This window comes from Melopsittacus undulatus, unplaced genomic scaffold (genome assembly GCF_012275295.1).
Source record: "Melopsittacus undulatus isolate bMelUnd1 unplaced genomic scaffold, bMelUnd1.mat.Z mat_scaffold_158_arrow_ctg1, whole genome shotgun sequence".
Classification (NCBI taxonomy): Eukaryota; Metazoa; Chordata; class Aves; order Psittaciformes; family Psittaculidae; genus Melopsittacus; species Melopsittacus undulatus.
In genome coordinates this window covers 1-67,559 of record NW_022994121.1, presented here as the reverse complement: position 1 = coordinate 67,559, position 67,559 = coordinate 1, and the positions used below count along the sequence as shown (strand labels likewise).

The following is a 67,559-nucleotide window of genomic DNA, read 5'->3' as shown; positions in this document are numbered from 1 at the left end:
TGCCAGAGCTCTTCCAGGACTCCCGAGCAGACATCCATCTGGAATCCAGCATCCGCAGCAATGTGGGCACAAATGCGACATCAGAGGCAGCTGGAGACCTGCAGAGTGTCCTGGCCGGTGCCACAGACACCGAGCTGGCAGCTCCTCCTCTGGCTGGAGCTGCTGAGGAAGAGCAGCACCCTGCACCTCTCACTTCCGTGGAACAAGAGCAGGAGGAGGCACCGGCACCACCTTCCCACGGCTTTGACAAGGAGGAGGTAGAAGAAGAGGAGTGCAGAAAGTGGTTGGCCCTGCTCAGCCCCACTGCCTTGGAGTTGGTTATGCAGGAAACAGCCAGGTGCTTTGTGGTGGACGTTGTGCACAAGGCTGTGGCTGCCATGCAGGCAAGAGCTGAGCAGGAAAAGGAGCAGGAGGATGTGGCCCAAAGTGAAACAGAGGCACAGAGAAAGCCATCTGCCCTGCTCAGCCCTAAAGCCTGTAAGATGATACAACCAAAAAGAGACAGGAACTTCGTGAGAGGCGTCCTGCACAAGCCTTTGTCTGTTATCTGCAAAATGGACAAGCAGCCAACACCAGCACAGGCCCAGAGAGAGGCACCAACACAGGCCAGGAGCCTGGGCACAGATAGACAGGGACCAGGACAGGCCTTTACACAAGGACTAGTACCACCACACGCCCAGAGACAGGCCCCACGAAGGGTCTCAGTTATCGACAGAGCTCTGCAGGTTGTATTCAGGCGCAAAGTGAGGAAAGCACCTGAAGAGCATCTAGGAGAGGCCAGCAGAACCTTTGCCTCCCCGCGATTCTACAGGGATGAAGAGGCAGTGCCTGCAGCAGCTCAGGACACCGAGGAGGAGCCAAGTACATCATTTATTCCAGTGGCACCCAGGCCAGGCTGGTGGCACCGGTTGCGCCAGTCTGAGAATGCCAGGGCCTCCCCTACCTGGGAGACAATTGAAAGCCAACAGGGGAAAACCCCCATGAAAATGCAAAAGTGGCAGCTGCAATCACGACGTAACCTGCCACCCGTTGATGCCCATTCCACCACCTATGCTTGGGGAACCGCCAACCCAAAAGAAGGATTGCATGGCACCAGAGATAAACACGTCCAAGAGCAACAACTATCCTTCTTCAGAAGGGCACTGAAGCCTCTGCGCAGGGCTTTCCACAGATCCTGCATCAGCCCGCAAGAGGAGGGATAATGCCCCACTGTCAGCTCCAGGCCCGAGGTAGCTGCGCTGAGAACGTAGTGCTCGCTGTGGACACTTCTCGAGCCAATAAACCAGATCCCTTTCTCCCCAGTTCTTGCCTCTGTCTGCTCCAGCTTTTCCCTTGTGTCAGTAGCAGAGAAAGCTGCGGAGCGACCTCTTTCCTTGCAGCACTTTCCAGCTGCTGAGCTTGCAGTCCTGCTGGCTCTTGGCAGCACATGTTGGCCAAGTAGGAAAAGCTCATCCTGATGGGATGAAACAGTGTGTGATGCAGTGGCTCCCACATCAGCTGGCTTTTGAAGCCCGGTGCCTGCTGCAGCCCGGTGACTGGAGTGACAGGGGTGTAGAAGGGATGGGAGGAATAAGGAACAAGGCTTAGGATTGCTAAGGCCAGAGATAAGGGACGAGAGATTGTGATTCTCCTGCTCCTCCTGCACGCGCAAGCTCTGGAGCAATGCAGGGAGAAGCTGGCGATGTTTCCAGAAGCAGAACTGTAAATGGACAGCAGAGGGGTGACTCCACTCAATCCCCCCGCTCCCCATCCTACAGCTTCTGACCAACCGAGCAGGGGGGCTCTTGCAGCTGCCCTGAGCCGTGGCCTCGGGTCCCCAGGGCTGCAGCAGAGGAACGACAGGGAGGTGGCCCTGAGGCTGCAGAGGTACTTGTGCAGGAATGTGCACACTGCTCTTGGTTTGTGTTTGGGATTGGAAAATCACCGTGCACTCCTGGCCACCCTGTGAGCAGCTGGCACACAAAGCTCCACAGTGCAACTCAGCCCACACGTCATTCTCATACCCATGGCAGCAGCGGTGCTTTCCAGGTTAGGAACATGGGGCAGAGTAGAGGGGGAGAAGAACCTCTCTTGCCCTACTAACCACACCCTTTCTAATGCACCCTAGGATGCCATTTGCCTTCTTGGCCACAAGGGCACATTGCTGGCTCTTGGTCATCCTCCTATCCACCAGGTCCCTTTCCCGTTCACTCCTTTCCAGCAGGTCAACCCCCAACCTGTACTGGTACATGGGGTTGTTCTTTCCCAAATGCAAGACTCTACACTTGACCTTGTTGAATTTCATCAAGTTTCTCCCTGCCCAACTCTGCAGCCTGTCCAGGTCTCGCTGAATGGCAGCACAGCCTTCTGGTGTGTCAGCCACTCCTCCCAGTTTAGTGTCATCAGTGAACTTGCTGAGGGTACACTCGGTTCCCTCATCCAGGTCGTTGATGAATATTAAATGTCATGTGAATTTCTCTGATAGATCACCATGACAAGAAAAAGAGCAGCCTTCTTGTGAGGGGCTGTGCTTTCTGCTGTGTGCACAAAAGTTCTACCAACCACCTCGGCTTGTGAAGGCAGATGTCATGCAGTCTGCAAACGTTTTGTGGTGCCCTAGGCCCATCTGCCTCCTCTGCCCAGCAGAACTGCAACAGGTCTGTGTGGAGGGAGGCTTCCAAGCACCCAGGATCCCCTGCTTGAGCAGGATGCCAGACATGTCTTTCCCCTGCAAAGCTCCAGCTGCCTCTCAGAGATAGATGGAAGGGTGTGCATAAGGTTACACAGGTAGTGTCCTTTCAGCATATCCCTCCCGTAAGACCCTCAGTCATGTTAGAAGCATCCTGAGCCCCAGCAGGTCTGAGGTGGCCCAAGCCTCCGACTTCCCTGAGATTTGCTGTGGGTTGCCATGGGTTTCACTGCTCTCTTCTCCTTTCGCCCTTCCTGCAGCCCTGATGTGGAGTTCTGTGGCTACTGCATCACGCACCCCTCTGAAAGCAAGATCAACTTCCAAATCCAGACCAGAGGTATGGGATGTGCATTGTTTCCATGTTCAGGCCCTTCTTTTGTGGAATCCCCTGTGCTCATGTCAGGTTTCCACCATGAGTCATTTCAATAAAGAAAACCACTCCTCTCCCTCTTCTCTGCAGGCACGGTACTGTAGTGCTGTGGTAAGGTAGATCTGCTACGTCCTGTCAGAGGTGATGGGTGCTTCATCTGCCCCTAAATGAGCAGAAGTTTTGGAAGGCCAATCCAAAGTGTGCTGGCATACATAGCTGCAATGAGACAATTTGCTTCTGCTTCTCCTTTTTTGCTTGCCTGTCAGCTTTGGTCATCAGGCTGTGAACCAAAGCCCTCTTGAAAAGCCACATCAGTCTATGCTATCTTTTGACTTGCCTCCCAGAGGGGTCTGTGTTCGCTGTTAATAGGCAGCACTGACAACTCTGAGCTTCAGGCCATCACTCACTCCTCCCAGCACACCGACCCCTTCAGCTCAGTCCGCTGCCCTCCAGCTAGGCTCCACAGCTTTGTCGGCTGCCACAGGAGGACAGTGTTATTTCATTCCTTCCTTATGGGGCTGTTCCCCTGAGTATCTAGTTTGTGCTTACTGGCTCTTTAATCTCCTAAAAATGAGTAGTGCTGAGGCTCTCCTTGTCAAGGGAACCCCTTCCTTGTGGGGCTACCTGCAGGATATGGCTCTGCCCTTCCTGCACCACAGCCTGGGCCTGAGCTCAGCTCTCAGGGTGCTGATGGTGGGCTGGTAGGAAGGAAATGTGTGGCATGTGCCTGGTGTAAGAGCCTGTTCCTATCATGGGGGAACAACTACTCTGCCCAGAGCGGTGAGGGAGAGGGCCACCAACCACTTTGGAAACCACTGACCCATCTTCTTTCACAAAGGGGCCCTTCCTGCTGTTGAGCCATTCCAGAAAGGGCTAAACGACCTGATGGGTGTTTGCTAACATATACTCAACACCTTTGAGGTGAGAGTATTCCTGAAGAGTTCAGGGGGCTTTTCTGTCTCCTGGTCTCAGAGGTGAGAGGAAGGGGCTGACACCTGTGTTGTAGGCATAAAGAACCTACAGTTATCTCGGACCTTCTCTGTGTGACCTGCAGCATGGCCTGGCTTCCTTTTCCTTGGAGTGAATGTAGAGCTCAGTCACTTCTGAAGGTCCCTGGAGCTCTGTTGGAGCTGCTCAGGGTCTTCTGTGCTGGGCAGAGAAGTCACAGCAGGCTGGTGGCATGGGATGTATGAGCCGCTCAGGTATATGCTATTAACATTTGTTCTTTGCTCTTGCTTGCAGAGGAGCATGAAGGAGTACAGGGCACAGAGGGAGGAAGAGATATTTAGGGATGCCATTTAGGAATGGCAGTCTCCATGGACGTGTGTAAGGTCTGTGTGTTGAATTCCCTGTGCCAAGTATTTCTGGTTGTGTGTTTGTCCTGGGTTCAGCAGTGGCAGTCATTTTTTCTCCTTCTTAGTAGCTGGTGCAGTGCTGTGTTTTTTGCCTTTCAGCCTGGGAACAACGCTGATAACGCCGATGTGTTAAATAGAGTGTTATTCGTTTGCAGGCCAGAATCCCTCTGTGCTGGGCTGCATCCGCAGCGTGTGAGCAGCAGTCAAGGGAGGGGATTCTCCCCCTCCGCTGTGCTCTGGGGAGACGCCCCTGCAGTCCTGATCCAGCTCTGGGGCAACACCACAAGAGGGATGTGGAGCTGCTGGAGTGAGTCCAGAGAAGGCCATGGAGATGCTGTGAGGGTTCTGGAGACAGGCTGAGAAACCTGGAGAGGGGCTTTTTACAAGGTAATGTAGGGACAGGACAAGGGGGAATGGCTTTAACCTGACTGAGTGGAGATTGCTGCTTAATGAGGAGCACCCAGGAGAAAGAAAGTTTCCTTTCAAACACCACCATGTTTTAGTAACATACAGAGGAATAAGAGGGAGCGTAAGAGAAACAGTGTTGTTTTTGCATAATTGGGGATGGGGCTTTGCAAGATTAAGGCTTTCCAATATTAAGATTTTTCAATACTGGGGCTGGGGCTGTTACTCAGGGAACAAAACAAAGGGTTTGAGATACCATAACTTAGAAAGACACACTCTGTGGTTAAAGACAGTATCATCTCTGGATGAAAGATACACTTTGTGGTTAAAAAGAATACTACCTTTGTACAGCCTATGACTAAGCAGGTGCAGGTTGGTTAAACATAAGTCGGGGTACCACAGGTCTGCCAGAGAGTTATGAAATCGAACCATAAAAAGAGATAAACAAATGAGAGGAAGGGGCATACAAAATCAAGTAAAGGGAGATGTAACCAGAGGTGGGACAGTTGGCATGTAGATTATATGCATCCGATAGTCTGTGAACCTTGGAGTACCCAACCAATGGGGAAACAAGGGAGGGAACTTGTGGACGGGATAGGAAATATAAATCCTTGTTCTGCCTTTGCTGTGCATGCCTACTTGCCAGGACACCTTTTTTGCAATAACATTAATAAACAGCTGCTTCACTGCTGTGTCTACCCTGAGCTTTTAGAAGAAAAGTTTTTTTTTTCTCACAGTTTCCTCCAGAGCCCAATGTCCCTACCCAGAACCACTTCACAGCTCTGCAGGGGACTAACAGGGGAACAACCTGTTCCCGCACCAATGAAGAGGAAAACTGCTAGTGCAGCCAAGAAACAGTGGCTGTGGATAGCAGTAGGAGATTCTGCTTTGAAAGGTAGAGGCACTGCATCAAGTTGTCCAAAGAAGTGGTAAAGGCTCTGCCCCTTTCAGATGAAGAGACCAGGGTTAGAAGGGACCTTAAAACTCATCCAGTTCCAAACCCAGCCACAGCCAGGGTCAAGCACACCAGGCACACCCAGGAGTTGCTGTGAGCAGACCTGCCCTTAGCACAGCTCACCTATGAGAAAGGGAGAGTGACCGAGATTTGCAAATCATATATTCATAGATCCCAGAGTGGTTTGGGTTGGGAGGCTCATCTATTTCCTACCCCCTGCCACGGGCAGGGACACCTTCCACTAGAGCAATTTTCTCACAGCACTGTCCCAACTGGCTAGGAGGGGAATTGCCTGCAAGTTTATAAGCAAAATAATTAAAAAAAAATCCTTTTACTAAAGTGTCTGCACTGGGAGTTTTCAGTCTTCGTCAGTTTTCTTCATTAACTTCGCTTGTCCTCCAACACAACGCAGCCAGCTCTGGGGCAGAGCACAGCAGCAGCGCTGCGGCATGGACACAGCCACATCTGCTCCTTTGGGTGGGTTGGGTTATGAAAAGGTACTGGTCTAGCTACTTGTCAGCCATTCTGCTTTCCTTGAAATGCATTAGTCTTTCAGAAATGTGATTTGTTCGTAAAACATTTGCATTTTGGTGAGAGCAAAGCTAAAAAGACCCAACCCTTGGAAAATGTTTTGCTTTATTTGCAAGGATGCTCCCCTTTTGTCCTCTCTTTGATTTTTCCCTTGGCAACAGGAAAAGGGGAATGAGGAAAAGAAAGAGAGAGAGGTAAAAGAGAGAAGGGGAAAACAACAACAGCAATAAAACCTTGGTAAGTAGAACTTTCTCATACAGGTTTTAAAGTTTTGGTGGGATATGCAAGCATGATTTTTTAGAAAAACACACTGGGAAAGCACTTGGAAATTAATTAAATAATAAATTTGTGAACACTCTTTGCCATAGTTTGGTTAGCTCTAGCAGCTCTTTTAGCTGAGATTGAACATCCTCTGTTGCCTTTTCCACTGCAGTTTGACCATGAGGATGAACAGCAGTGTCACCCTTACAAATGGATGAACATGGTGTCATGGTGCTGTGGCCAAGAGACATCAGGGTCCGGCTCTGCTACCCCTTTGGAGCTTGGCCTCGTTGGCAGCAGCAAAATGCCCCTTGCCCTTCAGAGCTGTGCTCTTTCAGGCAATCCCCCTCCCCAGAGCCAGTGGCTGAAGGAGCCTGTGGACTTTCCAGCAGCTGAATACCGCAGAAACTGAAGGCTGCATGCTTTTCTGGAAGGGCCCAGTTCCTGGATCCTCTCCCTTGCATCCTGTGTCAGGGAGAGAACTAGCTGCTGCCAGGTTCAGCAGAGGGCAGAAAAGGTGGGGGCTGGTTCTTTGGTTGCAGCCTCATTCGCATTTGAGCCTTCCCTTTCCTGGGTTTACACACTCTTCCCTGAAGGACAGCCCCTCTGGCCAGCAGCCGTGCCATGCCCGGCTAGCAGGAGCTCACCTGCCCTGGGAAGGGGGAAGATGGAGCTGATAGAAAGCCACTAGCTTCCACCAAGGGTATCTGCTCCTCTAAGCCATGCGGTCCCATACGATCCCTTTCTTGTGCCATACATGGGTGGGGTGAGCATCATCCTTGGTCGGGGAGCCTGGGGAAGAAGTGAATTGGGGAGGACTTTTAGGGCTCCTTAAATCAGGTTTGTTACTTAAGCAGTGACAAACAGTGAAGCAAAGTTGCTGACCATCTCTCCCTACTATGAACAGGAGGAGATTCCACACAGTCAGTGGGTCTACCAGACATACATGGGGCCAGGATCTTATCCTGGCTCTCTGTGCAGGGACAAACTGTCCCAGTCACAGAGGGAGATGATAAGGGATGTTACCAAACCTTTATTTTGGCTTTTTCAGCTGGAAATTGTCACTCATGGTCCCCTCCTCCTCATCCCACATTCATCTCAATGTGACCACATCTCAACCTCCCTTTCCTTTTCTAACACATCTCCCGACCTCACACTTCCAACCAAGACAGATGGCCAGAAGTCATTTACTTTTTCTGCAAGGAAATGAAAAATCATGCGAGGATCTGCATCCTTTTCCCTCTCCTCCAGAAGTGGCTCAGACCAGGGGATGGATCAGAATGGTACAGAGCCTGTGTTCAGAGCTAGTCCCAGGGGTCTAGTGAAATGCTGCAGCTCCTTTCAGGTGGGTTATCACATGAAGACAAAAATTTTTCAGGCCCAGCCAGGAAACAGCAATGCGAGAGTAATGGAGGAGTCCTGCCATTCTGGCACAGAGCCTTCTCCTCTCAGCCCTGCCAGAGGCATGGCTTTAGGAAGAGCTGTACTTGTTACTCAAGCGGGAGCTGCTCCGGTCCACCCCAAGCTCCTGCCCATTGGCTTTCCACTTCCCAACAGAGCCCTTGTCATCCGTTGGTGTGATGTTCAGAGTGGGTCTCTGGCACCAGCAGCACAGGCAGGACTGCAAGGAGACAAAAGTTGGGAGAGAGAGGTTTCAGGTCTGGGCTACACGGTAAAACAGGAGGAAATATTCCCTTACTGATGTTGGCAAGTCAACCTGCACAGTGCCAGGCTGGGGATCACAGCCTGCACTTCTGAACTTTGCCGTCCTGCAGATCTGCTGGGAGCAGGTTTTCCACGGTAGGGCTGGTGTGGTTTGGAAACAAAGACACCAAAATCTTGGGTACTTTTTGCAATTGTCTTTTCTTATCCTTGGGGGACAGAAAATACAGGTAATGCTGTAAATACAGCTCTTTTTGACACTGCATCTAGGAAATGATTCCCTTCCCATCCATTTCTATCCCTTCTCATCGCATCCCCTTCCTTTCTCAGGGCTCCACTACTCCTGAATCTGATCTCTCAGTAACTTGGGATCAACGTTTAAAGCACCCCCTGTCTCTGGTCTAATAGTCTGTGGGGATGTTTCTGATTCAGAATGAGAGGGACTTTTTTTGCTTGTCCTGCACTGGCAAAAGCATTCCCATCAGAGGGCAGCAAGCTCTGGCATACTGCAAGCTTCAAAGAGAGGCACTCAGCAAGGGGAAAAACTGGGAGAACTGTGATCAGTACATGACCAAATGGGAGAACCCTGTGGGTTGGTCGCAGCTCCTTTCCACTCATCTCAGGAGCACAGAAGTCCACTGCAATGGGGGTGCCTCTGTCTGCACTGTGTCTAGTCCATGGGAACTTATGCCAATGTCTGGGAACGGTCACTGTAGGCAGGAGCTCTGGAGGGATCAATCCTACGTGGAAGCGGTTCTTGAATTTCCGGCTGACAAAGTAGAGAGCCACAGGGTTGATGCAGGAGTAGAGGGAGGCCATATTGATCCCAAAGTAATCCATCACAAGGAGGAAACTGAGGCCAGAAGAAATGCTTACAGGCTTAACCGTGGTCTTAACATTTTGTTCTATACCTTATATGGTTATTTGCCAAGTACCTGAGTTTGCAACATCCTGTAACAAGATGTATCTCTTGGTTATCTAACCTCCTTAAGCCAGTCAAACCGTCAAACAAAAGCACCCTTTGAAAAACAAAGCGATTGATTAGGAGCTATTATCCCCTTTGTTTCTCCTTCCCTTTCATCATTGTATTGACAGGAGCACTTGTGGTAATCATGGTCACAAAGGAAGGCTGTTTCACACAAAGTGCAATGGCGACAAGGACTCCTAAGTTCCTGACAGGAATCATTCCTGCGTGGGCTCTGCATTTTCTAGGGGTTGTTGGTGTTCTGTGTTCATTTCTACGATCTATTGTCTTCTGTACAAACACATTTGGAAGCAAATCCTTCCTTTCCTTTTAAAGGATGCACCGAGGCATCGGCATAAAATCAAAAGTAACTTGGTTTAAATAAATGCGTCACGGCTTTTCTAGAAGAACGTCCAGGAGTTGCCCAAGCTCAACAGAACAGAGGAAACACCAGTGGCAAAGAGGAAGCCTCACAGCAGCTCATTCTCCGAGCACAAACCCCTCTTTGCCACACGTGAGTGTGTCACAGACAGCTCTACGTCAGTAGGCTTCTCTCTACCCCCTGATAAAGCTTTGCAGGTTTACAGCACTGCCCTGTTCAAGCTTTTCCTTTATGGAGAAGGTTCTTTTCCAGAACACATACAAGGGATCCCACAAGCACACTCCACACAACTACAAGACTTAAAACACAAACAAAATCCTGACAAACAAGCATTAATAACACACGTGAACATACAGTACAGCAGTACTCATATCATATCGTCAATACCAACATCGTTACCGTGATAATCCACAAAATTAGGTCAAATACCAGCAAGTCACAGACAGAGTTCCAGACAAATACTAACAGCAAAATCCTTACCGTGATAATTTGCAAAACGTGGTCAAACACTGATGAGACACAAACAGATCCAGATGTAAACCAATTGCACTAGTCCGGTTCTGGCTGATTCTTGTGAAATATTTACCTAAGATACTTTCCATTGCTGTTGTTACAGAGCCACCAAGCTTAACGTTACTTAGAAGTGAATTTACTTATTTACAAAGGATTATATTTCATTTTGTACGTGCTTATTTCAGTTTACCACTTCTTTGGGCAACCTGTGACAGTGCCTCTGCCTTTCAAAGCAGAATCTCCTTCTGCTATCCCTCGCCCCTCTTTCTTGGCTGTACTAGCAGTTATGCTCCTGACTGGTGCTGCAATTGGTTGCTCCTCCCTTGTGGTGCCTTTTGCCTCGTTAGCCCCTGCAGAGCTGTGAAGTGGTTCTGGGTGGGGACATGTGGTCTGCAGGAAACCCCTTGCTCTGTATTTGTTCACTTCCTCCTCTTCCTGTGTATTTTTCTGGCACCAAGTCACCAAACCCCTGGATTAACATCCTCTTTCCTTTCTGTGTGTGCTAGGGGAGATGCCTGTGGTCCCTGCACAGCTTGGGCTTGGAGCCAGCAGCCCAGCTCTCCCTCAGCTTTCCTAATGTCTCTCGTCTGTCAACAAGACCGGTCGCTACTGGTGTCCCCAGGGCTTGGTATTGTGGCAAGCGTAGCATAACTTCTTCATTAGAATCATAGAATCACAGAACCAGATCATCGATGATCTAGATGAGAGGGTCAAGTGCCCTCTCAGTAAGTTTGCGCACAACACCAAGTTGAGTGGGAGTGTTGATGTGCCGTAGGGCAGGCAGCTCTGCAGAGGGATATGGACAGGCTGGATCAATGGGCCGTGGCCAGTGGTATGAGGTTCAACAAGGCAAAGTCCTGGGTCCTGAATTTGGCTGGGAGCATCCTGGCCTGTATCAGCACCGGTGTGGCTAGCAGGACTAGAGCAATGATTGCCCCCCTGGACTGGGCCGCCCCTCGAGCCCTGTGTGTGGAGAAGAGAAGGCTCAAAAGGGACCTTATTGTTCTCTACAGCTACCTGAGAGGAGGCTGGAGCCAGGAGGTGCCTGGTCTCCTCTCCCAAGGAGCAAGGACTAAACCAAGAAGAAATGGCCCCAAGCTGCACAAGGGGAGGTTTTGACTGGAGATTAGGAGATCACTTCAGGTGTAGTCAGGCATTGGAGCAGGCTGTTCGGGGCAGTGCTGGAGTCGCCATTCCTGGAAATGTACACATGCTGTGTAGACGAGGCCCTCAGTGCCATGGGTCAGTGGTGGCCTTGGCAGTGCTGGGGAACATTTGGCCTTGATGATCTGAAAGGTCTTTTCCAACCTGGCTGACTCTATGACTGCCTGCAGCAGCCCTGCTGTGCCCAGTGGCCACTGACACAATGGCACCAACATCACAAAGCCTCGCTGGTCACTGTGGAGATGCCCGTCACCAGCTGGGACTCGGTGGAAAGAGTCAGGGGCATGGGCATCTCCCTGGCAACTGCCAGGGCTTTGTGGTGTAGGGAGGGTTCCTCATGGCCAGAGGCCATTGTGATGGGGGGTGACACGTTGGTGACCGTGGGGTACATAAGGAGCGAGAGCCCTGGAGTACCTCAGTCCAGAGGAGCAGCCTCCCTCAGGAGGCAGCAAATCCCCTGGAAGCCCACGGCAGTTCAGCGTCCAGGACGTGGAAGATGCCCGTGGGTAAAGAGGCAAACGCCCGTTCCCAGCCCGCTGAGGGCAGGCCAAGCAAGCAGAGAAGGCGCCAGGTGAGGACCAGGGCAGGAGGGAGAGGCCGGTGGTGGGACGGGGCCGCTCGGAGCTGCCTCGGTGACAGGGCCAGGCTTGCTCGCACTGCACGGGCCCCTGTGCCAAGGCAGCCGCCTCCATCACACACCTTTTCCTCCTCCTCCTGCCTGCAGGTGGCTCACAGGCAGCCTGAGGAAGCGCCGCAGGGCAGCCCGAGACAGGCATCGTCCCACCATGGGATCACGCTGCCACGGGTGCCCTACCTGGAGAGGTTTCAGCCTGTCGTCACCCAGCAGGCACAGGTAGGGAGCCGCAGGGAGATGGGGCCAAACGTCTTCCCGACCCCGGGAGATGCTGACGGGCGGGCGGGAGGTGCAGGAGGGAGCAAGCTGAGCCCCGCATGCTGAGCCCCACAGCCTGCCCGGGCATGCCGGGGGTGCTCTGGGCAGTGGGCGTGGGCTGCGGGCGGCCAGCCCTCTCCCCAGCCGGCTCTGAGCCCTGCCCTGGGGCTGGCAGGGGAGCCCAACTGCCTGAGCTCAGCCAGCTGGGATGTGGGCACAAGGGACACTGTCACACAGCCTCTCTGCTCCGCTTCTTTTGCAGATGGGCAGCCTGGGGCACCGAGTGGTGCTGCCCAGCCTCAGCGGCTTGAGACAGGAGCAGATGCTCCAGCTGCCACCATTGGTCACAATGGCACCGCGGCCGCCACCTCGCTCAGAGAGAGCAGTCGGCAGCTGCCGCAGGCTGTCACCTGTAACACCAGCAGCCTCTGCAGCTTCTGGCAGGGTGAGGAACTCGGCCGTTGGCAGCGCAAGCAGCAACCAAGAGCAGCTTCTCAAAACTGCTGCCCAGCTCCACCGTGTCCCCAGTTACGGCAGCAGAGGTGCACGGCCAGAGACCTGTCAGCCTGCCCTGCACAGGTCCAAAGCCTCTGCTCCCACAGGTGAGAGCTCAGGCAGCATGAGCACAGTGCTGCAGAGGTGCAGCACCGGGAGCCAGCGACGTCACCAGCAGCCAGTGGCACGGCAGGAGCCAGCACAAAGCAGGGCTGCAGGGACACAAGCAAGAGCAGACACTGTCCGTGCAGCCAGCAGCAGCAAGGGCCCAGCCACTCAGCCCACACTCAGAAGCAGTAGGCGAGCAGCAGAGCAGCTGCCAGCAATTCCAGCAGAACATATCACTACGTGCATCAACACCGAGATCCCCAGTGTGCACTACAGGCCTGTTGCACAGCGCTTGCCCTCTCTGCCCAGCAAGATCAAGCCTTTGGAGCCGCCGAAGAGGAGCTGCCTGGTCAGAGCTCCTGAGAAAGAGGAGCACCAGGCACGTCTCACTCCCATGCCACGGGCGTGGGCTTCTAATAACGCTGTCCAGAAGGAAGCAGCACCACAGAGACAGAGACATGGGCCTGCCCTGCAGAACACCAAAGTCCCGGATGCAGTTTTGCAGGTCACAACAACATCTGAAAAGATGAAGCCACTGCTCCTGCCTGTGGCTATGGTCCAGAGAACCAACAAGAAGCAGGTGGAACAGCAAGGGATAAGCCAGAAATTGCATGTGGAGATGGCAGAGTTGTCACAGGCAGCACTTAAGGACAATGAGTTTCCTGTGGCTGCAGAGACTCGGGGAGAGGCAGCTGGAGACCTGGAGAGTGTGTGTCCTGTCCTGGCCGGTGCCACAGACACCGAGCTGGCAGCTCCTCCTCTGGCTGGAGCTGCTGAGGAAGAGCAGCACCCTGCACCTCTCACTTCCGTGGAACAAGAGCAGGAGGAGGCAACGGCACCACCTTCCCACGGCTTTGACAAGGAGGAGGTAGAAGAGGAGGAGCGGAGAAAGTCATTGGCCCTGCTCAGCCCCACTGCCTTGGAGTTGGTTATGCAGGAAACAGCCAGGTGCTTTGTGATGGACGTTGTGCACAAGGCTGTGGCTGCCATGCAGGCAAGAGCTGAGCAGGAAAAGGAGCAGGAGGATGTGGCCCAAAGCCACGGGGATGTGTCAATGGCACCAGTGACACCAGTAACACTCGAGGACATCGAGACTCCTATGGCTGTAGAGCCTCAGGCAGAGCCCAGCTCAGCCCCTTTCTCCCCTGCAGCAGATGAGGCTGGAGAGGACACAGTGTCGCCCATGTCTGCCAACCAAAAAGAAGCCAGGAGAGCCATTATCCCTCTGACAGAAGACAAGCAGGAAGATGCAGCTGCATTGACAGAGATCCCTGGGGCAGAGGGTCAGAAACCCCACCTTGCCACAGGGGCAGATGTACAGACAACATCTGTAGCACAAGAGCAGGAGGAGGCACCGGAAGCACCTTCCCATGGCTTTGACAAGGAGGAGGTAGAAGAAGAGGAGAGGAGAAAGTCATTGGCCCTGCTCAGCCCCACTGCCTTGGAGTTGGTTATGCAGGAAACAGCCAGGTGCTTTGTGATGGACGTTGTGCACAAGGCTGTGGCTGCCATGCAGGCAAGAGCTGAGCAGGAAAAGGAGCAGGAGGATGTGGCCCAAAGCCACGTGGATGTGTCAGTGGCACCAGCGACGCCAGTAACACTTGAAGACATCGAGACTCCTATGGCTGTGGAGCCTCAGGCAGAGCCCAGCTCAGCCCCTTTCACCAAAGCTGCAGATGAGGCTGGAGAAGTCATGGTTTCTCCCGTGCCTGGAGATTATCAACAGGAGGCCGGCAGAGCTGTTGTCTCCCCAGCACAACATGAGGAGGAAGTTCTGGCTGCAGTGACGATGATCCCTGGGGCAGAGTCTGGGATATCTTACCTTGCGCCTGGAGCAGATGATGAAGGAGAAGCAGCAGCTTCACCTTTGAGTCAGGGCTCGCAGCCCCAGGTGAGTGACACCCCTGTGACTGGCATTGGGGATCCCAAGGTGCTGGAGGCAACCCCAGATCCCAAAGTGCGTGTGTCAGGGGCATTGCTCGTGTTCCCTGTGCCTTCCAGCTGACAATCCCTCCTTCCCCTGCCTGTGTTCTTGCTCTCCCATCCGGCACCCCTCCTCTGGAGGAAAGGCACTGAAGGAGAGCAGCCCGTGAGGGACCTCCCCAGTGAGCAGCCACCAGCAGCAACCCCAGAGCCCAGGTGACGGCCAATGCACCACCCAGGCCTGGCGCTGGACACAGGTCTGCAGGGGAGAAAGCAGCCCATGGCACAGCACCCACACAGCTACCTGCAGCCCTGAGAGAGACACATCTAGGGAGAGCTGTCATCTCCTGATGTTCTGCTGTATGTTTACAGGAGGAGTCAGCGGCCTTCCCTGAGGAGAACGATGAGGAGGCCAAGCAGGAACTGGACTGTGTTAGTGACAAAGAGCTGTCCCAAGGGGAAGCCCTCACCATGTACAACATCTGCGTCAGCCCTTTGGTGCCAGAGCTCTTCCAGGACTCCCGAGCAGACATCCATCTGGAATCCAGCATCCGCAGCAATGTGGGCACAAATGCGACATCAGAGGCAGCTGGAGACCTGCAGAGTGTGTCTCCTGTCCTGGCCGGTGCCACAGACACCGAGCTGGCAGCTCCTCCTCTGGCTGGAGCTGCTGAGGAAGAGCAGCACCCTGCACCTCTCACTTCCGTGGAACAAGAGCAGGAGGAGGCACCGGCACCACCTTCCCACGGCTTTGACAAGGAGGAGGTAGAAGAAGAGGAGTGCAGAAAGTGGTTGGCCCTGCTCAGCCCCACTGCCTTGGAGTTGGTTATGCAGGAAACAGCCAGGTGCTTTGTGGTGGACGTTGTGCACAAGGCTGTGGCTGCCATGCAGGCAAGAGCTGAGCAGGAAAAGGAGCAGGAGGATGTGGCCCAAAGTGAAACAGAGGCACAGAGAAAGCCATCTGCCCTGCTCAGCCCTAAAGCCTGTAAGATGATACAACCAAAAAGAGACAGGAACTTCGTGAGAGGCGTCCTGCACAAGCCTTTGTCTGTTATCTGCAAAATGGACAAGCAGCCAACACCAGCACAGGCCCAGAGAGAGGCACCAACACAGGCCAGGAGCCTGGGCACAGATAGACAGGGACCAGGACAGGCCTTTACACAAGGACTAGTACCACCACACGCCCAGAGACAGGCCCCACGAAGGGTCTCAGTTATCGACAGAGCTCTGCAGGTTGTATTCAGGCGCAAAGTGAGGAAAGCACCTGAAGAGCATCTAGGAGAGGCCAGCAGAACCTTTGCCTCCCCGCGATTCTACAGGGATGAAGAGGCAGTGCCTGCAGCAGCTCAGGACACCGAGGAGGAGCCAAGTACATCATTTATTCCAGTGGCACCCAGGCCAGGCTGGTGGCACCGGTTGCGCCAGTCTGAGAATGCCAGGGCCTCCCCTACCTGGGAGACAATTGAAAGCCAACAGGGGAAAACCCCCATGAAAATGCAAAAGTGGCAGCTGCAATCACGACGTAACCTGCCACCCGTTGATGCCCATTCCACCACCTATGCTTGGGGAACCGCCAACCCAAAAGAAGGATTGCATGGCACCAGAGATAAACACGTCCAAGAGCAACAACTATCCTTCTTCAGAAGGGCACTGAAGCCTCTGCGCAGGGCTTTCCACAGATCCTGCATCAGCCCGCAAGAGGAGGGATAATGCCCCACTGTCAGCTCCAGGCCCGAGGTAGCTGCGCTGAGAACGTCGTGCTCGCTGTGGACACTTCTTGAGCCAATAAACCAGATCCCTTTCTCCCCAGTTCTTGCCTCTGTCTGCTCCAGCTTTTCCCTTGTGTCAGTAGCAGAGAAAGCTGCGGAGCGACCTCTTTCCTTGCAGCACTTTCCAGCTGCTGAGCTTGCAGTCCTGCTGGCTCTTGGCAGCACATGTTGGCCAAGTAGGAAAAGCTCATCCTGATGGGATGAAACAGTGTGTGATGCAGTGGCTCCCACATCAGCTGGCTTTTGAAGCCCGGTGCCTGCTGCAGCCCGGTGACTGGAGTGACAGGGGTGTAGAAGGGATGGGAGGAATAAGGAACAAGGCTTAGGATTGCTAAGGCCAGAGATAAGGGACGAGAGATTGTGATTCTCCTGCTCCTCCTGCACACGCAAGCTCTGGAGCAATGCAGGGAGAAGCTGGCGATGTTTCCAGAAGCAGAACTGTAAATGGACAGCAGAGGGGTGACTCCACTCAATCCCCCCGCTCCCCATCCTACAGCTTCTGACCAACCGAGCAGGGGGGCTCTTGCAGCTGCCCTGAGCCGTGGCCTCGGGTCCCCAGGGCTGCAGCAGAGGAACGACAGGGAGGTGGCCCTGAGGCTGCAGAGGTACTTGTGCAGGAATGTGCACACTGCTCTTGGTTTGTGTTTGGGATTGGAAAATCACCGTGCACTCCTGGCCACCCTGTGAGCAGCTGGCACACAAAGCTCCACAGTGCAACTCAGCCCACACGTCATTCTCATACCCATGGCAGCAGCGGTGCTTTCCAGGTTAGGAACATGGGGCAGAGTAGAGGGGGAGAAGAACCTCTCTTGCCCTACTAACCACACCCTTTCTAATGCACCCTAGGATGCCATTTGCCTTCTTGGCCACAAGGGCACATTGCTGGCTCTTGGTCATCCTCCTATCCACCAGGTCCCTTTCCCGTTCACTCCTTTCCAGCAGGTCAACCCCCAACCTGTACTGGTACATGGGGTTGTTCTTTCCCAAATGCAAGACTCTACACTTGACCTTGTTGAATTTCATCAAGTTTCTCCCTGCCCAACTCTGCAGCCTGTCCAGGTCTCGCTGAATGGCAGCACAGCCTTCTGGTGTGTCAGCCACTCCTCCCAGTTTAGTGTCATCAGTGAACTTGCTGAGGGTACACTCGGTTCCCTCATCCAGGTCGTTGATGAATATTAAATGTCATGTGAATTTCTCTGATAGATCACCATGACAAGAAAAAGAGCAGCCTTCTTGTGAGGGGCTGTGCTTTCTGCTGTGTGCACAAAAGTTCTACCAACCACCTCGGCTTGTGAAGGCAGATGTCATGCAGTCTGCAAACGTTTTGTGGTGCCCTAGGCCCATCTGCCTCCTCTGCCCAGCAGAACTGCAACAGGTCTGTGTGGAGGGAGGCTTCCAAGCACCCAGGATCCCCTGCTTGAGCAGGATGCCAGACATGTCTTTCCCCTGCAAAGCTCCAGCTGCCTCTCAGAGATAGATGGAAGGGTGTGCATAAGGTTACACAGGTAGTGTCCTTTCAGCATATCCCTCCCGTAAGACCCTCAGTCATGTTAGAAGCATCCTGAGCCCCAGCAGGTCTGAGGTGGCCCAAGCCTCCGACTTCCCTGAGATTTGCTGTGGGTTGCCATGGGTTTCACTGCTCTCTTCTCCTTTCGCCCTTCCTGCAGCCCTGATGTGGAGTTCTGTGGCTACTGCATCACGCACCCCTCTGAAAGCAAGATCAACTTCCAAATCCAGACCAGAGGTATGGGATGTGCATTGTTTCCATGTTCAGGCCCTTCTTTTGTGGAATCCCCTGTGCTCATGTCAGGTTTCCACCATGAGTCATTTCAATAAAGAAAACCACTCCTCTCCCTCTTCTCTGCAGGCACGGTACTGTAGTGCTGTGGTAAGGTAGATCTGCTACGTCCTGTCAGAGGTGATGGGTGCTTCATCTGCCCCTAAATGAGCAGAAGTTTTGGAAGGCCAATCCAAAGTGTGCTGGCATACATAGCTGCAATGAGACAATTTGCTTCTGCTTCTCCTTTTTTGCTTGCCTGTCAGCTTTGGTCATCAGGCTGTGAACCAAAGCCCTCTTGAAAAGCCACATCAGTCTATGCTATCTTTTGACTTGCCTCCCAGAGGGGTCTGTGTTCGCTGTTAATAGGCAGCACTGACAACTCTGAGCTTCAGGCCATCACTCACTCCTCCCAGCACACCGACCCCTTCAGCTCAGTCCGCTGCCCTCCAGCTAGGCTCCACAGCTTTGTCGGCTGCCACAGGAGGACAGTGTTATTTCATTCCTTCCTTATGGGGCTGTTCCCCTGAGTATCTAGTTTGTGCTTACTGGCTCTTTAATCTCCTAAAAATGAGTAGTGCTGAGGCTCTCCTTGTCAAGGGAACCCCTTCCTTGTGGGGCTACCTGCAGGATATGGCTCTGCCCTTCCTGCACCACAGCCTGGGCCTGAGCTCAGCTCTCAGGGTGCTGATGGTGGGCTGGTAGGAAGGAAATGTGTGGCATGTGCCTGGTGTAAGAGCCTGTTCCTATCATGGGGGAACAACTACTCTGCCCAGAGCGGTGAGGGAGAGGGCCACCAACCACTTTGGAAACCACTGACCCATCTTCTTTCACAAAGGGGCCCTTCCTGCTGTTGAGCCATTCCAGAAAGGGCTAAACGACCTGATGGGTGTTTGCTAACATATACTCAACACCTTTGAGGTGAGAGTATTCCTGAAGAGTTCAGGGGGCTTTTCTGTCTCCTGGTCTCAGAGGTGAGAGGAAGGGGCTGACACCTGTGTTGTAGGCATAAAGAACCTACAGTTATCTCGGACCTTCTCTGTGTGACCTGCAGCATGGCCTGGCTTCCTTTTCCTTGGAGTGAATGTAGAGCTCAGTCACTTCTGAAGGTCCCTGGAGCTCTGTTGGAGCTGCTCAGGGTCTTCTGTGCTGGGCAGAGAAGTCACAGCAGGCTGGTGGCATGGGATGTATGAGCCGCTCAGGTATATGCTATTAACATTTGTTCTTTGCTCTTGCTTGCAGAGGAGCATGAAGGAGTACAGGGCACAGAGGGAGGAAGAGATATTTAGGGATGCCATTTAGGAATGGCAGTCTCCATGGACGTGTGTAAGGTCTGTGTGTTGAATTCCCTGTGCCAAGTATTTCTGGTTGTGTGTTTGTCCTGGGTTCAGCAGTGGCAGTCATTTTTTCTCCTTCTTAGTAGCTGGTGCAGTGCTGTGTTTTTTGCCTTTCAGCCTGGGAACAACGCTGATAACGCCGATGTGTTAAATAGAGCGTTATTCGTTTGCAGGCCAGAATCCCTCTGTGCTGGGCTGCATCCGCAGCGTGTGAGCAGCAGTCAAGGGAGGGGATTCTCCCCCTCCGCTGTGCTCTGGGGAGACGCCCCTGCAGTCCTGATCCAGCTCTGGGGCAACACCACAAGAGGGATGTGGAGCTGCTGGAGTGAGTCCAGAGAAGGCCATGGAGATGCTGTGAGGGTTCTGGAGACAGGCTGAGAAACCTGGAGAGGGGCTTTTTACAAGGTAATGTAGGGACAGGACAAGGGGGAATGGCTTTAACCTGACTGAGTGGAGATTGCTGCTTAATGAGGAGCACCCAGGAGAAAGAAAGTTTCCTTTCAAACACCACCATGTTTTAGTAACATACAGAGGAATAAGAGGGAGCGTAAGAGAAACAGTGTTGTTTTTGCATAATTGGGGATGGGGCTTTGCAAGATTAAGGCTTTCCAATATTAAGATTTTTCAATACTGGGGCTGGGGCTGTTACTCAGGGAACAAAACAAAGGGTTTGAGATACCATAACTTAGAAAGACACACTCTGTGGTTAAAGACAGTATCATCTCTGGATGAAAGATACACTTTGTGGTTAAAAAGAATACTACCTTTGTACAGCCTATGACTAAGCAGGTGCAGGTTGGTTAAACATAAGTCGGGGTACCACAGGTCTGCCAGAGAGTTATGAAATCGAACCATAAAAAGAGATAAACAAATGAGAGGAAGGGGCATACAAAATCAAGTAAAGGGAGATGTAACCAGAGGTGGGACAGTTGGCATGTAGATTATATGCATCCGATAGTCTGTGAACCTTGGAGTACCCAACCAATGGGGAAACAAGGGAGGGAACTTGTGGACGGGATAGGAAATATAAATCCTTGTTCTGCCTTTGCTGTGCATGCCTACTTGCCAGGACACCTTTTTTGCAATAACATTAATAAACAGCTGCTTCACTGCTGTGTCTACCCTGAGCTTTTAGAAGAAAAGTTTTTTTTTTTCTCACAGTTTCCTCCAGAGCCCAATGTCCCTACCCAGAACCACTTCACAGCTCTGCAGGGGACTAACAGGGGAACAACCTGTTCCCGCACCAATGAAGAGGAAAACTGCTAGTGCAGCCAAGAAACAGTGGCTGTGGATAGCAGTAGGAGATTCTGCTTTGAAAGGTAGAGGCACTGCATCAAGTTGTCCAAAGAAGTGGTAAAGGCTCTGCCCCTTTCAGATGAAGAGACCAGGGTTAGAAGGGACCTTAAAACTCATCCAGTTCCAAACCCAGCCACAGCCAGGGTCAAGCACACCAGGCACACCCAGGAGTTGCTGTGAGCAGACCTGCCCTTAGCACAGCTCACCTATGAGAAAGGGAGAGTGACCGAGATTTGCAAATCATATATTCATAGATCCCAGAGTGGTTTGGGTTGGGAGGCTCATCTATTTCCTACCCCCTGCCACGGGCAGGGACACCTTCCACTAGAGCAATTTTCTCACAGCACTGTCCCAACTGGCTAGGAGGGGAATTGCCTGCAAGTTTATAAGCAAAATAATTAAAAAAAAATCCTTTTACTAAAGTGTCTGCACTGGGAGTTTTCAGTCTTCGTCAGTTTTCTTCATTAACTTCGCTTGTCCTCCAACACAACGCAGCCAGCTCTGGGGCAGAGCACAGCAGCAGCGCTGCGGCATGGACACAGCCACATCTGCTCCTTTGGGTGGGTTGGGTTATGAAAAGGTACTGGTCTAGCTACTTGTCAGCCATTCTGCTTTCCTTGAAATGCATTAGTCTTTCAGAAATGTGATTTGTTCGTAAAACATTTGCATTTTGGTGAGAGCAAAGCTAAAAAGACCCAACCCTTGGAAAATGTTTTGCTTTATTTGCAAGGATGCTCCCCTTTTGTCCTCTCTTTGATTTTTCCCTTGGCAACAGGAAAAGGGGAATGAGGAAAAGAAAGAGAGAGAGGTAAAAGAGAGAAGGGGAAAACAACAACAGCAATAAAACCTTGGTAAGTAGAACTTTCTCATACAGGTTTTAAAGTTTTGGTGGGATATGCAAGCATGATTTTTTAGAAAAACACACTGGGAAAGCACTTGGAAATTAATTAAATAATAAATTTGTGAACACTCTTTGCCATAGTTTGGTTAGCTCTAGCAGCTCTTTTAGCTGAGATTGAACATCCTCTGTTGCCTTTTCCACTGCAGTTTGACCATGAGGATGAACAGCAGTGTCACCCTTACAAATGGATGAACATGGTGTCATGGTGCTGTGGCCAAGAGACATCAGGGTCCGGCTCTGCTACCCCTTTGGAGCTTGGCCTCGTTGGCAGCAGCAAAATGCCCCTTGCCCTTCAGAGCTGTGCTCTTTCAGGCAATCCCCCTCCCCAGAGCCAGTGGCTGAAGGAGCCTGTGGACTTTCCAGCAGCTGAATACCGCAGAAACTGAAGGCTGCATGCTTTTCTGGAAGGGCCCAGTTCCTGGATCCTCTCCCTTGCATCCTGTGTCAGGGAGAGAACTAGCTGCTGCCAGGTTCAGCAGAGGGCAGAAAAGGTGGGGGCTGGTTCTTTGGTTGCAGCCTCATTCGCATTTGAGCCTTCCCTTTCCTGGGTTTACACACTCTTCCCTGAAGGACAGCCCCTCTGGCCAGCAGCCGTGCCATGCCCGGCTAGCAGGAGCTCACCTGCCCTGGGAAGGGGGAAGATGGAGCTGATAGAAAGCCACTAGCTTCCACCAAGGGTATCTGCTCCTCTAAGCCATGCGGTCCCATACGATCCCTTTCTTGTGCCATACATGGGTGGGGTGAGCATCATCCTTGGTCGGGGAGCCTGGGGAAGAAGTGAATTGGGGAGGACTTTTAGGGCTCCTTAAATCAGGTTTGTTACTTAAGCAGTGACAAACAGTGAAGCAAAGTTGCTGACCATCTCTCCCTACTATGAACAGGAGGAGATTCCACACAGTCAGTGGGTCTACCAGACATACATGGGGCCAGGATCTTATCCTGGCTCTCTGTGCAGGGACAAACTGTCCCAGTCACAGAGGGAGATGATAAGGGATGTTACCAAACCTTTATTTTGGCTTTTTCAGCTGGAAATTGTCACTCATGGTCCCCTCCTCCTCATCCCACATTCATCTCAATGTGACCACATCTCAACCTCCCTTTCCTTTTCTAACACATCTCCCGACCTCACACTTCCAACCAAGACAGATGGCCAGAAGTCATTTACTTTTTCTGCAAGGAAATGAAAAATCATGCGAGGATCTGCATCCTTTTCCCTCTCCTCCAGAAGTGGCTCAGACCAGGGGATGGATCAGAATGGTACAGAGCCTGTGTTCAGAGCTAGTCCCAGGGGTCTAGTGAAATGCTGCAGCTCCTTTCAGGTGGGTTATCACATGAAGACAAAAATTTTTCAGGCCCAGCCAGGAAACAGCAATGCGAGAGTAATGGAGGAGTCCTGCCATTCTGGCACAGAGCCTTCTCCTCTCAGCCCTGCCAGAGGCATGGCTTTAGGAAGAGCTGTACTTGTTACTCAAGCGGGAGCTGCTCCGGTCCACCCCAAGCTCCTGCCCATTGGCTTTCCACTTCCCAACAGAGCCCTTGTCATCCGTTGGTGTGATGTTCAGAGTGGGTCTCTGGCACCAGCAGCACAGGCAGGACTGCAAGGAGACAAAAGTTGGGAGAGAGAGGTTTCAGGTCTGGGCTACACGGTAAAACAGGAGGAAATATTCCCTTACTGATGTTGGCAAGTCAACCTGCACAGTGCCAGGCTGGGGATCACAGCCTGCACTTCTGAACTTTGCCGTCCTGCAGATCTGCTGGGAGCAGGTTTTCCACGGTAGGGCTGGTGTGGTTTGGAAACAAAGACACCAAAATCTTGGGTACTTTTTGCAATCCTTGGGGGACAGAAAATACAGGTAATGCTGTAAATACAGCTCTTTTTGACACTGCATCTAGGAAATGATTCCCTTCCCATCCATTTCTATCCCTTCTCATCGCATCCCCTTCCTTTCTCAGGGCTCCACTACTCCTGAATCTGATCTCTCAGTAACTTGGGATCAACGTTTAAAGCACCCCCTGTCTCTGGTCTAATAGTCTGTGGGGATGTTTCTGATTCAGAATGAGAGGGACTTTTTTTGCTTGTCCTGCACTGGCAAAAGCATTCCCATCAGAGGGCAGCAAGCTCTGGCATACTGCAAGCTTCAAAGAGAGGCACTCAGCAAGGGGAAAAACTGGGAGAACTGTGATCAGTACATGACCAAATGGGAGAACCCTGTGGGTTGGTTGCAGCTCCTTTCCACTCATCTCAGGAGCACAGAAGTCCACTGCAATGGGGGTGCCTCTGTCTGCACTGTGTCTAGTCCATGGGAACTTATGCCAATGTCTGGGAACGGTCACTGTAGGCAGGAGCTCTGGAGGGATCAATCCTACGTGGAAGCGGTTCTTGAATTTCCGGCTGACAAAGTAGAGAGCCACAGGGTTGATGCAGGAGTAGAGGGAGGCCATATTGATCCCAAAGTAATCCATCACAAGGAGGAAACTGAGGCCAGAAGAAATGCTTACAGGCTTAACCGTGGTCTTAACATTTTGTTCTATACCTTATATGGTTATTTGCCAAGTACCTGAGTTTGCAACATCCTGTAACAAGATGTATCTCTTGGTTATCTAACCTCCTTAAGCCAGTCAAACCGTCAAACAAAAGCACCCTTTGAAAAACAAAGCGATTGATTAGGAGCTATTATCCCCTTTGTTTCTCCTTCCCTTTCATCATTGTATTGACAGGAGCACTTGTGGTAATCATGGTCACAAAGGAAGGCTGTTTCACACAAAGTGCAATGGCGACAAGGACTCCTAAGTTCCTGACAGGAATCATTCCTGCGTGGGCTCTGCATTTTCTAGGGGTTGTTGGTGTTCTGTGTTCATTTCTACGATCTATTGTCTTCTGTACAAACACATTTGGAAGCAAATCCTTCCTTTCCTTTTAAAGGATGCACCGAGGCATCGGCATAAAATCAAAAGTAACTTGGTTTAAATAAATGCGTCACGGCTTTTCTAGAAGAACGTCCAGGAGTTGCCCAAGCTCAACAGAACAGAGGAAACACCAGTGGCAAAGAGGAAGCCTCACAGCAGCTCATTCTCCGAGCACAAACCCCTCTTTGCCACACGTGAGTGTGTCACAGACAGCTCTACGTCAGTAGGCTTCTCTCTACCCCCTGATAAAGCTTTGCAGGTTTACAGCACTGCCCTGTTCAAGCTTTTCCTTTATGGAGAAGGTTCTTTTCCAGAACACATACAAGGGATCCCACAAGCACACTCCACACAACTACAAGACTTAAAACACAAACAAAATCCTGACAAACAAGCATTAATAACACACGTGAACATACAGTACAGCAGTACTCATATCATATCGTCAATACCAACATCGTTACCGTGATAATCCACAAAATTAGGTCAAATACCAGCAAGTCACAGACAGAGTTCCAGACAAATACTAACAGCAAAATCCTTACCGTGATAATTTGCAAAACGTGGTCAAACACTGATGAGACACAAACAGATCCAGATGTAAACCAATTGCACTAGTCCGGTTCTGGCTGATTCTTGTGAAATATTTACCTAAGATACTTTCCATTGCTGTTGTTACAGAGCCACCAAGCTTAACGTTACTTAGAAGTGAATTTACTTATTTACAAAGGATTATATTTCATTTTGTACGTGCTTATTTCAGTTTACCACTTCTTTGGGCAACCTGTGACAGTGCCTCTGCCTTTCAAAGCAGAATCTCCTTCTGCTATCCCTCGCCCCTCTTTCTTGGCTGTACTAGCAGTTATGCTCCTGACTGGTGCTGCAATTGGTTGCTCCTCCCTTGTGGTGCCTTTTGCCTCGTTAGCCCCTGCAGAGCTGTGAAGTGGTTCTGGGTGGGGACGTGTGGTCTGCAGGAAACCCCTTGCTCTGTATTTGTTCACTTCCTCCTCTTCCTGTGTATTTTTCTGGCACCAAGTCACCAAACCCCTGGATTAACATCCTCTTTCCTTTCTGTGTGTGCTAGGGGAGATGCCTGTGGTCCCTGCACAGCTTGGGCTTGGAGCCAGCAGCCCAGCTCTCCCTCAGCTTTCCTAATGTCTCTCGTCTGTCAACAAGACCGGTCGCTACTGGTGTCCCCCAGGGCTTGGTATTGTGGCAAGCGTAGCATAACTTCTTCATTAGAATCATAGAATCACAGAACCAGATCATCGATGATCTAGATGAGAGGGTCAAGTGCCCTCTCAGTAAGTTTGCGCACAACACCAAGTTGAGTGGGAGTGTTGATGTGCCGTAGGGCAGGCAGCTCTGCAGAGGGATATGGACAGGCTGGATCAATGGGCCGTGGCCAGTGGTATGAGGTTCAACAAGGCAAAGTCCTGGGTCCTGAATTTGGCTGGGAGCATCCTGGCCTGTATCAGCACCGGTGTGGCTAGCAGGACTAGAGCAATGATTGCCCCCCTGGACTGGGCCGCCCCTCGAGCCCTGTGTGTGGAGAAGAGAAGGCTCAAAAGGGACCTTATTGTTCTCTACAGCTACCTGAGAGGAGGCTGGAGCCAGGAGGTGCCTGGTCTCCTCTCCCAAGGAGCAAGGACTAAACCAAGAAGAAATGGCCCCAAGCTGCACAAGGGGAGGTTTTGACTGGAGATTAGGAGATCACTTCAGGTGTAGTCAGGCATTGGAGCAGGCTGTTCGGGGCAGTGCTGGAGTCGCCATTCCTGGAAATGTACACATGCTGTGTAGACGAGGCCCTCAGTGCCATGGGTCAGTGGTGGCCTTGGCAGTGCTGGGGAACATTTGGCCTTGATGATCTGAAAGGTCTTTTCCAACCTGGCTGACTCTATGACTGCCTGCAGCAGCCCTGCTGTGCCCAGTGGCCACTGACACAATGGCACCAACATCACAAAGCCTCGCTGGTCACTGTGGAGATGCCCGTCACCAGCTGGGACTCGGTGGAAAGAGTCAGGGGCATGGGCATCTCCCTGGCAACTGCCAGGGCTTTGTGGTGTAGGGAGGGTTCCTCATGGCCAGAGGCCATTGTGATGGGGGGTGACACGTTGGTGACCGTGGGGTACATAAGGAGCGAGAGCCCTGGAGTACCTCAGTCCAGAGGAGCAGCCTCCCTCAGGAGGCAGCAAATCCCCTGGAAGCCCACGGCAGTTCAGCGTCCAGGACGTGGAAGATGCCCGTGGGTAAAGAGGCAAACGCCCGTTCCCAGCCCGCTGAGGGCAGGCCAAGCAAGCAGAGAAGGCGCCAGGTGAGGACCAGGGCAGGAGGGAGAGGCCGGTGGTGGGACGGGGCCGCTCGGAGCTGCCTCGGTGACAGGGCCAGGCTTGCTCGCACTGCACGGGCCCCTGTGCCAAGGCAGCCGCCTCCATCACACACCTTTTCCTCCTCCTCCTGCCTGCAGGTGGCTCACAGGCAGCCTGAGGAAGCGCCGCAGGGCAGCCCGAGACAGGCATCGTCCCACCATGGGATCACGCTGCCACGGGTGCCCTACCTGGAGAGGTTTCAGCCTGTCGTCACCCAGCAGGCACAGGTAGGGAGCCGCAGGGAGATGGGGCCAAACGTCTTCCCGACCCCGGGAGATGCTGACGGGCGGGCGGGAGGTGCAGGAGGGAGCAAGCTGAGCCCCGCATGCTGAGCCCCACAGCCTGCCCGGGCATGCCGGGGGTGCTCTGGGCAGTGGGCGTGGGCTGCGGGCGGCCAGCCCTCTCCCCAGCCGGCTCTGAGCCCTGCCCTGGGGCTGGCAGGGGAGCCCAACTGCCTGAGCTCAGCCAGCTGGGATGTGGGCACAAGGGACACTGTCACACAGCCTCTCTGCTCCGCTTCTTTTGCAGATGGGCAGCCTGGGGCACCGAGTGGTGCTGCCCAGCCTCAGCGGCTTGAGACAGGAGCAGATGCTCCAGCTGCCACCATTGGTCACAATGGCACCGCGGCCGCCACCTCGCTCAGAGAGAGCAGTCGGCAGCTGCCGCAGGCTGTCACCTGTAACACCAGCAGCCTCTGCAGCTTCTGGCAGGGTGAGGAACTCGGCCGTTGGCAGCGCAAGCAGCAACCAAGAGCAGCTTCTCAAAACTGCTGCCCAGCTCCACCGTGTCCCCAGTTACGGCAGCAGAGGTGCACGGCCAGAGACCTGTCAGCCTGCCCTGCACAGGTCCAAAGCCTCTGCTCCCACAGGTGAGAGCTCAGGCAGCATGAGCACAGTGCTGCAGAGGTGCAGCACCGGGAGCCAGCGACGTCACCAGCAGCCAGTGGCACGGCAGGAGCCAGCACAAAGCAGGGCTGCAGGGACACAAGCAAGAGCAGACACTGTCCGTGCAGCCAGCAGCAGCAAGGGCCCAGCCACTCAGCCCACACTCAGAAGCAGTAGGCGAGCAGCAGAGCAGCTGCCAGCAATTCCAGCAGAACATATCACTACGTGCATCAACACCGAGATCCCCAGTGTGCACTACAGGCCTGTTGCACAGCGCTTGCCCTCTCTGCCCAGCAAGATCAAGCCTTTGGAGCCGCCGAAGAGGAGCTGCCTGGTCAGAGCTCCTGAGAAAGAGGAGCACCAGGCACGTCTCACTCCCATGCCACGGGCGTGGGCTTCTAATAACGCTGTCCAGAAGGAAGCAGCACCACAGAGACAGAGACATGGGCCTGCCCTGCAGAACACCAAAGTCCCGGATGCAGTTTTGCAGGTCACAACAACATCTGAAAAGATGAAGCCACTGCTCCTGCCTGTGGCTATGGTCCAGAGAACCAACAAGAAGCAGGTGGAACAGCAAGGGATAAGCCAGAAATTGCATGTGGAGATGGCAGAGTTGTCACAGGCAGCACTTAAGGACAATGAGTTTCCTGTGGCTGCAGAGACTCGGGGAGAGGCAGCTGGAGACCTGGAGAGTGTGTGTCCTGTCCTGGCCGGTGCCACAGACACCGAGCTGGCAGCTCCTCCTCTGGCTGGAGCTGCTGAGGAAGAGCAGCACCCTGCACCTCTCACTTCCGTGGAACAAGAGCAGGAGGAGGCACCGGAAGCACCTTCCCACGGCTTTGACAAGGAGGAGGTAGAAGAAGAGGAGTGCAGAAAGTGGTTGGCCCTGCTCAGCCCCACTGCCTTGGAGTTGGTTATGCAGGAAACAGCCAGGTGCTTTGTGATGGACGTTGTGCACAAGGCTGTGGCTGCCATGCAGGCAAGAGCTGAGCAGGAAAAGGAGCAGGAGGATGTGGCCCAAAGCCACGGGGATGTGTCAATGGCACCAGTGACACCAGTAACACTCGAGGACATCGAGACTCCTATGGCTGTAGAGCCTCAGGCAGAGCCCAGCTCAGCCCCTTTCTCCCCTGCAGCAGATGAGGCTGGAGAGGACACAGTGTCGCCCATGTCTGCCAACCAAAAAGAAGCCAGGAGAGCCATTATCCCTCTGACAGAAGACAAGCAGGAAGATGCAGCTGCATTGACAGAGATCCCTGGGGCAGAGGGTCAGAAACCCCACCTTGCCACAGGGGCAGATGTACAGACAACATCTGTAGCACAAGAGCAGGAGGAGGCACCGGAAGCACCTTCCCATGGCTTTGACAAGGAGGAGGTAGAAGAAGAGGAGAGGAGAAAGTCATTGGCCCTGCTCAGCCCCAATGCCTTGGAGTTGGTTATGCAGGAAACAGCCAGGTGCTTTGTGATGGACGTTGTGCACAAGGCTGTGGCTGCCATGCAGGCAAGAGCTGAGCAGGAAAAGGAGCAGGAGGATGTGGCCCAAAGCCACGGGGATGTGTCAGTGGCACCAGCGACGCCAGTAACACTTGAGGACATCGAGACTCCTATGGCTGTGGAGCCTCAGGCAGAGCCCAGCTCAGCCCCTTTCACCAAAGCTGCAGATGAGGCTGGAGAAGTCATGGTTTCTCCCGTGCCTGGAGATTATCAACAGGAGGCCGGCAGAGCTGTTGTCTCCCCAGCACAACATGAGGAGGAAGTTCTGGCTGCAGTGACGATGATCCCTGGGGCAGAGTCTGGGATATCTTACCTTGCGCCTGGAGCAGATGATGAAGGAGAAGCAGCAGCTTCACCTTTGAGTCAGGGCTCGCAGCCCCAGGTGAGTGACACCCCTGTGACTGGCATTGGGGATCCCAAGGTGCTGGAGGCAACCCCAGATCCCAAAGTGCGTGTGTCAGGGGCATTGCTCGTGTTCCCTGTGCCTTCCAGCTGACAATCCCTCCTTCCCCTGCCTGTGTTCTTGCTCTCCCATCCGGCACCCCTCCTCTGGAGGAAAGGCACTGAAGGAGAGCAGCCCGTGAGGGACCTCCCCAGTGAGCAGCCACCAGCAGCAACCCCAGAGCCCAGGTGACGGCCAATGCACCACCCAGGCCTGGCGCTGGACACAGGTCTGCAGGGGAGAAAGCAGCCCATGGCACAGCACCCACACAGCTACCTGCAGCCCTGAGAGAGACACATCTAGGGAGAGCTGTCATCTCCTGATGTTCTGCTGTATGTTTACAGGAGGAGCCAGCGGCCTTCCCTGAGGAGAACGATGAGGAGGCCAAGCAGGAACTGGACTGTGTTAGTGACAAAGAGCTGTCCCAAGGGGAAGCCCTCACCATGTACAACATCTGCGTCAGCCCTTTGGTGCCAGAGCTCTTCCAGGACGCCCGAGCAGACATCCATCTGGAATCCAGCATCCGCAGCAATGTGGGCACAAATGCGACATCAGAGGCAGCTGGAGACCTGCAGAGTGTGTCTCCTGTCCTGGCCGGTGCCACAGACACCGAGCTGGCAGCTCCTCCTCTGGCTGGAGCTGCTGAGGAAGAGCAGCACCCTGCACCTCTCACTTCCGTGGAACAAGAGCAGGAGGAGGCACCGGAAGCACCTTCCCACGGCTTTGACAAGGAGGAGGTAGAAGAAGAGGAGTGCAGAAAGTGGTTGGCCCTGCTCAGCCCCACTGCCTTGGAGTTGGTTATGCAGGAAACAGCCAGGTGCTTTGTGGTGGACGTTGTGCACAAGGCTGTGGCTGCCATGCAGGCAAGAGCTGAGCAGGAAAAGGAGCAGGAGGATGTGGCCCAAAGTGAAACAGAGGCACAGAGAAAGCCATCTGCCCTGCTCAGCCCTAAAGCCTGTAAGATGATACAACCAAAAAGAGACAGGAACTTCGTGAGAGGCGTCCTGCACAAGCCTTTGTCTGTTATCTGCAAAATGGACAAGCAGCCAACACCAGCACAGGCCCAGAGAGAGGCACCAACACAGGCCAGGAGCCTGGGCACAGATAGACAGGGACCAGGACAGGCCTTTACACAAGGACTAGTACCACCACACGCCCAGAGACAGGCCCCACGAAGGGTCTCAGTTATCGACAGAGCTCTGCAGGTTGTATTCAGGCGCAAAGTGAGGAAAGCACCTGAAGAGCATCTAGGAGAGGCCAGCAGAACCTTTGCCTCCCCGCGATTCTACAGGGATGAAGAGGCAGTGCCTGCAGCAGCTCAGGACACCGAGGAGGAGCCAAGTACATCATTTTTTCCAGTGGCACCCAGGCCAGGCTGGTGGCACCGGTTGCGCCAGTCTGAGAATGCCAGGGCCTCCCCTACCTGGGAGACAATTGAAAGCCAACAGGGGAAAACCCCCATGAAAATGCAAAAGTGGCAGCTGCAATCACGACGTAACCTGCCACCCGTTGATGCCCATTCCACCACCTATGCTTGGGGAACCGCCAACCCAAAAGAAGGATTGCATGGCACCAGAGATAAACACGTCCGAGAGCAACAACTATCCTTCTTCAGAAGGGCACTGAAGCCTCTGCGCAGGGCTTTCCACAGATCCTGCATCAGCCCGCAAGAGGAAGGATAATGCCCCACTGTCAGCTCCAGGCCCGAGGTAGCTGCGCTGAGAACGTCGTGCTCGCTGTGGACACTTCTTGAGCCAATAAACCAGATCCCTTTCTCCCCAGTTCTTGCTTCTGTCTGCTCCAGCTTTTCCCTTGTGTCAGTAGCAGAGAAAGCTGCGGAGCGACCTCTTTCCTTGCAGCACTTTCCAGCTGCTGAGCTTGCAGTCCTGCTGGCTCTTGGCAGCACATGTTGGCCAAGTAGGAAAAGCTCATCCTGATGGGATGAAACAGTGTGTGATGCAGTGGCTCCCACATCAGCTGGCTTTTGAAGCCCGGTGCCTGCTGCAGCCCGGTGACTGGAGTGACAGGGGTGTAGAAGGGATGGGAGGAATAAGGAACAAGGCTTAGGATTGCTAAGGCCAGAGATAAGGGACGAGAGATTGTGATTCTCCTGCTCCTCCTGCACACGCAAGCTCTGGAGCAATGCAGGGAGAAGCTGGCGATGTTTCCAGAAGCAGAACTGTAAATGGACAGCAGAGGGGTGACTCCACTCAATCCCCCCGCTCCCCATCCTACAGCTTCTGACCAACCGAGCAGGGGGGCTCTTGCAGCTGCCCTGAGCCGTGGCCTCGGGTCCCCAGGGCTGCAGCAGAGGAACGACAGGGAGGTGGCCCTGAGGCTGCAGAGGTACTTGTGCAGGAATGTGCACACTGCTCTTGGTTTGTGTTTGGGATTGGAAAATCACCGTGCACTCCTGGCCACCCTGTGAGCAGCTGGCACACAAAGCTCCACAGTGCAACTCAGCCCACACGTCATTCTCATACCCATGGCAGCAGCGGTGCTTTCCAGGTTAGGAACATGGGGCAAGCAGCAGAGCACCTGCCAGCAATGCCGGCAGCGAGCATCAATTCCTGCATCAACAGCAAGTTCCTTAGTGTGCACTCTTGCAGGCTGAGTCCTTGTCATGGGTTCAGCAGTAGCAGTCATTTTTTCTCCTTCTTGGTAGCTGGTGCAGTGCTGTGTTTTGACTTTCGGGCTGGGAACGGCTGCTGATAGCAAGTATGTTTTGAGTTACTGCTCAAATGTTTGGTTTGTCCAAGGCCTTTTCTGAGCTCGTGCTCTGCCAGGGAGGAGGGGAAGCCAGGAGGAAGGAGAGACAGGACACCTGACCCAGGCTAGCCAAAGGGGTATTCCATACCATAGCACATCACACCCAGGATGTAACTGGGAGTTACCCGGCAGGGCTGGGACTCTGGGGGGATGGAGGAGGTATCGGTTGGTGCTCGGTCGGGCAGGGTGGGATGAGTTATGGGTTGGTGGCTGGTGAGGTGTTGTATTCTCTTCACTTGTTATTTCCTTTATCATTATTGTTTGTAGTAGCAGTAGTGATTTGTGTTATACCTTAGTTATTAAACCGTTCTTATCTCAACCCGTGGGGGCTACCTTCTTTGGATTCTCCTTTCTAACACTCCGGGAGTTGGGGGAGCAAGGGAGGGAGTGAGTTAACAAGCTGCATGGCTGGTTTTAAACCACGACACTCCTGTGACACCAGCAGCCTCTGCTGAGCGCCCCTGCATGGAGGAACCTTTGAGCTGCTCCCAGCCCATCACCCCTTTGCTCCATCACCTGCTCTCCATCAGAGCTGGCTTTTTAATTCTTGTTGTGCATTTTCTGCAGTGGGATGTGCTGGGGAAAGTGATGGTCCTGTCCCAGTTCCTCCTATTGCAAAAGTAGGCATCAGCTCGTGCTGTGGTTTCTGGGAGAGGGGAACCTTGCCCGGAAAGGAAGCATTCCACTTCCCAAAGAAGCCACACTCTGGTTTCCACTAACACTTTCCAGAGTGGCAGGAAGAAACCTGCCTCCAGGGTGCAGCAGATGCAGAGCATGAGCAGACCCACTCTGAAAAATGCTCCTTATTGGGTGGGTTGTTTGGAGCTCTCCAAAGGGCTCTGGAGGTTTCTGGGAAGTGAGTCTCGAAAACTTCTCAGGTTGTGCTCACTCTCTGTGACCACAACAAACTCAGGCTGAGAGTAAGGACAAGGGTGTGATCCCCTAAGGATGGAAAACCACACTGTGGCTAGCTGAAAATCAGAGCTCTCAGTTGTCTTGTGCAGCCAGGTCACAGGTAACTTCTCCTGGAGATAAGCTGGCCAAGGTAGCTCCTGGAATTTGGAGTAGAGCACAAGCCCAGACCACTGGCAGTGCTGGGAAGTCACCAATGGGTGACTGGATGAATGAATGATCTGAGTGAATGGATCTGCACCCAGGAGATGCCTTGGATGGAGATGTCTCTTCTCCTTGCAGGTAGAGAGCTTGAAGAGCTGTCACCTTGCTGCCTTCTGCTGATGGTGGGTGCTGCCTGCAGGGCGCCGGACGACCGATGCTGTCCAGCCTCTTCTGGGCTCACCTCTGAATTGCTCAAAGTCTAAACCCCACAAATAGTTTTGTGTAAAACCCCAGACTGGGCTGTTCCTGTGCTGTCCTGTCCTGCTCCTCCCCTGGCACCGAGCACCTCCTTGGCAGGGCTGGATGTGGCTGATGTACTCCAGAGCTCTTGACCTCGCCTGCCTTCCTCCAGAAGCCATGTGGGCTGAGTGCTTGTGGGTGAGTTGATGGTTCTGGAAGGAAGCACCATCCCCACTGGACACACACCTGGTCCCGGGAGTGCCGGTGTGTGCTGCAGTGCAGTCCTGCCTCCCCAGGGCTTGGGCCCCTCACCTTGGCCTCCCACGGTGCTGCCGTATGCTGTGCCTGGGACTTGCTAGGGTGGATCAGGGGCTGGGACCACGGGCATTCTACTCAGCTTGGTCTTTGGACAGAGGGAGAAGGGCAGGATTTTGATGTCATGTGACTGGGGAGTCCGGGAGATGTGTGAAGGTGGCAAGGGATGGAGCAACAAAGTTGTTTCAGAAAGCAAAACTCCCCATGTGGGTGCTTTAGAACAGCAGTGTGCCTGGAGGGGAGATGCAGGGATGTTCCCCAGCCTCAGCTCTTCTTCACCGGAAGGATGGAGTATTTTAACTTTTAGAAGTTTAAGTTGACAAGCAGGTATTCTTCATTGCAACCCTGGGAGACACAGGGGAGATCTCCTCCTAAGGTGCCCAATCCGAGCATCAAATAGACCATGATTATATTGTTGCTCTATCTACACACATATCCATTACATTTCTGGTAAATATCATACATATTCAGTAGTTTTCCAAGAACCTTGTTGCATAATTCCCAGCCATTTTTGCATGTGAAGTAGACAAATGCTTATGCCAACTTAATCGGCTCAGAAACACTGCTGACATAGGTGAATGACTCTATAGATTCGTAGAATCATAGAATAGTTAGAGTTGGAAAGGACCTGAAGAGGTCCTTAAGAGATTCAGGTTAGACATTTGCTAGAAGTTCTTCCTTGTGAGGCGCTGGCACAGGGTGCCCGGAGAAGCTGTGGCTGTCCCATCCACTGCCCCACGCAGTGTTCAAGGCCAGGTTGGACACAGGGGCTTGGAGCAACCTGCCCTAGCAGAAGATGTCCCTGCTCGTGGCAGGGGCTTGGAACTGGAGGAGCTTTAAGGTTCCTCGCATCCCAAACCGGGCTGAGATTCGATGATTCTGGAATCAATATCTTGTTGAGGAGAGGATGCCCTTGAAGGAAGGATTGAAAGGGAACTCCCAGGCTTTTCCCAGACCACACAGCCAAAGGGAGGCAGAGCAGTGCTGATGGGCTGCAGGTAAGGGGTGTGTCTTAGACAGACATCTACTCTCCGTGCTGCTGTCTTGCTTCCCTCCCAAACTGTTAACCCAGCAATTACTTGGCCTTTCCTTTATTTCCAGATTCCTGTCCCAGGTGGAAGGAGATGAAGATGCAGTGTGTCAGCCAGAGCACATGAGTCACAGACACCTTGGTAACTCACTGGCATTAGCTGCGCTGTGGGTTAAGCCCAGCTGGTAACTCAGCACCACAGAGCCGCTTGCTCACCCCCTGCTCTGTCCCCAGCCTCCCTCCAGGCAAGATGTGGGGGGAGGAGAATTGAAAGAATTCTTCACGCATTGACATAAGAACAGTCCCATAGCTAAAGTATAATATACACCTACTTCTACTAGTACTAGTACTAGTAATAATTGTGATGACAAGAGGAGAGAGAATATGAAACTAAAAAGGCAAAGGAAGAAAACAATAGCCAGCAGTGATGCACAATAGAGTTGCTCAGCACCCCCTCCCCTAGCTGCAGCCTGACCCTTTGGGGTGATTCCCCACAGTTTCCATACTGCTCATGACGTGCTGTAGGATGGAATACCCCTTTGGTTAGTTTGGGTAAGGTGTTCTGTCTCTGCTTCCTCACTGCTTCTTGTGCCCCTCCTTGCTGACAGTGTATGAGACTGAAAAGTCCAACACTACACACTGTCTCTCCTGCCCTGAAAGACTGTGATGATAGATGGAGCCTGACATCACGGACTGAATGAACGCAGCGAGCTTTACAGGGATGGTCCATGGACTAAGGAATGATATTTGTCTCTGTGTGTGTATGTGTATACATTTTGAGACAAAAAGCAATGGTATATTGAAAAACGTGGGAACTGAGCATGATGTGAATGGTATTGAATAAGGGATGGATGCTGTCCTAGGTTCAACTGTAACAGTTATTTTTCTCCTTCCTAGTATCTGGTGCAGTGCTGTGTTTTGGCTTTAGTCTGAGAACAGTGCTGATAACACACCAATGGTTCAGTTGTTGCTTATTAGTACTTATCCTGATAAAGAACTTTTCAGTCTCATGCTCTGCCTTCAATGAAGACCATGTTAGAAGTTTAGAAGGTTCTGGAGGAGGTCAACATCACTCAAGTCTACCTGGGCTTACTCCTAGTGACATTCAGAATGCATCTGTTGAAGCTGCTCTTGGCCAGGAACACCATGCTGCCCAGGACAGTGTTGAGGAAGGACAACTGAGGAAGAGTCCCCTGTCTCAAAGATGGATTCATTCGAGGTTGTATCACTTTCTCCTCATTTCACACGGATACTTCTCTGTATGTCCCCATCTGATGGGGATGAAGAGGATGACTCCATCCCCTACCCAGCCCCGCTCACAGGCTGGTTCCTGCCTCTCCCCCCACTGACAGAATCACAGAATCACAGAATCCCGAGGGTTGGAACGAACCTCAAAAGATCATCTAGTCCAACCCCCCTGCAAGAGCAGGGTAACCTAGAGTACATCACACAGGAACTTGTCCAGGCGGGCCTTGAATATCTCCAACGTAGGAGACTCCACAACCTCCCTGGGCAACCTGTTCCAGTGCTCTGTCAATCTCACAGTAAAGAAGTTCTTCCTGATGTTCACATGGAACCTCCTATGCTCCAGTTTACACCCATTGCCCCTTGTCCTATCACTGGATATCACTGAAAAAAGCCTAGCTCCATCATCCTGACACCCACCCTTTAAGTATTTGTAAACACTGATGAGGTCACCCCTCAGTCTCCTCTTCTCCAAGCTAAAGAGACCCAGCTCCCTCAGCCTCTCCTCATAAGGGAGGTGTTCCACTCCTTTAATCATCTTTGTGGCTCTGCGCTGGACTCTTTCAAGCAATTCCCTGTCCTTCTTGAACTGAGGGGCCCAGAACTGGACGCAATATTCCAGATGTGGCCTCACCAAGGCAGAGTAGAGGGGGAGAAGAACCTCTCTTGCCCTACTAACCACAGCCTTTCTAATGCATCCTAGGATGCCATTTGCCTTCTTGGTCACAAGGGCACATTACTGGCTCATGGTCATCCTCCTGTCCACCAGGACCCCCAGGTCCCTTTCCCGTTCACTCCTTTCCAGCAGGTCAACCCCCAACCTGTAGAAGAACATGGGCTTCTTCTTCCCCAGGTGCAAGACTCTACACTTGCCCTTGTTGAATTTCATCAAGTTTCTCCCTGCCCAACTCTGCAGCCTGTCCAGGTCTTGCTGAATGGCAACACAGCCTTCTGGTGTGTCAGCTACTCCTCCCAGTTTAGTGTCATCAGCGAACTTGCTGAGGGTACACTCGGTTCCCTCATCCAGGTCGTTGATGAAAATATTAAACAGCACTGGTCCCAGCACCGGCCCCTGAGGGACTCCACTAGTCACAGACCTCCAGCTAGATTCCGTGCCATTGACCACAACTCTCTGCCTCCTTCCTTTCAACCAGTTCTTGATCCACCTCACTACCTGATCATCAAGCCCACACTTTCTTAGCTTATCTATGAGAATGCTGTGGGAGACCGTATCAAATGCCTTACTGAAATCAAGAAAAACCACATCTACTGCTCTACCATCATCCCTCCACCTAGTCACTTCCTCATAGAAGGCTATAAGGTTGGTCAAACATGACTTCCCCTTCATAAAACCATGTTAGCTGTTCTTAATAACCCCCTCATCCTTGATATGCTTAGAGATGGAGTCAAGAATAAGTTGTTCCATCACCTTTCCAGGGACAGAGGTAAGGCTGACCGGTCTATAATTACCCGGGTCCTCCTTCTTGCCTTTCTTATAGACTGGTGTGACATTTGCCATCTTCCAATCCTCAGGCACCTCTCCCGTTTCCCACAATTTACCAAGGATTATGAAGAGTGGCCTAGCAATGACCTCCGCCAGCTCCCTCAGCACCCGTGGGTGTATTCCATCTGGACCCATTGATTTATAGATGTCCAGATTGCATAGCTGATCCCTAACCCAATCCTCATCTACCAAAGCAAACTCCTCCTTTGTCCTGACTCCTTCTGGGGCTACAAGAATCTGGGGCCCCTGGGGAGAGTCTGCAGGAGTAAAGACAGAGGCAAAGAAAGCGTTCAGCACTTCTGCCTTCCTTGTATCCTCTGTCTCCAGGGCACCCACCTCGTTCAGCAGTGGGCCTATATTGCCTCTTGTGTTAGTTTTATTTGCTATGTATTTGAAGAAGCCCTTTCTATTGTCCTTAATCCGACTAGCAAGATTAAGTTCCAAGGAGGCCTTAGCTGTCCTAATTGCCTCCCTACATCCTCTAACAACTGTCCTATATTCCTCCCAAGTGGCCAGCCCCTCTTTCCATAATCCATAGATTCTCCTTTTCCACTTGAGTTTACCCAGCAGCTCCTTGTTTAACCACGCTGGTCTCCTAGATCCCTTACTTGATTTCCTACTCATTGGGATGCTCTGATCCTGAGCTTGGAAGAAATGGTCCTTGAATGCTGACCAACTATCATGAGCCCCTTTACCGCCTAGTACCCTTTCCCATGAGACTTCCCTTAGCAGTTGATTGAACAGGCCAAAGTTGGCCCTTCAGAAATCCAGAGCTGTGGCCTTGCTAGGTATTCTATTCCTCCCACACAGGATCCTAAACTCCACCATCTCATGGTCACTGCAACCAAAGCTGCCATTGACCATCACCACTTCAACCAGACCCTCCTTGTTGGTGAGTACTAAATCTAGCAGTGCTCCTCTCCTAGTTGGTTTGTCCACCATTTGCATTAAGAAGTTATCATCAATGCACTGGAGGAACCTCCTAGACTGTGAATGATTGGCTGTGTGAGTCTTCCAGCAAATATCAGGGTAGTTAAAATTCCCCATGAGGACTAAGGCATGTAGTCATGAGGCCACTTCCAGTTGCCTGTAGAAAGCCTCATCAACTCCTTCGTCCTGATCAGGAGGTCTATAATAGACTCCCACAACTGTATCACCCGTACCAGCCTGTCCCTTAATTTGTACCCACAGACATTCTACTTTCTCCTCATCTGCCCCTGGACAGAACTCAATACATTCTAGTCTCTCTCTCACATAAAGAGCAACTCCACCACCTCGCTTTGCTGAACTATCTTTCCTAAAAAGGACATAGCCATCCATGAGCACATTCCAGTCATGTGAGCTGTCCCACCATGTCTCTGTAATTGTCACTAGGTCATAACCTTTAGACCACACACAGACTTCTAACTGCTCCTGTTTATTCCCCATGCTGCGTGCATTGGTGTACAGGCATTTCAGGGAGCGAGCAGAGCACGCTGATGGCACCCTTGGGAGGTGGAAGGCCTTTTGGTCTTCATTAATAGTAGAACAATGCCTCACTAGTTCAGCTACGACCCCCTCGCACTTTGAATCTAACCTGAAGCTCTGTGAGTGAGCTCTGCTAACTCTTGTCCTAGTACCCTTTTTCACCTGCGGGACAGGGTCTAAACTATCCTTTCCCACAAATTAAACAATAGATTGATAGTCCTCCCTAGACCACCATCCTTCAAGCCCTAGCATGTTTCTCTTGGGCTTGTCCCTACCAGGCCCAGTTAAATCCCCTTCCCCCTTCATATCTAGTTTAAAGCCCTATCAATAAGCCCTGCTAACCCCTGCCCCAAAACCCTTCTCCCCCCCTGGGACTGGTGTATCCCACCTGCCACCAGCAAACCAGGTGTCTCATACAGCAGCCCATGATTGAAAAATCCAAAACCCTGCCTATGGCACCAGTCACGTAGCCATACATTAATCTGCAGAATCTTCCTATCTATCTCTTCACCCTTGCTTGTAACAGGTAAAAACAGCACTTGCGCTCCAGACCCTTTAACCAGCTGTCCGAGGGCCCTGAAGTCTCTCTTCATTGCCCTTGCCCTCCTTGTAATAATTTCATCACTGCCAACCTGAAAAACCAGCAGTGGATAGTAGTCAGAGGGCTGCACCAGATCAGAGAGTTTCTTTTTAACATCTCTAATCCAAGCCCCAGGTAGGCAGCAGACTTCCCTGTGGGATGGATCCGGTCGACAAATGGGCCCTTCTGTTCCTCTCAGAAGGGAGTCACCCACCACAATTACTCTTCTTTTCATCTTGGTTGGGGAAGTTCTAAGGCATGGGGGTGAGTGACAAGCCCTAGGTGACTCACTAGATAGATGTACCTCTCCATCTCCATTTACCTGGCCCTCTAGTTCCAAGACCTCATACCTGTTATTCAAGGGCAACTGGGAGGGAGGAAGGGATTGCGAGGGTTTTCGCTTACCTCTCCGAGGAGGGACCTCCCTCCATCCATCCTTGTCCCTTAAGTTCTCTCCTTCTGTCTGATGGTAGGAGGGAAGGGGATCCATCACTTGTTCAACCACTTCCCTCTGCCCCTGCCTTAGGGTGTGGCTCCACCAATCTATTTCACTTTCACATTCGCTGATGGCTCTCAACCTTTCTACCTCCTCCCTCAGTTCAACCACCTGCCTGAGCAGATCATGTATTTGCTCACAGCGAACACAAGCAGTGTCACTGGCTCCCTCCAATACAAGTGCCAGGCTCAGGCATTCGCTGCAGCCAGAGACCTGCACAGCCTCATGTCTGCAGGAAGGCTCAGTCTGGGTACCCACATTATTACTCACTACTGCTTTTGATCGTGCTGTAACCATGATCTATCTGGTCAATCGATCCGTCTACGTCTCTCCACACAAACAAGCACTCCTTCCCCTCCTGAGCTCCAGGTGAGTCCTCTTGATGAGGCGGTTAGCCCACTTGCCAGCTCGCTTGCCTGCCTGCGCGAACTGCAGTGCAAACTGCCTCGACCCGCTCTGTTTGCCTGCTCTGTTCGCCGACAATGAATAACTGTAGCTGTTGGGTTCAAATTGGGTGCCTGACCCTTATTCCATAGGGTATGCATAACCTACAGAACATATGAATGTGAGTGGCTATTTTTCTTGATGATCAGAATTCCACTCTTCTTTCGCTTTGTTATTGTGTTTGGCAAGGATTGCTATTTAAACTGACAACATTTGTTTCCATTTCATTTTGGGGTAGTTTGCCATCATTTGATATGTACAGAAAGCTTAGACAACTGTGATATTCTATAACTATTTTCAGTGTAACTGAGTATCCTTGCATGAAATTCCATCTCCACACTTAAACTGCCTGCATGGTTATCTGGAGGGCATCCTCTCCTCAACAAGATATTGATTCCAGAATCATCGAATCTCAGCCCGGTTTGGGATGCGAGGAACCTTAAAGCTCCTCCAGTTCCAAGCCCCTGCCACGAGCAGGGACATCTTCTGCTAGGGCAGGTTGCTCCAAGCCCCTGTGTCCAACCTGGCCTTGAACACTGCGTGGGGCAGTGGATGGGACAGCCACAGCTTCTCCGGGCACCCTGTGCCAGCGCCTCACAAGGAAGAACTTCTAGCAAATGTCTAACCTGAATCTCTTAAGGACCTCTTCAGGTCCTTTCCAACTCTAACTATTCTATGATTCTACGAATCTATAGAGTCATTCACCTATGTCAGCAGTGTTTCTGAGCCGATTAAGTTGGCATAAGCATTTGTCTACTTCACATGCAAAAATGGCTGGGAATTATGCAACAAGGTTCTTGGAAAACTACTGAATATGTATGATATTTACCAGAAATGTAATGGATATGTGTGTAGATAGAGCAACAATATAATCATGGTCTATTTGATGCTCGGATTGGGCACCTTAGGAGGAGATCTCCCCTGTGTCTCCCAGGGTTGCAATGAAGAATACCTGCTTGTCAACTTAAACTTTGTTGGTGAGTTCTTAATGAGTTCTAAAAGTTAAAATACTCCATCCCTTCCGGTGAAGAAGAGCTGAGGCTGGGGAACATCCCTGCATCTCCCCTCCAGGCACACTGCTGTTCTAAAGCACCCACATGGGGAGTTTTGCTTTCTGAAACAACTTTGTTGCTCCATCCCTTGCCACCTTCACACATCTCCCGGACTCCCCAGTCACATGACATCAAAATCCTGCCCTTCTCCCTCTGTCCAAAGACCAAGCTGAGTAGAATGCCCGTGGTCCCAGCCCCTGATCCACCCTAGCAAGTCCCAGGCACAGCATACGGCAGCACCGTGGGAGGCCAAGGTGAGGGGCCCAAGCCCTGGGGAGGCAGGACTGCACTGCAGCACACACCGGCACTCCCGGGACCAGGTGTGTGTCCAGTGGGGATGGTGCTTCCTTCCAGAACCATCAACTCACCCACAAGCACTCAGCCCACATGGCTTCTGGAGGAAGGCAGGCGAGGTCAAGAGCTCTGGAGTACATCAGCCACATCCAGCCCTGCCAAGGAGGTGCTCGGTGCCAGGGGAGGAGCAGGACAGGACAGCACAGGAACAGCCCAGTCTGGGGTTTTACACAAAACTATTTGTGGGGTTTAGACTTTGAGCAATTCAGAGGTGAGCCCAGAAGAGGCTGGACAGCATCGGTCGTCCGGCGCCCTGCAGGCAGCACCCACCATCAGCAGAAGGCAGCAAGGTGACAGCTCTTCAAGCTCTCTACCTGCAAGGAGAAGAGACATCTCCATCCAAGGCATCTCCTGGGTGCAGATCCATTCACTCAGATCATTCATTCATCCAGTCACCCATTGGTGACTTCCCAGCACTGCCAGTGGTCTGGGCTTGTGCTCTACTCCAAATTCCAGGAGCTACCTTGGCCAGCTTATCTCCAGGAGAAGTTACCTGTGACCTGGCTGCACAAGACAACTGAGAGCTCTGATTTTCAGCTAGCCACAGTGTGGTTTTCCATCCTTAGGGGATCACACCCTTGTCCTTACTCTCAGCCTGAGTTTGTTGTGGTCACAGAGAGTGAGCACAACCTGAGAAGTTTTCGAGACTCACTTCCCAGAAACCTCCAGAGCCCTTTGGAGAGCTCCAAACAACCCACCCAATAAGGAGCATTTTTCAGAGTGGGTCTGCTCATGCTCTGCATCTGCTGCACCCTGGAGGCAGGTTTCTTCCTGCCACTCTGGAAAGTGTTAGTGGAAACCAGAGTGTGGCTTCTTTGGGAAGTGGAATGCTTCCTTTCCGGGCAAGGTTCCCCTCTCCCAGAAACCACAGCACGAGCTGATGCCTACTTTTGCAATAGGAGGAACTGGGACAGGACCATCACTTTCCCCAGCACATCCCACTGCAGAAAATGCACAACAAGAATTAAAAAGCCAGCTCTGATGGAGAGCAGGTGATGGAGCAAAGGGGTGATGGGCTGGGAGCAGCTCAAAGGTTCCTCCATGCAGGGGCGCTCAGCAGAGGCTGCTGGTGTCACAGGAGTGTCGTGGTTTAAAACCAGCCATGCAGCTTGTTAACTCACTCCCTCCCTTGCTCCCCCAACTCCCGGAGTGTTAGAAAGGAGAATCCAAAGAAGGTAGCCCCCACGGGTTGAGATAAGAACGGTTTAATAACTAAGGTATAACACAAATCACTACTGCTACTACAAACAATAATGATAAAGGAAATAACAAGTGAAGAGAATACAACACCTCACCAGCCACCAACCCATAACTCATCCCACCCTGCCCGACCGAGCACCAACCGATACCTCCTCCATCCCCCCAGAGTCCCAGCCCTGCCGGGTAACTCCCAGTTACATCCTGGGTGTGATGTGCTATGGTATGGAATACCCCTTTGGCTAGCCTGGGTCAGGTGTCCTGTCTCTCCTTCCTCCTGGCTTCCCCTCCTCCCTGGCAGAGCACGAGCTCAGAAAAGGCCTTGGACAAACCAAACATTTGAGCAGTAACTCAAAACATACTTGCTATCAGCAGCCGTTCCCAGCCCGAAAGTCAAAACACAGCACTGCACCAGCTACCAAGAAGGAGAAAAAATGACTGCTACTGCTGAACCCATGACAAGGACTCAGCCTGCAAGAGTGCACACTAAGGAACTTGCTGTTGATGCAGGAATTGATGCTCGCTGCCGGCATTGCTGGCAGGTGCTCTGCTGCTTGCCCCATGTTCCTAACCTGGAAAGCACCGCTGCTGCCATGGGTATGAGAATGACGTGTGGGCTGAGTTGCACTGTGGAGCTTTGTGTGCCAGCTGCTCACAGGGTGGCCAGGAGTGCACGGTGATTTTCCAATCCCAAACACAAACCAAGAGCAGTGTGCACATTCCTGCACAAGTACCTCTGCAGCCTCAGGGCCACCTCCCTGTCGTTCCTCTGCTGCAGCCCTGGGGACCCGAGGCCACGGCTCAGGGCAGCTGCAAGAGCCCCCCTGCTCGGTTGGTCAGAAGCTGTAGGATGGGGAGCGGGGGGATTGAGTGGAGTCACCCCTCTGCTGTCCATTTACAGTTCTGCTTCTGGAAACATCGCCAGCTTCTCCCTGCATTGCTCCAGAGCTTGCGTGTGCAGGAGGAGCAGGAGAATCACAATCTCTCGTCCCTTATCTCTGGCCTTAGCAATCCTAAGCCTTGTTCCTTATTCCTCCCATCCCTTCTACACCCCTGTCACTCCAGTCACCGGGCTGCAGCAGGCACCGGGCTTCAAAAGCCAGCTGATGTGGGAGCCACTGCATCACACACTGTTTCATCCCATCAGGATGAGCTTTTCCTACTTGGCCAACATGTGCTGCCAAGAGCCAGCAGGACTGCAAGCTCAGCAGCTGGAAAGTGCTGCAAGGAAAGAGGTCGCTCCGCAGCTTTCTCTGCTACTGACACAAGGGAAAAGCTGGAGCAGACAGAAGCAAGAACTGGGGAGAAAGGGATCTGGTTTATTGGCTCAAGAAGTGTCCACAGCGAGCACGACGTTCTCAGCGCAGCTACCTCGGGCCTGGAGCTGACAGTGGGGCATTATCCCTCCTCTTGCGGGCTGATGCAGGATCTGTGGAAAGCCCTGCGCAGAGGCTTCAGTGCCCTTCTGAAGAAGGATAGTTGTTGCTCTCGGACGTGTTTATCTCTGGTGCCATGCAATCCTTCTTTTGGGTTGGCGGTTCCCCAAGCATAGGTGGTGGAATGGGCATCAACGGGTGGCAGGTTACGTCGTGATTGCAGCTGCCACTTTTGCATTTTCATGGGGGTTTTCCCCTGTTGGCTTTCAATTGTCTCCCAGGTAGGGGAGGCCCTGGCATTCTCAGACTGGCGCAACCGGTGCCACCAGCCTGGCCTGGGTGCCACTGGAATAAATGATGTACTTGGCTCCTCCTCGGTGTCCTGAGCTGCTGCAGGCACTGCCTCTTCATCCCTGTAGAATCGCGGGGAGGCAAAGGTTCTGCTGGCCTCTCCTAGATGCTCTTCAGGTGCTTTCCTCACTTTGCGCCTGAATACAACCTGCAGAGCTCTGTCGATAACTGAGACCCTTCGTGGGGCCTGTCTCTGGGCGTGTGGTGGTACTAGTCCTTGTGTAAAGGCCTGTCCTGGTCCCTGTCTATCTGTGCCCAGGCTCCTGGCCTGTGTTGGTGCCTCTCTCTGGGCCTGTGCTGGTGTTGGCTGCTTGTCCATTTTGCAGATAACAGACAAAGGCTTGTGCAGGACGCCTCTCACGAAGTTCCTGTCTCTTTTTGGTTGTATCATCTTACAGGCTTTAGGGCTGAGCAGGGCAGATGGCTTTCTCTGTGCCTCTGTTTCACTTTGGGCCACATCCTCCTGCTCCTTTTCCTGCTCAGCTCTTGCCTGCATGGCAGCCACAGCCTTGTGCACAACGTCCACCACAAAGCACCTGGCTGTTTCCTGCATAACCAACTCCAAGGCAGTGGGGCTGAGCAGGGCCAACCACTTTCTGCACTCCTCTTCTTCTACCTCCTCCTTGTCAAAGCCGTGGGAAGGTGCTTCCGGTGCCTCCTCCTGCTCTTGTTCCACGGAAGTGAGAGGTGCAGGGTGCTGCTCTTCCTCAGCAGCTCCAGCCAGAGGAGGAGCTGCCAGCTCGGTGTCTGTGGCACCGGCCAGGACAGGAGACACACTCTGCAGGTCTCCAGCTGCCTCTGATGTCGCATTTGTGCCCACATTGCTGCGGATGCTGGATTCCAGATGGATGTCTGCTCGGGCGTCCTGGAAGAGCTCTGGCACCAAAGGGCTGACGCAGATGTTGTACATGGTGAGGGCTTCCCCTTGGGACAGCTCTTTGTCACTAACACAGTCCAGTTCCTGCTTGGCCTCCTCATCGTTCTCCTCAGGGAAGGCCGCTGGCTCCTCCTGTAAACATACAGCAGAACATCAGGAGATGACAGCTCTCCCTAGATGTGTCTCTCTCAGGGCTGCAGGTAGCTGTGTGGGTGCTGTGCCATGGGCTGCTTTCTCCCCTGCAGACCTGTGTCCAGCGCCAGGCCTGGGTGGTGCATTGGCCGTCACCTGGGCTCTGGGGTTGCTGCTGGTGGCTGCTCACTGGGGAGGTCCCTCACGGGCTGCTCTCCTTCAGTGCCTTTCCTCCAGAGGAGGGGTGCCGGATGGGAGAGCAAGAACACAGGCAGGGGAAGGAGGGATTGTCAGCTGGAAGGCACAGGGAACACGAGCAATGCCCCTGACACACGCACTTTGGGATCTGGGGTTGCCTCCAGCACCTTGGGATCCCCAATGCCAGTCACAGGGGTGTCACTCACCTGGGGCTGCGAGCCCTGACTCAAAGGTGAAGCTGCTGCTTCTCCTTCATCATCTGCTCCAGGCGCAAGGTAAGATATCCCAGACTCTGCCCCAGGGATCATCGTCACTGCAGCCAGAACTTCCTCCTCATGTTGTGCTGGGGAGACAACAGCTCTGCCGGCCTCCTGTTGATAATCTCCAGGCACGGGAGAAACCATGACTTCTCCAGCCTCATCTGCAGCTTTGGTGAAAGGGGCTGAGCTGGGCTCTGCCTGAGGCTCCACAGCCATAGGAGTCTCGATGTCCTCGAGTGTTACTGGTGTCGCTGGTGCCACTGACACATCCACGTGGCTTTGGGCCACATCCTCCTGCTCCTTTTCCTGCTCAGCTCTTGCCTGCATGGCAGCCACAGCCTTGTGCACAACGTCCATCACAAAGCACCTGGCTGTTTCCTGCATAACCAACTCCAAGGCAGTGGGGCTGAGCAGGGCCAATGACTTTCTCCTCTCCTCTTCTTCTACCTCCTCCTTGTCAAAGCCATGGGAAGGTGCTTCCGGTGCCTCCTCCTGCTCTTGTGCTACAGATGTTGTCTGTACATCTGCCCCTGTGGCAAGGTGGGGTTTCTGACCCTCTGCCCCAGGGATCTCTGTCAATGCAGCTGCATCTTCCTGCTTGTCTTCTGTCAGAGGGATAATGGCTCTCCTGGCTTCTTTTTGGTTGGCAGACATGGGCGACACTGTGTCCTCTCCAGCCTCATCTGCTGCAGGGGAGAAAGGGGCTGAGCTGGGCTCTGCCTGAGGCTCTACAGCCATAGGAGTCTCGATGTCCTCGAGTGTTACTGGTGTCACTGGTGCCATTGACACATCCCCGTGGCTTTGGGCCACATCCTCCTGCTCCTTTTCCTGCTCAGCTCTTGCCTGCATGGCAGCCACAGCCTTGTGCACAACGTCCATCACAAAGCACCTGGCTGTTTCCTGCATAACCAACTCCAAGGCAGTGGGGCTGAGCAGGGCCAATGACTTTCTCCGCTCCTCCTCTTCTACCTCCTCCTTGTCAAAGCCGTGGGAAGGTGCTTCCGGTGCCTCCTCCTGCTCTTGTTCCACGGAAGTGAGAGGTGCAGGGTGCTGCTCTTCCTCAGCAGCTCCAGCCAGAGGAGGAGCTGCCAGCTCGGTGTCTGTGGCACCGGCCAGGACAGGACACACACTCTCCAGGTCTCCAGCTGCCTCTCCCCGAGTCTCTGCAGCCACAGGAAACTCATTGTCCTTAAGTGCTGCCTGTGACAACTCTGCCATCTCCACATGCAATTTCTGGCTTATCCCTTGCTGTTCCACCTGCTTCTTGTTGGTTCTCTGGACCATAGCCACAGGCAGGAGCAGTGGCTTCATCTTTTCAGATGTTGTTGTGACCTGCAAAACTGCATCCGGGACTTTGGTGTTCTGCAGGGCAGGCCCATGTCTCTGTCTCTGTGGTGCTGCTTCCTTCTGGACAGCGTTATTAGAAGCCCACGCCCGTGGCATGGGAGTGAGACGTGCCTGGTGCTCCTCTTTCTCAGGAGCTCTGACCAGGCAGCTCCTCTTCGGCGGCTCCAAAGGCTTGATCTTGCTGGGCAGAGAGGGCAAGCGCTGTGCAACAGGCCTGTAGTGCACACTGGGGATCTCGGTGTTGATGCACGTAGTGATATGTTCTGCTGGAATTGCTGGCAGCTGCTCTGCTGCTCGCCTACTGCTTCTGAGTGTGGGCTGAGTGGCTGGGCCCTTGCTGCTGCTGGCTGCACGGACAGTGTCTGCTCTTGCTTGTGTCCCTGCAGCCCTGCTTTGTGCTGGCTCCTGCCGTGCCACTGGCTGCTGGTGACGTCGCTGGCTCCCGGTGCTGCACCTCTGCAGCACTGTGCTCATGCTGCCTGAGCTCTCACCTGTGGGAGCAGAGGCTTTGGACCTGTGCAGGGCAGGCTGACAGGTCTCTGGCCGTGCACCTCTGCTGCCGTAACTGGGGACACGGTGGAGCTGGGCAGCAGTTTTGAGAAGCTGCTCTTGGTTGCTGCTTGCGCTGCCAACGGCCGAGTTCCTCACCCTGCCAGAAGCTGCAGAGGCTGCTGGTGTTACAGGTGACAGCCTGCGGCAGCTGCCGACTGCTCTCTCTGAGCGAGGTGGCGGCCGCGGTGCCATTGTGACCAATGGTGGCAGCTGGAGCATCTGCTCCTGTCTCAAGCCGCTGAGGCTGGGCAGCACCACTCGGTGCCCCAGGCTGCCCATCTGCAAAAGAAGCGGAGCAGAGAGGCTGTGTGACAGTGTCCCTTGTGCCCACATCCCAGCTGGCTGAGCTCAGGCAGTTGGGCTCCCCTGCCAGCCCCAGGGCAGGGCTCAGAGCCGGCTGGGGAGAGGGCTGGCCGCCCGCAGCCCACGCCCACTGCCCAGAGCACCCCCGGCATGCCCGGGCAGGCTGTGGGGCTCAGCATGCGGGGCTCAGCTTGCTCCCTCCTGCACCTCCCGCCCGCCCGTCAGCATCTCCCGGGGTCGGGAAGACGTTTGGCCCCATCTCCCTGCGGCTCCCTACCTGTGCCTGCTGGGTGACGACAGGCTGAAACCTCTCCAGGTAGGGCACCCGTGGCAGCGTGATCCCATGGTGGGACGATGCCTGTCTCGGGCTGCCCTGCGGCGCTTCCTCAGGCTGCCTGTGAGCCACCTGCAGGCAGGAGGAGGAGGAAAAGGTGTGTGATGGAGGCGGCTGCCTTGGCACAGGGGCCCGTGCAGTGCGAGCAAGCCTGGCCCTGTCACCGAGGCAGCTCCGAGCGGCCCCGTCCCACCACCGGCCTCTCCCTCCTGCCCTGGTCCTCACCTGGCGCCTTCTCTGCTTGCTTGGCCTGCCCTCAGCGGGCTGGGAACGGGCGTTTGCCTCTTTACCCACGGGCATCTTCCACGTCCTGGACGCTGAACTGCCGTGGGCTTCCAGGGGATTTGCTGCCTCCTGAGGGAGGCTGCTCCTCTGGACTGAGGTACTCCAGGGCTCTCGCTCCTTATGTACCCCACGGTCACCAACGTGTCACCCCCCCATCACAATGGCCTCTGGCCATGAGGAACCCTCCCTACACCACAAAGCCCTGGCAGTTGCCAGGGAGATGCCCATGCCCCTGACTCTTTCCACCGAGTCCCAGCTGGTGACGGGCATCTCCACAGTGACCAGCGAGGCTTTGTGATGTTGGTGCCATTGTGTCAGTGGCCACTGGGCACAGCAGGGCTGCTGCAGGCAGTCATAGAGTCAGCCAGGTTGGAAAAGACCTTTCAGATCATCAAGGCCAAATGTTCCCCAGCACTGCCAAGGCCACCACTGACCCATGGCACTGAGGGCCTCGTCTACACAGCATGTGTACATTTCCAGGAATGGCGACTCCAGCACTGCCCCGAACAGCCTGCTCCAATGCCTGACTACACCTGAAGTGATCTCCTAATCTCCAGTCAAAACCTCCCCTTGTGCAGCTTGGGGCCATTTCTTCTTGGTTTAGTCCTTGCTCCTTGGGAGAGGAGACCAGGCACCTCCTGGCTCCAGCCTCCTCTCAGGTAGCTGTAGAGAACAATAAGGTCCCTTTTGAGCCTTCTCTTCTCCACACACAGGGCTCGAGGGGCGGCCCAGTCCAGGGGGGCAATCATTGCTCTAGTCCTGCTAGCCACACCGGTGCTGATACAGGCCAGGATGCTCCCAGCCAAATTCAGGACCCAGGACTTTGCCTTGTTGAACCTCATACCACTGGCCACGGCCCATTGATCCAGCCTGTCCATATCCCTCTGCAGAGCTGCCTGCCCTACGGCACATCAACACTCCCACTCAACTTGGTGTTGTGCGCAAACTTACTGAGAGGGCACTTGACCCTCTCATCTAGATCATCGATGATCTGGTTCTGTGATTCTATGATTCTAATGAAGAAGTTATGCTACGCTTGCCACAATACCAAGCCCTGGGGGACACCAGTAGCGACCGGTCTTGTTGACAGACGAGAGACATTAGGAAAGCTGAGGGAGAGCTGGGCTGCTGGCTCCAAGCCCAAGCTGTGCAGGGACCACAGGCATCTCCCCTAGCACACACAGAAAGGAAAGAGGATGTTAATCCAGGGGTTTGGTGACTTGGTGCCAGAAAAATACACAGGAAGAGGAGGAAGTGAACAAATACAGAGCAAGGGGTTTCCTGCAGACCACACGTCCCCACCCAGAACCACTTCACAGCTCTGCAGGGGCTAACGAGGCAAAAGGCACCACAAGGGAGGAGCAACCAATTGCAGCACCAGTCAGGAGCATAACTGCTAGTACAGCCAAGAAAGAGGGGCGAGGGATAGCAGAAGGAGATTCTGCTTTGAAAGGCAGAGGCACTGTCACAGGTTGCCCAAAGAAGTGGTAAACTGAAATAAGCACGTACAAAATGAAATATAATCCTTTGTAAATAAGTAAATTCACTTCTAAGTAACGTTAAGCTTGGTGGCTCTGTAACAACAGCAATGGAAAGTATCTTAGGTAAATATTTCACAAGAATCAGCCAGAACCGGACTAGTGCAATTGGTTTACATCTGGATCTGTTTGTGTCTCATCAGTGTTTGACCACGTTTTGCAAATTATCACGGTAAGGATTTTGCTGTTAGTATTTGTCTGGAACTCTGTCTGTGACTTGCTGGTATTTGACCTAATTTTGTGGATTATCACGGTAACGATGTTGGTATTGACGATATGATATGAGTACTGCTGTACTGTATGTTCACGTGTGTTATTAATGCTTGTTTGTCAGGATTTTGTTTGTGTTTTAAGTCTTGTAGTTGTGTGGAGTGTGCTTGTGGGATCCCTTGTATGTGTTCTGGAAAAGAACCTTCTCCATAAAGGAAAAGCTTGAACAGGGCAGTGCTGTAAACCTGCAAAGCTTTATCAGGGGGTAGAGAGAAGCCTACTGACGTAGAGCTGTCTGTGACACACTCACGTGTGGCAAAGAGGGGTTTGTGCTCGGAGAATGAGCTGCTGTGAGGCTTCCTCTTTGCCACTGGTGTTTCCTCTGTTCTGTTGAGCTTGGGCAACTCCTGGACGTTCTTCTAGAAAAGCCGTGACGCATTTATTTAAACCAAGTTACTTTTGATTTTATGCCGATGCCTCGGTGCATCCTTTAAAAGGAAAGGAAGGATTTGCTTCCAAATGTGTTTGTACAGAAGACAATAGATCGTAGAAATGAACACAGAACACCAACAACCCCTAGAAAATGCAGAGCCCACGCAGGAATGATTCCTGTCAGGAACTTAGGAGTCCTTGTCGCCATTGCACTTTGTGTGAAACAGCCTTCCTTTGTGACCATGATTACCACAAGTGCTCCTGTCAATACAATGATGAAAGGGAAGGAGAAACAAAGGGGATAATAGCTCCTAATCAATCGCTTTGTTTTTCAAAGGGTGCTTTTGTTTGACGGTTTGACTGGCTTAAGGAGGTTAGATAACCAAGAGATACATCTTGTTACAGGATGTTGCAAACTCAGGTACTTGGCAAATAACCATATAAGGTATAGAACAAAATGTTAAGACCACGGTTAAGCCTGTAAGCATTTCTTCTGGCCTCAGTTTCCTCCTTGTGATGGATTACTTTGGGATCAATATGGCCTCCCTCTACTCCTGCATCAACCCTGTGGCTCTCTCTACTTTGTCAGCCGGAAATTCAAGAACCGCTTCCACGTAGGATTGATCCCTCCAGAGCTCCTGCCTACAGTGACCGTTCCCAGACATTGGCATAAGTTCCCATGGACTAGACACAGTGCAGACAGAGGCACCCCCATTGCAGTGGACTTCTGTGCTCCTGAGATGAGTGGAAAGGAGCTGCAACCAACCCACAGGGTTCTCCCATTTGGTCATGTACTGATCACAGTTCTCCCAGTTTTTCCCCTTGCTGAGTGCCTCTCTTTGAAGCTTGCAGTATGCCAGAGCTTGCTGCCCTCTGATGGGAATGCTTTTGCCAGTGCAGGACAAGCAAAAAAAGTCCCTCTCATTCTGAATCAGAAACATCCCCACAGACTATTAGACCAGAGACAGGGGGTGCTTTAAACGTTGATCCCAAGTTACTGAGAGATCAGATTCAGGAGTAGTGGAGCCCTGAGAAAGGAAGGGGATGCGATGAGAAGGGATAGAAATGGATGGGAAGGGAATCATTTCCTAGATGCAGTGTCAAAAAGAGCTGTATTTACAGCATTACCTGTATTTTCTGTCCCCCAAGGATAAGAAAAGACAATTGCAAAAAGTACCCAAGATTTTGGTGTCTTTGTTTCCAAACCACACCAGCCCTACCGTGGAAAACCTGCTCCCAGCAGATCTGCAGGACGGCAAAGTTCAGAAGTGCAGGCTGTGATCCCCAGCCTGGCACTGTGCAGGTTGACTTGCCAACATCAGTAAGGGAATATTTCCTCCTGTTTTACCGTGTAGCCCAGACCTGAAACCTCTCTCTCCCAACTTTTGTCTCCTTGCAGTCCTGCCTGTGCTGCTGGTGCCAGAGACCCACTCTGAACATCACACCAACGGATGACAAGGGCTCTGTTGGGAAGTGGAAAGCCAATGGGCAGGAGCTTGGGGTGGACCGGAGCAGCTCCCGCTTGAGTAACAAGTACAGCTCTTCCTAAAGCCATGCCTCTGGCAGGGCTGAGAGGAGAAGGCTCTGTGCCAGAATGGCAGGACTCCTCCATTACTCTCGCATTGCTGTTTCCTGGCTGGGCCTGAAAAATTTTTGTCTTCATGTGATAACCCACCTGAAAGGAGCTGCAGCATTTCACTAGACCCCTGGGACTAGCTCTGAACACAGGCTCTGTACCATTCTGATCCATCCCCTGGTCTGAGCCACTTCTGGAGGAGAGGGAAAAGGATGCAGATCCTCGCATGATTTTTCATTTCCTTGCAGAAAAAGTAAATGACTTCTGGCCATCTGTCTTGGTTGGAAGTGTGAGGTCGGGAGATGTGTTAGAAAAGGAAAGGGAGGTTGAGATGTGGTCACATTGAGATGAATGTGGGATGAGGGGGAGGGGACCATGAGTGACAATTTCCAGCTGAAAAAGCCAAAATAAAGGTTTGGTAACATCCCTTATCATCTCCCTCTGTGACTGGGACAGTTTGTCCCTGCACAGAGAGCCAGGATAAGATCCTGGCCCCATGTATGTCTGGTAGACCCACTGACTGTGTGGAATCTCCTCCTGTTCATAGTAGGGAGAGATGGTCAGCAACGTTGCTTCACTGTTTGTCACTGCTTAAGTAACAAACCTGATTTAAGGAGCCCTAAAAGTCCTCCCCAATTCACTTCTTCCCCAGGCTCCCCGACCAAGGATGATGCTCACCCCACCCATGTATGGCACAAGAAAGGGATCGTATGGGACCGCATGGCTTAGAGGAGCAGATACCCTTGGTGGAAGCTAGTGGCTTTCTATCAGCTCCATCTTCCCCCTTCCCAGGGCAGGTGAGCTCCTGCTAGCCGGGCATGGCACGGCTGCTGGCCAGAGGGGGCTGTCCTTCAGGGAAGAGTGTGTAAACCCAGGAAAGGGAAGGCTCAAATGCGAATGAGGCTGCAACCAAAGAAACCAGCCCCCCACCTTTTCTGCCCTCTGCTGAACCTGGCAGCAGCTAGTTCTCTCCCTGACACAGGATGCAAGGGAGAGGATCCAGGAACTGGGCCCTTCCAGAAAAGCATGCAGCCTTCAGTTTCTGCGGTATTCAGCTGCTGGAAAGTCCACAGGCTCCTTCAGCCACTGGCTCTGGGGAGGGGGATTGCCTGAAAGAGCACAGCTCTGAAGGGCAAGGGGCATTTTGCTGCTGCCAACGAGGCCAAGCTCCAAAGGGGTAGCAGAGCCGGACCCTGATGTCTCTTGGCCACAGCACCATGACACCATGTTCATCCATTTGTAAGGGTGACACTGCTGTTCATCCTCATGGTCAAACTGCAGTGGAAAAGGCAACAGAGGATGTTCAATCTCAGCTAAAAGAGCTGCTAGAGCTAACCAAACTATGGCAAAGAGTGTTCACAAATTTATTATTTAATTAATTTCCAAGTGCTTTCCCAGTGTGTTTTTCTAAAAAATCATGCTTGCATATCCCACCAAAACTTTAAAACCTGTATGAGAAGTTCTACTTACCAAGGTTTTATTGCTGTTGTTGTTTTCCCCTTCTCTCTTTTACCTCTCTCTCTTCTTTTCCTCATTCCCCTTTTCCTGTTGCCAAGGGAAAAATCAAAGAGAGGACAAAAGGGGAGCATCCTTGCAAATAAAGCAAAACATTTTCCAAGGGTTGGGTCTTTTTAGCTGTGCTCTCACCAAAATGCAAATGTTTACGAACAAATCACATTTCTGAAAGACTAATGCATTTCAAGGAAAGCAGAATGGCTGACAAGTAGCTAGACCAGTACCTTTTCATAACCCAACCCACCCAAAGGAGCAGATGTGGCTGTGTCCATGCCGCAGCGCTGCTGCTGTGCTCTGCCCCAGAGCTGGCTGCGTTGTGTTGGAGGACAAGCGAAGTTAATAAAGAAAAATGACGAAGACTGAAAACTCCCAGTGCAGACACTTTAGTAAAAGGATTTTTTTTTAATTATTTCGCTTATAAACTTGCAGGCAATTCCCCTCCATAGCCAGTTGGGACAGTGCTGTGAGAAAATTGCCTCTAGTGGAAGGTGTCCCTGCCCTGTGGCAGGGGGTAGGAAATAGATGAGCCTCCCAACCCAAACCACTCTGGGATCTATGAATATATGATTTGCAAATCTCGGTCACTCTCCCTTTCTCATAGGTGAGCTGTGCTAAGGGCAGGTCTGCTCACAGCAACTCCTGGGTGTGCCTGGTGTGCTTGACCCTGGCTGTGGCTGGGTTTGGAACTGGATGAGTTTTTAAGGTCCCTTCTAACCCTGGTCTCTTCATCTGAAAGGGGCAGAGCCTTTACCACTTCTTTGGACAACTTGATGCAGTGCCTCTACCTTTCAAAGCAGAATCTCCTACTGCTATCCACAGCCCACTGTTTCTTGGCTGCACTAGCAGTTTTCCTCTTCATTGGTGCGGGAACAGGTTGTTCCCCTGTTAGTCCCCTGCAGAGCTGTGAAGTGGTTCTGGGTAGGGACATTGGGCTCTGGAGGAAACTGTGAGAAAAAAAAAAAAAACTTTTCTTCTAAAAGCTCAGGGTAGACACAGCAGTGAAGCAGCTGTTTATTAATGTTATTGCAAAAAAAGGTGTCCTGGCAAGTAGGCATGCACAGCAAAGGCAGAACAAGGATTTTATATTTCCTATCCCGTCCACAAGTTCCCTCCCTTGTTTCCCCATTGGTTGGGTACTCCAAGGTTCACAGACTATCGGATGCATATAATCTACATGCCAACTGTCCCACCTCTGGTTACATCTCCCTTTACTTGATTTTGTATGCCCCTTCCTCTCATTTGTTTATCTCTTTTTATGGTTCGATTTCATAACTCCTCTGGCAGACCTGTGGTACCCCGACTTATGTTTAACCAACCTGCACCTGCTTAGTCATAGGCTGTACAAAGGTAGTATTCTTTTTAACCACAAAGTGTATCTTTCATCCAGAGATGATACTGTCTTTAACCACAGAGTGTGTCTTTCTAAGTTATGGTATCTCAAACCCTTTGTTTTGTTCCCTGAGTAACAGCCCCAGCCCCAGTATTGAAAAATCTTAATATTGGAAAGCCTTAATCTTGCAAAGCCCCATCCCCAATTATGCAAAAACAACACTGTTTCTCTTACGCTCCCTCTTATTCCTCTGTATGTTACTAAAACATGGTGGTGTTTGAAAGGAAACTTCTTTCTCCTGGTGGCTCCTCATTAAGCAGCAATCTCCACTCAGTCAGGTTAAAGCCATTCCCCCTTGTCCTGTCCCTACATTACCTTGTAAAAAGCCCCTCTCCAGGTTTCTCAGCCTGTCTCCAGAACCCTCACAGCATCTCCATGGCCTTCTCTGGACTCACTCCAGCAGCTCCACATCCCTCTTGTGGTGTTGCCCCAGAGCTGGATCAGGACTGCAGGGGCGTCTCCCCAGAGCACAGCGGAGGGGGAGAATCCCCTCCCTTGACTGCTGCTCAACACGCTGCGGATGCAGCCCAGCACAGAGGGATTCTGGCCTGCAAACGAATAACGCTCTATTTAACACATCGGCGTTATCAGCGTTGTTCCCAGGCTGAAAGGCCAAAAAACACAGCACTGCACCAGCTACTAAGAAGGAGAAAAAATGACTGCCACTGCTGAACCCAGGACAAACACACAACCAGAAATACTTGGCACAGGGAATTCAACACACAGACCTTACACACGTCCATGGAGACTGCCATTCCTAAATGGCATCCCTAAATATCTCTTCCTCCCTCTGTGCCCTGTACTCCTTCATGCTCCTCTGCAAGCAAGAGCAAAGAACAAATGTTAATAGCATATACCTGAGCGGCTCATACATCCCATGCCACCAGCCTGCTGTGACTTCTCTGCCCAGCACAGAAGACCCTGAGCAGCTCCAACAGAGCTCCAGGGACCTTCAGAAGTGACTGAGCTCTACATTCACTCCAAGGAAAGGAAGGCCAGGCCATGCTGCAGGTCACACAGAGAAGGTCCGAGATAACTGTAGGTTCTTTATGCTACAACACAGGTGGTCAGCCCCTTCCTCTCACCTCTGAGACCAGGAGACAGAAAAGGCCCCCTGAACTCTTCAGGAATACTCTCACCTCAAAGGTGTTGAGTATATGTTAGCAAACACCCATCAGGTCGTTTAGCCCTTTCTGGATGGCTCAACAGCAGGAAGGGCCCCTTTGTGAAAGAAGATGGGGTCAGTGGTTTCCAAAGTGGTTGGTGGCCCTCTCCCTCACCGCTCTGGGCAGAGTAGTTGTTTCCCCCATGATAGGAACAGGCTCTTACACCAGGCCACATGCAACACACTTCCTTCCTACCAGCCCACCATCAGCAACCCTGAGAAGCTGAGCTCAGGCCCAGGCTGTGGGTGCAGGAAGGGCAGAGCCATATCCTGCAGGTAGCCCCACAAGGAAGGGGTTCCCTTGACAAGGAGAGCCTCAGCACTACTCATTTTTAGGAGATTAAAGAGCCAGTAAGCACAAACTAGATACTCAGGGGAACAGCCCCATAAGGAAGGAATGAAATAACACTGTCCTCCTGTGGCAGCCGACAAAGCTGTGGAGCCTAGCTGGAGGGCAGCGGACTGAGCTGAAGGGTCGGTGTGCTGGGAGGAGTGAGTGATGGCCTGAAGCTCAGAGTTGTCAGTGCTGCCTATTAACAGCGAACACAGACCCCTCTGGGAGGCAAGTCAAAAGATAGCATAGACTGATGTGGCTTTTTCAAGAGGGCTTTGTTCACAGCCTGATGACCAAAGCTGACAGGCAAGCAAAAAAGGAGAAGCAGAAGCAAATTGGTCTCATTGCAGCTATGTATGCCAGCACACTTTGGATTGGCCTTCCAAAACTTCTGCTGATTTAAGGGCAGATGAAGCACCCATCACCTCTGACAGGACGTAGCAGATCTACCTTACCACAGCACTACAGTACCGTGCCTGCAGAGAAGAGGGAGAGGAGTGGTTTTCTTTATTGAAATGACTCATGGCGGAAACCTGACATGAGCACAGGGGATTCCACAAAAGAAGGGCCTGAACATGGAAACAATGCACATCCCATACCTCTGGTCTGGATTTGGAAGTTGATCTTGCTTTCAGAGGGGTGCGTGATGCAGTAGCCACAGAACTCCACATCAGGGCTGCAGGAAGGGCGAAAGGAGAAGAGAGCAGTGAAACCCATGGCAACCCACAGCAAATCTCAGGGAAGTCGGAGGCTTGGGCCACCTCAGACCTGCTGGGGCTCAGGATGCTTCTAACATGACTGAGGGTCTTACGGGAGGGATATGCTGAAAGGACACTACCTGTGTAACCTTATGCACACCCTTCCATCTATCTCTGAGAGGCAGCTGGAGCTTTGCAGGGGAAAGACATGTCTGGCATCCTGCTCAAGCAGGGGATCCTGGGTGCTTGGAAGCCTCCCTCCACACAGACCTGTTGCAGTTCTGCTGGGCAGAGGAGGCAGATGGGCCTAGGGCACCACAAAACGTTTGCAGACTGCATGACATCTGCCTTCACAAGCCGAGGTGGTTGCTAGAACTTTTGTGCACACAGCAGAAAGCACAGCCCCTCACAAGAAGGCTGCTCTTTTTCCTTGTCATGGTGATCTATCAGAGAAATTCACATGACATTTAATATTCATCAACGACCTGGATGAGGGAACCGAGTGTACCCTCAGCAAGTTCACTGATGACACTAAACTGGGAGGAGTGGCTGACACACCAGAAGGCTGTGCTGCCATTCAGCGAGACCTTGGACAGGCTGCAGAGTTGGGCAGGGAGAAACTTGATGAAATTCAACAAGGTCAAGTGTAGAGTCTTGCATTTGGGAAAGAACAACCCCATGTACCAGTACAGGTTGGGGGTTGACCTGCTGGAAAGGAAGTGAACGGGAAAGGGACCTGGTGGATAGGAGGATGACCATGAGCCAGCAATGTGCCCTTGTGGCCAAGAAGGCAAATGGCATCCTAGGGTGCATTAGAAAGGGTGTGGTTAGTAGGGCAAGAGAGGTTCTTCTCCCCCTCTACTCTGCCTTGGTGAGGCCACATCTGGGAATATTGCGTTCAGTTCTGTGCCCCCAGTTCAAGGACAGGGAATTGATTGAAAGAGTCCAGCACAGAGCCACAAAGATGATTAAAGGAGTGGAACACCTACCTTATGAGGAAAGGCTGAGGGAGCTGGGTCTCTTTAGCTTGGAGGAGACTGAGGGGTGACCTCATCAGTGTTTAACAAATATGTAAAGGGTGGGTGTCAGGATGATGGAGCTAGGCTTTTTTCAGTGATATCCAGTGATAGGACAAGGGGCAATGGGTGTAAACTGGAGTATAGGAGGTTCCACGTTAACATCAGGAAGAACTTCTTTACTCTAAGAGTGACAGACCACTGGATCAGGTTGCCCAGGGGGGTTGTGGAGTCTCCTACGTTGGAGATATCCAAGGCCCGCCTGGACAAGTTCCTGTGTGATGTACTCTAGGTTACCCTGCTCTTGCAGGGGGTTGGACTAGATGATCTTTCGAGGCCCCTTCCAACCCTTGGGATTCTGGGATTTTGCAATGCAGCTGTCATTTGAGATGATGCATTGAACTTCCTGCTGGAATTCTTCTGAGCCTTACCAGTGCGTGTTCACAAACTCCCAATGCCTCCCAGCTCGATAAAATCAGAGTGAAGCCATTTTTATATTTTAATGGGGGCAGCAGGATTATTAATTTCCAGCATCAATTTCTGCATCTTGATGGAAGTATTAAAGATGATCAATTTGCTTAATACTGGCTGTTCCTACTCTCTTTTTCTGACAGCACTTGCCTCAGAGGTGACACAGATACTGGCCTGACCCCCTGTACTTACAGATTTGCACATCATTTTACCCAGAGCCACGTAAAATGTTCAGAAGTCTGTCACATGTCTGCCATCCAATTTCCTCTGTAACTAACCATAAGTGCAGTAGGGTTGCCTGTTCCTTAAGGGATGGGGAGCTGGAAGCATGAACTGTAAGCCAGCCAATAGGGCAGAGAACTCACTGGCCAGCCCTGCCCCACAGCACCCAAGCAAGGGAGTAAGGTGGGTGCAAACGTGGTAGCGAGGGCCAGCCAAGGGTCCAGGTCACCAGGCAGGTTTGTGGGGGTGAAATAGGTCTGAGGCCAGGCCAGGAAGGCAATCTGCAGGTCAGCTGAAGGTAGTGAGGGTCAGACAAAACCTATGACCAGGAAGCAGCTATACAATGCACAACAATGAGGAAAGGCTGATGTCAAGTCAGGAAGTCAGTCCATGGGTCAGCATCCAACAGCCCAGTACAGGTTAAGCTGAAGACCCATAGTCATACAACATAGCTCAGGAGGGACTGAAAGCCCTGAGCTGAACTTAAATGGGGCTCCTGACCCCTTTGTGTGTGGGGGCCCCAGGTGAGGCTGCTCAGACTCATCAAGGCCTATTAGTGCTCTTGGGGCTAACAGCACAAGGAGAAAAGTTAATTCTGTTAAGAGAGGGGGTAGGTAAGGAGCCTCTGGCACCAGCTCTGATATAAATACTCCAACAGGCATGGACAGAGGTAGTTTTGCCTTTTTCCAGCAGCAACTGAGGTGCGACTTAGTGAGGGGATGGGGCAGAAGAGGAGACAGAGGAACCCCCAGTGGTATCAGGTGCTGTGGAGACTCCACTTACTTCTTCATGACCATGTATTGGAGGGCATTGCCAAGCATGTGGTCCTCATTGAGCAACGTAAATGTGAAGCAGTTCCCACCTGTCCGGCACTGCCATGAATGGTGAAGAGAATAAATGCTGTAAGGTTCTCTGAACACCGGCCCCAAGGTGAAAAATCAACAGCTATGCTCAGCTTCAGCGCAGAACTTGTAGCTCTGGCTGGCCCATTGCTGTGGCTCATGTCTCAAGTGCTGGAATATGACCAAGAGCAATTTCATAGAGGTGGAAAGGTGGCAAAATTATAGAGCTCAGACAAACCTCCCCCTCGTTATGAAGTGCCTGTGCACCCTTGCTCCTCACAGGCGAGGAGCCCAAAGAAAGCTGCAGCTTCAGGACCCATGGTGGAAAGAAGATGGGAGCGACTGTTCAGGTTGGTGTGATTCCAGGTCCTGCCACCAAGCACCGGGCTAGACAGCAGTAAGAAGGACAGTCAAAAACTCCCCAGGGATGCGTGCCGGCTGTCCAGCAGGGAAAGCTTACCCCCACTTCAAAACCAACTCTTAAGCCCAAATTCACACACCTAGGAGGTGCCTGGGGAAGCCGCTGGTGAGCCTCAGGCTGCTGAGCTCACGTGAAATGAACCCACAATGCCAGCAGCCAGCCCTGGAGTGGGAGACCACTTCCCTCCTCTCTGCCTACCCTGGAGCTCAGTTCTTCCCAATTCCCAAAGACAGGCGCAGAGAGCACCCGTGCTCCTGTGCAAGCTCTCCCTGTCGCTGTGACCCAGTGAAGTGCCAGCAGGGAGTCGGCAGCAGTTTTCCTGCAGGGCAGTGCCATCTAGTGTCTTTTGCTGCTGCAGCGGCTCTGGAGCGGGACCCAGCGGCCTGAAGGATGGGGTGAAAGAGGAGAACGCAAGCCGGTGCTGACAAAGCCACCCAAAGGCCTAACGTTACACAGTGCTGAGCGATACTGCCAGAGGGGAGACTGAGAGGGGGATCTAAGGCAGAAGCTCTTCCTGTGAGGGTGCTGAGGCGCTGGCACAGGGTGCCCAGAAAAGCTGTGGCCTGCCCCATCCCTGGCAGCGTTCAAGGCAGGCTGGACACAGGAGCTTGGAGCAACCTGCTCTAGTGGAAGGTGTCCCCGCCCATGGCAGGGGTTGAACTGGAGGAGCTTCAAGGTCCCCTTTCTCTTGGATCTATTCTCACTGTCGCGATTTATCCGGCGCCAGCAAACTCCTACCCAGCGGGTCCGGCCTGAGTGGTCCAGGTCAGGGAAGCTCTGGCTGCCGCTGCCGGCGAAAAGCACGGCCGCCCCTGTCCCATCCCGTCTCCTCCGCCATGGCCTCTGGACTACAGCTCCCAGCAGGCAGCGCGGCGCCGACGGAAGTGACGTCAAGGCGACACGGTGTCTCGTCTCCCGAGCAGGGCGGGCGGGTGGTTGGTACCGAGGGAGGTGGCCTCTGCTGCCGCTGGTGGGCGGGGCCCGCGGCAGGGCTGCCCGGTGCTGTCAGAGCCTGCGGCTCTGGCTCGGCCTCGTCCGGCTGCGGCGGGGCCGGCACTGGCTGAGGGCCTGGGGCGGCTGGAGGAATGGGGAGTGTTAAAGGCCGTCAGTGTCTGCCCTCACTGCAGATGGCCCCGGAGCGGCGTGTGGCGGAGCTTGGAGCATGGTTTGAACGCCGAGACCGCGGTAACCTCCTGCGGTTATAGCTGGGGGGTATCAGCGTGCTGGGGCGCACCTGCTGCTTCCTTGGAGAGTCCGTTTGTACAGCGGCTTGTTTTCCGTGCCCCCTCCAAAACACGGTGCACTGTCCCCCGGAATGGGCGAGGGGCTTGGAACAGAAATCGAATTGATCCTACAAATAGTTCCCGAAGGATTAAGTGAGGTACCTGCACTGAGCTCTGCGGGCAAGGAGGGTGCTAATCTTTAACTTGGTATGTGAATGAGAGGGCTGGGGCAGCTCTGCTCTGGAGCCAGGCTGAGAGAGCTGGCTGGGTCAGCCTGGAGAGAGAGAAGGCTCCTTAAGGGGAGACTTAAGAGCAGCTCCAGTGCTAAAGGGGCTACAGGAAACCATGGAGAGGGGCTTTGGACAAGGGCCTGTAGGGACAGGATGAGGGGAAGGCTTTAAACCTGCCAGAGGGGAGACTGAGATGAGCTCTCAGGCAGAAGCTCTTCCCTGTGAGGGTTCTGAGGCGCTGCCACAGGGTGCCCAGAGAAGCTGTGGGCTGCTCCATCCCTGACAGTGTTCAAGGCCAGGTTGGACACAGGGGCTTGGAGCAACCTGCTCTAGTGTGAGGTGTCCCTGCCTGTGGCAGGGGGTTGGGACTAGAGGAGCTTTAAAGGTCCCTTCAACCCAAACCAGTCTGGGATTCTAGGATTAGTTATACCCCAGTGGTTTTAACGGTTGGACCAGATGATCCTTGAGGCCCTTCCAACCTGGTGTTTTATGGTGCTTGTCTACTTTTAAGCGTGTATGTTTTACAAGAGAGGGCCTGACCCGTTCCACATCCCCATTGCTACCAAAGCAGCAACAGAGAATTTGCTCTTGTTTCAGAGGAGATGAGGCACAGCATTCCCAACCTGGCCAGGACCAGCTTCCGCTTCTTGGAGTCCGTAAGGAGTAGTCTGAGCTTGGAGTCAGATCTGCAGGTGCCAAGCTGCCAAATTCTCAGAACCCAGCAGCGGTCAGGAAGTCAGTGTGAGGCCCTCTATGTGCATCCTGCAGCCGATTCCCTCTGTCTAACAACCCTAAGGACACTTTAAGAGGCCTGGTATCCTGAATTGTTCTTAACACTACTTTGCCACCTGCATTACACTTGTTGCTCCAGCTTGGAGCTGTCGATGTGTTGTTCCACAGCAGCAGCAGCTCGGGGAGACTAGAACTAGTTATAGAGATGTTGGAAGTTACTTTTTAAACTCAACCTCATGTTCTCTTGACTCTGCCTGAAACTCAACTGGTTTTTGGTTTGATTTTTTTTTTTTACTTCTGTATAGAATGTGTTCCTGCTCCTTTTTATTGTTTGTTCTAGAAGACAAAGCAGGTTTTTATAACTAGTAACACTTCAAGTTGTTGTGGTCAACGTGTGTCACTGTTCACAAATGAAGGAGCAGTACACAATATTTGTGTTTCTGAACAGGCAGTTGCAGGCAGAGGGGCTGCTATTTAAAACCTGCCATTCAGCAGCTTCTTAACGCAGATGAAAGTTAAATAACAGGTAAAAGTGAGCTTTTTAACAATAACCCTCCCTGCTTGATCTGGCTGAAGTGTTCTTCTTCCAGCCAGCTCCCATCTGCCCTGGGTTTGTGACAGAGGTTTTCTGCTCCAGTGTCCTTTAATCAGCAAGTGCTGGATGCTCTGAAGGCAGCCTCTTAGTAGAGGGAAATACGCACTGATAGCAATGTTCTCCTGCCATCAATGTGATGTGATAGTGCAGCTTAATAAAATATTATGGTGCTGGATAGATCTGTGTCATGGGTTCAGCAGTAGCTCATGCTCTGCCAGGGAGGAGGGAGAGATAGGGCGCCTGGTCTGGGCTAGTCGGGTGAGGTATTCATACCACAGCACGTCCTGCTCGGGAGGGACTGGAGCTGGCCGGGAGGGAAGGGGTTAAACTCTGGCCTGGGCGGGGAGGCAACTGGAAGCTGCCAGGAGGGGAGGGGGGAGCTCGCTCTCTTCCGGGCTGGCCTTGTGTTGGCGGGTGGTATCGTATTCGCTCTCCCTGTCTGTCTCCTCTAACATTGATTTGTTATTGGTACCGGTAGTTATTTCTGTTTACCTTGATTGCTGGACTGATTTTACCCCTCGATCCGTGGGAGTTGTATTCCTCTGGCTCTCCTTCCATCCCTCCGTCGTGGGAAGGTGGGGGGGGGGGGAGGGAAACAAAGGGGGAACTGGGCAGATTTCGTTTAAACCACGACAATCTGCTTTATTCAACTGAGCCTGACTGTGGACTGGTTTTGTGCTAGGAATGAGCAGCAACTCTGAGCCTGCAGGAGGTTGTCTTCTGCACTTCATCTCTACCACTCTGCACAGGTAAATAGGACTCAGAGGAAGTCTCATGTGCTGCAGTGCTGATATTTACCTTTAACTCTTCTTGGATTTTATCAGGATGAGGTGGGGTAGCAAAGGAAAAACTCCATTCACAGCCCTTGTTTCATGGCTTTTCTAGAAAAACCATCCATAAGTTGCCCAAGCACAACAGAACAGAGGAAACACCAGTGGCAAGAGGAAGCTTCACAGCAGCTCATTCTCCAAGCACAAACCCCTCTTTGCCACACGTGAGTGTGTCACAGACAACTCCACATCAACAGCTTTTCTCTACCCCTCTGTATAAAGTTTTGCAGGTTTACAGCACTGCCTGTTCAAGCTTTTCCTTTATGGAGAAGGTTCTTTTCCAGAACCTGCCTATTGGTAAAGCTGGAACCTGAGTCATAGGGAATTTATTTATTTACTTTCCCCCTTTACAGAGCAAAGACAGAGCAGCAGATCCCAGAAGTTGATCTTCCTATTGAGTTTTGTCTTAGCTTTGGGCTATGGCCCCCATAAAGAGCACACCAGCAATTCCTTGCAGGCTCCTGAGTCGAGACGCTTTGCTATTTAATGGCTACTGAGCATCTGTTTTAAAGGTAGATAAAGAACAAAATATCTCTGAAGCAGTGCAGTGTTTAATAAGGTTGTCTCCCAGCTGTAGTGCATCAGGCTGTGACACTGCTGTGGTGAAGAACCAAGGAACTGATGTCTGCAGCGACATTGACCCCCCGTTACCTATTTCTAGACAGATGAGAGGCTTAAGAGAAGTGGCAAAAAGGTGACCACAGCCTCATTCTGCTTGAATTCCAGGGCATTGAAAAAGAAATCCATCATATGCCCAGTATGTGGAGGGCTGTCTCACTTCAGGATGGGGCCATCACCACAGATGAGGGACATTAAGAGCAGACCAAACTGTGTAAGAGATTACTGTGTCATATTAGAGCATGGTTAAGTTTTGATGGTTAAGTTTCTATACTTGGATTTTTCTTGGATTTCACCTTTAAGGTGAGTGGAGCTTGCAGTTGGCCCAGTACAAGAGGTGACACTTTCTTCTTGGGGAGGTTGGTGTACAGGGAGGCTGCTCCACTCAGACCCTGCCTCTCCCTTTGGCTGTGGCCAGCTGGGCACTCACATTTCTATTTTTAACTCCCCTTCTCCCCGTGCCCAGCAGGTTCTCTGTTTTCCAGGCACGTGATTCCTCAGTGCCGTGCCAGGTATTTGCAGGTCATATCATGTCATGTTCTGCATGCAGTAACTGAGTTAAAGCAACTGGAATTTGGGCAATGAGCAGGACATGTGAAAAGGAACAGCCCTCTCCCCTCCCTGGAAGTAGCACATTTCTGGGTAGACCTTGGCAGCTGCAATGGATGCACCACCGTGCAACAGCAACGTTCAGGGTAGCATTCACTCAAAGGTACCTTCAGAAAGACACTGAAGGATGAAGCTTTGGCTCTCCAGGGTCATAGTTTCACTTGCTAGCATGGCAGGATGAGCTGGTGTATATGAGGCGCTGCCCACCACCCTGTTGCCATCACCCATGTCCCCCTCTTAATTTGACTGCTCCAAGGAGCAGTTTCTATCAGTCAGGCCACTCTGGGCACACCATTAATCATTCCAAGGTTGCTGGAAGGAAACTCTAAACCACGTTCTCTCTTAATCTCAGAAGAGCTACAAGCCAGACCAGGGCAGGTTCCTGACCGTGGTTAACTCCTCTCACAAGTATATTAAAGCTTTTCTGGCTCTTGTGTTGCACCTTCTGAGGGGGCCGGGAGAACACAACAGATAAAGCAGCATCAGCCTGCTCACAGCAGCTGCCAGAAAGCATTTGCTCGCCTGCTGCTTGGGGCCATGTGGCTTCTTGTGGTTGAGGAGAGGTGAAAGGAGCAGGTGACCATCAACAGACATGTAAGCTGATGAGAATGAGCCCTTCTCTATTCCCTTTCCATGCTGCTGCAGCTCTTGGGTGTCTTCCACCTCCCTTTCAGAGGTTACCAGGAGCGGGTCTCACGGTGCTGTCAGCTCCCTCAAACACCAAGGGGCACATCCAAACAGGGGCCACTGGCATGTCCTATGCTGATCCTGACCTGATCCACGTCCCACTGAGGGAGCTCTCCACTCCTGTGGGTGGCTCTTCTGAAGGCACGAGTCTGGCTGGCAAAATCCAAGGTGAAGACATTGAGTTGCCTTGAGCCATGTCCTTTGGTCACTGGGTCCTCCCCCCCGTTCAGACTAGCTTCAAAAGATGTATTTAGCCACTGGGATGGATGAAAATGTGGAGGAATAAACACAATGTCAAGCACAAGGCCATGATAGAGGAACCAGGGTGACACTTGATGTCTTCACATACCAAGCATACACTTACCAGACGAGGGAGATTGTCTCTGAGGTACAGCCAGAGAGGCCTGATCTCAACCAGCACGAGCCGATTGGCGCCAACAAGGAAAAGCCACACTGACTTTTAATAGCTCCAAAGCAGCAAAGAAGGGCCAGGCAGGGCAAGCCCTGCATGGAGGCAGAATGCTTCAGAGAAGAAGTGACAGAGCAGAGGCAGCTGGTATGACTGCAGTGTGGTAAACACACGGTGGGGGACACAGTTTAGGTGAGGAGACATCTGTGGT

At 52.5% G+C, this 67,559-nt stretch overlaps 6 protein-coding genes and 1 pseudogene across 6 annotated transcripts in view; 4 read left to right on the top strand and 3 right to left on the bottom strand.

Moving 5' to 3' along the window:
- Positions 1 to 1,799, top strand: part of LOC117438355 (uncharacterized) — a 2,759-nt gene extending 960 nt beyond the window's left edge. The window contains exons 2-3 of the mRNA XM_034073902.1: positions 1 to 113; positions 1,758 to 1,799. The exon at positions 1 to 113 is cut by the window's left edge and continues 127 nt beyond it. Of these exons, the coding sequence (XP_033929793.1) occupies positions 1 to 113; positions 1,758 to 1,799 (155 nt within the window). The remainder of the gene's footprint in view (positions 114 to 1,757) is intronic.
- Positions 1,800 to 11,726: 9,927 nt separating this feature from the next.
- On the top strand, positions 11,727 to 16,955 carry LOC117438354 (uncharacterized). The gene is made up of 5 exons (XM_034073901.1): positions 11,727 to 11,801; positions 11,955 to 12,083; positions 12,385 to 13,554; positions 15,021 to 15,209; positions 16,914 to 16,955. The coding sequence occupies exons 1-5, from the start codon at positions 11,727 to 11,729 to the stop codon at positions 16,953 to 16,955; spliced, it is 1,605 nt and encodes a 534-aa protein (XP_033929792.1).
- Positions 16,956 to 26,871: 9,916 nt separating this feature from the next.
- On the top strand, positions 26,872 to 29,028 carry LOC117438353 (uncharacterized). The gene is made up of 4 exons (XM_034073900.1): positions 26,872 to 26,946; positions 27,100 to 27,228; positions 27,530 to 28,764; positions 29,022 to 29,028. Exons 1-4 carry the CDS (start codon positions 26,872 to 26,874, stop codon positions 29,026 to 29,028), a joined length of 1,446 nt encoding a protein of 481 aa, XP_033929791.1.
- Positions 29,029 to 29,446: 418 nt separating this feature from the next.
- Positions 29,447 to 45,332, top strand: LOC117438352 (uncharacterized). The gene is made up of 3 exons (XM_034073899.1): positions 29,447 to 29,761; positions 30,166 to 30,558; positions 45,228 to 45,332. Exons 1-3 carry the CDS (start codon positions 29,492 to 29,494, stop codon positions 45,330 to 45,332), a joined length of 768 nt encoding a protein of 255 aa, XP_033929790.1. The 5' UTR covers positions 29,447 to 29,491.
- A 21-nt stretch (positions 45,333 to 45,353) lies between these two features.
- Positions 45,354 to 47,063, bottom strand: LOC101873916 (uncharacterized). Its single transcript, XM_034073898.1, has 3 exons — positions 46,711 to 47,063; positions 45,914 to 46,306; positions 45,354 to 45,359 (listed from the first exon to the last, which is right to left on the bottom strand). The coding sequence occupies exons 1-3, from the start codon at positions 46,978 to 46,980 to the stop codon at positions 45,354 to 45,356; spliced, it is 669 nt and encodes a 222-aa protein (XP_033929789.1). The 5' UTR covers positions 46,981 to 47,063.
- Positions 47,064 to 47,372: 309 nt separating this feature from the next.
- LOC117438351 (uncharacterized) lies at positions 47,373 to 49,600 on the bottom strand. Its single transcript, XM_034073897.1, has 4 exons — positions 49,526 to 49,600; positions 49,244 to 49,372; positions 47,734 to 48,942; positions 47,373 to 47,450 (listed from the first exon to the last, which is right to left on the bottom strand). Exons 1-4 carry the CDS (start codon positions 49,598 to 49,600, stop codon positions 47,373 to 47,375), a joined length of 1,491 nt encoding a protein of 496 aa, XP_033929788.1.
- A 7,338-nt stretch (positions 49,601 to 56,938) lies between these two features.
- LOC117438356 (DNA-directed RNA polymerases I and III subunit RPAC2-like) lies at positions 56,939 to 61,006 on the bottom strand (annotated as a pseudogene).
- Between the last annotated feature and the right edge of the window lie 6,553 nt (positions 61,007 to 67,559).

Bases quoted from the DNA above. Each gene is read 5' to 3' on its own strand.
- LOC117438352 (XM_034073899.1), top strand. From the start codon at position 29,492: ATGGCTGTGGAGCCTCAGGCAGAGCCCAGCTCAGCCCCTTTCACCAAA. The intron at 29,762-30,165 runs GTGAGTGACACC...GTATGTTTACAG, and splicing joins GTCAGGGCTCGCAGCCCCAG to GAGGAGCCAGCGGCCTTCCC. The intron at 30,559-45,227 runs GTAGAAGAAGAG...ATTGTCTCCCAG, and splicing joins ACGGCTTTGACAAGGAGGAG to GTAGGGGAGGCCCTGGCATT.
- LOC117438354 (XM_034073901.1), top strand. From the start codon at position 11,727: ATGCCCGTGGGTAAAGAGGCAAACGCCCGTTCCCAGCCCGCTGAGGGC. The intron at 12,084-12,384 runs GTAGGGAGCCGC...CTTCTTTTGCAG, and splicing joins TCGTCACCCAGCAGGCACAG to ATGGGCAGCCTGGGGCACCG. The intron at 13,555-15,020 runs GCAACGGCACCA...GTATGTTTACAG, and splicing joins TGGAACAAGAGCAGGAGGAG to GAGGAGTCAGCGGCCTTCCC.
- LOC117438353 (XM_034073900.1), top strand. From the start codon at position 26,872: ATGCCCGTGGGTAAAGAGGCAAACGCCCGTTCCCAGCCCGCTGAGGGC. The intron at 26,947-27,099 runs GTGAGGACCAGG...TCCTGCCTGCAG, and splicing joins GCAAGCAGAGAAGGCGCCAG to GTGGCTCACAGGCAGCCTGA. The intron at 27,229-27,529 runs GTAGGGAGCCGC...CTTCTTTTGCAG, and splicing joins TCGTCACCCAGCAGGCACAG to ATGGGCAGCCTGGGGCACCG.
- LOC117438351 (XM_034073897.1), bottom strand. From the start codon at position 49,600: ATGCCCGTGGGTAAAGAGGCAAACGCCCGTTCCCAGCCCGCTGAGGGC. The intron at 49,373-49,525 runs GTGAGGACCAGG...TCCTGCCTGCAG, and splicing joins GCAAGCAGAGAAGGCGCCAG to GTGGCTCACAGGCAGCCTGA. The intron at 47,451-47,733 runs GTAGAAGAGGAG...TCTCCCCTGCAG, and splicing joins ACGGCTTTGACAAGGAGGAG to CAGATGAGGCTGGAGAGGAC.
- LOC101873916 (XM_034073898.1), bottom strand. From the start codon at position 46,980: ATGGCTGTGGAGCCTCAGGCAGAGCCCAGCTCAGCCCCTTTCACCAAA. The intron at 46,307-46,710 runs GTGAGTGACACC...GTATGTTTACAG, and splicing joins GTCAGGGCTCGCAGCCCCAG to GAGGAGCCAGCGGCCTTCCC.